Genomic DNA, 72,089 nt, shown 5'->3' with positions numbered 1-72,089 from the left:
CAGAAGGTTCTTGCTGAGCTGGAAGCCTGTGGGAAGAGAGAGGAGGTATGGCCATCTGGCTGAGCCCTGCCAAGGGGCAACAGTTCGCCCAAAGGTAGACTCATGAAGGGAGCCAGAGTCCACCTATTGCCCTTGGCTTGAAGGCAGTGTGACAGTGTGTTAAGGGAGTTAAATGGAAGTAGTATTAATCAGGCTTCAGAGACAAAGACAGAAGAGCAGGCCTCTGACCTTGCTTCTGACCTGCCTGGACACTGCCCTGACTACGTGCCCTGACTTACTGGAGAAGAACCACATTAAGGCAGTATTTCTCATGGGTATGTTAACCCAGAGGTATTGGGAGTCTCTAGAGACCAAGTTTCTCACAGTGGATGCTGCTGCCACCTGTGAGAAACCTCGTGCTGCACTCATCAACATGCCCATGATGGAGCGCGAACCTGAGCCTGGATGCTTTGTTTCCCTTCTCTAGACTTTGTTCATTGGTCGAATGAGGGGTTTAGAGAAGGCAAAATTCCTCATAGATTCCACACATGATGCTTTCATTCTAACCAGCACTACCCTTTTTCATTTTAGCCCGCATGCTCACTTTCCTGGAAAAGTGAACATTTCCTGGAAATGTTCAAAATATTGCTTAGAAGTGTGTGCAGAATCATCCTGCCTCCTCATTCCTGATTCCGGACTGAGAGGGGGTCAAGAAGAGGACAGGCATGGTTTGTGGAGCCTGCACAATGGTGACGGAGCTTGTGATGGCCAGAATCCTCTATGTGCTCTTAGGCAGCTGGAGGAGGGCAGGATGGGGATGGGGGAGGGAACGGTGTGAGTGTTCCTGTCCCCCTCCCCAAGTCAGGAGAAGAAAGATGTACCCACATCTTCCTTTGTCCCCAGCTCTGTCCTCCTGCCCTAGAAACCAGGTCCCAGTGAAGGAGGAGATAGATGGGCTCCAGGTTAGACATTTACAACTAGCCTCCTGTTTGCATTTCCTGAGATAAGGGTTAGTTGGGCTCCAGTTGAGGCATTTACAATCATCCTCCTGTTTGCCCTTTGAATGGAGATAACAACAGAAAAAGGTTAAATAGCCGTTCTTTGTCTCTTATAAATATCTCAAGGAAATAATCATGGCAAGGACAAAGAGAGGCAAAATCTTTTACAAAGAGTAAAGTATTAAGGGATCTCCCTCCCTTTTAGGACAAGGGAGACACTACACATGCTTGGAGAGGCTCCTTGTGGGTTAAAAGTCAAGGGATAATGCCAGACCATAATGAGTCTTGCACCTTCCAGAAACTTTGGCTGAGGGGTGCATGTGCACCCCAGGGGAGGGCTCCAGGGTAGGTGAGGTGTGGGAAAAGAAACTAGATAATTGGCCTGAAGGAAGACAAAGACCTGGGAGAACTGACCTATACAAATGACTTAACTGCTTCTTTACAGAGTTCCTCCTCACTAAGGGGACACTCACACCCTTTCTCTCTGGGTGTGCATCTCTGCCTTCTTCTGTCTCAGCTAAACAAACCGTTTCTCTATGTGCTCTCCCACTTGCTGTTGTGCTATGTCTCTAATAAGAAACTTTGTACCTGCATTTACAGTTTCTGCCTCCTTGATATTGCATTTTTCATTGGGGAAAAGATCCAGGGAAAAACAGCCTCTAGCCCTTTCTCATTTACTGGGTAGAATCACTGGTTTTCATCCAGGCTACCCAGGTTACCCAGGTTCAATTCTTAGGCAGAGAATTAAGATCTGACTTCATACCATACCACTGCTCACTCCTGTCTCGCTGGGATCAGATGGTTACCAAACTGAGATTTAAGGTAAACTGCGGGTTTCACCCAATCTGCTGGCTGGAGACTTCTGACTTTTGCTGTCTGTCTCTCCTCCATGAGATCTTGGTTCCTCTCACTCTCCCTCTTTCCAAGACCCTCAAGGCTTAGTCCTAATCACCTCAGTGAAGGAGCCCAGGAGTTTTTCTCTTTTCTCTCTCCTTCTTTCTCTCACTTTGCCTAAACTACAACTCCCAGCATGCCCCATGCCCAAGGGCTGTATCTTCATCAACTTTGCGAGCAGTGCACTGGGAAATCAGAGCTCGGCACCTGCCACTGCTTGCCAATAAATTGCACCCTGCTACATGATACAGTTTGTTTCCTGGGGTAGAAAAATTATATCTCCCAGGCTCCTCTGCCTTCCAGCATCTTTTCCCCTGAGAAGCTCGCCTGCACATGCACCGTCCTTTACTTTTTCTCCTGCAATTTTCTTACCTACTCTACCCAGAAAGTAAGGTTTCTTTTTCACCTAACACTTACATCCCCTTCAATTTTATCTTAGATACTCACCATCAGGGTAATAGACTTGTGGTTCTTCTGCTGTATATTCTTCCATCTTGCTCTGTGACCAAAAATCCTCTATGGGAATATTCTCAGCCCTCAAATCCTGATCCCTGTGACATTTCCCACTGTGGCAAATTCCACTTCCTCCATGAGTTCCCCCCTTCACTCCAGGCCTTGGCAACGCATACACTGAAATGAATAGCCTATTGAGTTGGCCACTGTAGTACAGACCATGATGGTGCAACAGACCTCTCTCAAGGAGAGCTCTGGCAATGCACTGGAGAAGAAAAGCCCTTCTTCAGCCATGCTGGGCTGGGTTCTCTGCACAGGGTATCAAAGGGAGTCCAGAGATGTCTGGCTATTATTCGATAGGGAAGTAGAGGATGCCCAAAACGCCATCAGAGAAAAAGATTCAAGGGAATTCAGGAGATGCTCTGAATCCCCTTCTGGTACCTCCCAAATGTATCTGGGACACTGGATTGCATTTCTAGGAGCACTCAGTTCTTGGTTGTAGGCTATTCAACATGGGAGGATGCCTTTCTAAGCTAGAAGAAAACCCCTGTAAGGGGTAAGAAAGGGGGAAAAAATTAAGTCTTACTGTGGCAGTGCCTGGTCTTTATTTCCCTGGTGGCTCAGACAGTAAAGAATCCACCTGCAATGCGGAAGACCTGGATTTGATCCCTGAGTTGGGAAGATCTCCTGGAGAAGGTAATAGCTACCCACTCCATGGCCTGGAGAATTCCATGGACAGAGGAGCCTGACAGGCTACAGTCCATGGGGTCACAAAGAGACACAACTGAACGACTTTCACTTCACATGAAAAAAAAAAAAAAAGTGGGGGGAGGGGCCTGAAAGTGAGTCTCTGTCTTATTGCCACAGGATGGGAAAATGGACTGAGGTTCCCTTATGTCTAGGACTGTCTCTTATAATCAAAAGCCTGAGGATTCAGAAAAACACTCCTAACATTCTAAAGAATTCCCTTCTAATTTCTCTTCTCTCTTGGTGGGGAGGGGATGGGGGAGAGGAAAGAATCAAACTTCCCATACTCCTACAATTTCCCTTACTGTTCAGATTCTTCTGATGGGACTAAGACCTCACCTAGCCAGAGAAACAACCCCTCTGGGACAAGATTTTATCAGCCAATATGCCTTTGTTATCAGAGTCAATTGGAGCTCTCTCTGGTTTACATTTTAGCTAGAGACCATGACCACAGAAAGAAGACAGTGTGAACACAATATTCTTTAGACTCTGGAAAAAAAATGGCTAAGACAAAATTTCTTTTGAATTTGCAAAACTGTGGGGTTTTTTTTTGCACATGAGATTAAAAACAACTAGTTTATTCTTATTATTTTTTAATGCCTAGAGAAAACTTGAAGTTATCATGTCCATGAGATACACAGCCTACTTTCCTGAGACTTCAGCCTCAGGTTAATTATTAATAGTACAACTTCAAGCCAAGGGGAAAAAAGGGGGGGGGGGGCGGGTGGCAAGAAACATTTTAAATATAAAGCAGAAACTATGAGATCTCTGTCTTCCTGGGTATATGTGTGAGTCTCAGGATGTGTTTCTGTCTTTGGATAATATTGCTGAGGTTAATTTGTAAATGTTGTTGCTGTTTAGTCACTCAGTCATGTTCGACTCTTTGCAAAGTCATGGAATACAGCATGCCAGGTTTCCCCATCCTTCACCATCTCCTGGACCTAGCTCAAACTCATGTCCATTGAGCTGGAGATGCCATCCAACCATCTCATTCTCTCTTGTCCTCTTCTCCTCCTGCCTTCAGTCTCTCTCAGCATCAAAGTCTTTTCTAATGAGCCAGCTCTTTGTATCAGGTGGCCAAAGTATTGGAACTTCAGCTTCAGCATCAGTCCTTCCAGTGAATTTTCAGTACTGATTTCCTTTAGGATGGACTGGTTGGATCTCCTAACAATCCAAGGGACTCTCAAGAGTCTTCTCCAACACCACAGTACAAAAGTATCAATTCTTTGGTGTTCAGCCTTCTTTATGGTTCAACTCTCACATCCATACATGACCACTGGAAAAACCATAGCTTTGACTAGATGGACCTTTGTTGATAAAGTAATGTCGCTGCTTTTTAATATGCTGTCTAGGTTTGTCATAGCTTTTTTTCCAAGGAGTAAGTGTCGTCTAATTTCATGGCTGCAGTCTGCATCTACAGTGATTTTGGAGTCCAAGAAAATAAAGTCTGTCACTGTTTCCACTTTTTCCCCATTTATTTGCCATGAAGTGATGGTATGGGATGCCATGATCTTAGTTTATTGAGTGTTGAGTTTTAAGCCAGCTTTTTTCACTCTCTTCTTTCACCTTCATCAAGAGGTTCTTTAGTTTCTCTTCACTTTCTGACGTGAGGGTGGTGTCATCTCCATATCTAAGGTTATTGACATTACTCCCAGCAATCTTGATTCCAGCTTGTGCTTCAACCAGCCTAGTATTTCACATGATGCATTCTGCATATAAGTTAAATAAGCAGGGTGACAATTATGCATCTTTGACATACTCTTTTCCCAATTTTGAACCAAAATTCATATCTTTGTATATTGCTAAAAGCAGATTTAAAGAGTAGAAGAAATTCAGCATGCTTATTAGTAAACAAGATAACCTACATTGTCTGCTCTGACGTTATTGTAAAACACTCTTATCAATACAAATGATAATAATTATAGTTTATTGCTTGACTGCATGGCAAACATGTTAATATATTTTATCCCTAATCCTTTCATAAACCTACAAATTGGGATTACTTGTGTTGTACAAGTATAAAAACTGGTATTCAGAGAGATATATAAGAAGGATTATCTTCCTTCTTGCATCTCGTTAAAACTTTCCACCTATGTATCCACAAATTGCAGCTTTGAAATTATATTTGATTCTATGTTAAGCATAACACAGGCAACTCAGTCATGAAATTGCAGTAGTTTTTTTTAATTTTTTGGTTTTTGGTTTTTTGGCCACTCTTTGTGGCTTGCAGGATCTTAGTTCCCAGACAAGAGATGGAACCTGTGTCCCCTGCAGTGGAAGTGTGGAGTCCTAACCACTGGACCACCAGGGAATTCCCTGTTTTTTGGTTTTCGTTTCTTTCAATACTCCTTCACAATCTATTGTTTCTTTTCTAATCTCATAAAGATTCTTTCCTGACTTCAACTAATTAGTGGATTGTTATGAATAACATCTGGATTTCCTTTATTCACTCATTCAGTCATTCAAAAACAGGTTTGAACTTTTAAAAACTATACACCAACAAGTGTGTCAAATAGTACACACAAGATCTGATTTAATGGTGATTATATGTCAAAGCCTTTGACTGTGTAGATCACAATAAACTGTGGAAAATTCTGAAAGAGATGGGAATACCAGACCACCTGACCTGCCTCTTGAGAAACCTATATGCAGGTCAGGAAGCAACAGTTAGAACTAGACATGGAACAAAAGACTGCTTCCAAATAGGAAAAGGAGTACATCAAGGCTGTATATTGTTACCCTGCTTACTTAACTTATATGCAGAGTACATCATGAGAAACACTGGGCTGGAAGAAACACAAGCTGGAATCAAGATTGCTGGGAGAAATATCAATAACCTCAGATATGCAGATGACACCACCCTTATGGCAGAAAGTGAAGAGGAACTGAAAAGCCTCTTGATGAAAGTGAAAGAGGAGAGTGAAAAAGTTGGCTTAAAGCTCAACATTCAGAAAACGAAGATCATGGCATCTGGTCCCATCACTTCATGGCACATAGATGGGGAAACAGTGGAAACAGTGTCAGACTTTATTTTGGGGGGCTCCAAAATCACCACAGACGGTGACTGTAGCCATGAAATTAAAAGACACTCCCTGGAAGGAAAGTTTTGACCAACCTAGATAGTATATTGAAAAGCAGAGACATTACTTTGCCAACAAAGGTCTGTCTAGTCAAGGCTATGGTTTTTCCAGTGGTCATGTATGGATGTAAGAGTTGGACTGTGAAGAAAGCTGAGCACTGAAGAATTGATGCTTTTGAACTGTGGTGTTGGAGAAGACTCTTGAGAGTCCCTTGGACTGCAAGGAGATCCAACCAGTCCATTCTAAAGGAGATCAGTCCTGGGTGTTCATTGGAAGGACTGATGCTGAAGCTGAAACTCCAATACTTTGGCCACCTCATGCGAAGAGTTGACTCATTGGAAAAGGCCCTGTCTTGCATACAGGGTCGTCAAGAGACACAGATGTGTATAATGGACTTTTGGACTCAGAGGGAGAGGGAGAGGGTGGGATGATTTGGGAGAATGACATTCTAACATGTATACTATCATGTAAGAATTGAATCGCCAGTCTATGTCTGATGCAGGATACAGCATGCTTGGAGCTGGTGCATGGGGACGACCCAGAGAGATGTTATGGGGAGGGAGGTGGGAGGGGGGTTCATGTTTGGGAATGCATGTAAGAATTAAAGATTTTAAAATTTAAAAAAATTAAAATTAAAATTAAAAATAAAAAAAAAATAAAAATTAAAAAAAAAAAAAAAGGAAAAGGCCCTGATGCTTGGAGGGATTGGGGGCAGGAGAAGGGGACAACAGAGGATGAGATGGCTGGATGGCATCACCAACTCAGTGGACATGAGTTTGAGTGAACTCTGAGAGTTGGTGATGGACAGGAAGGCCTAGCATGCTGTGATTCATGGGGTTGCAAAGAGTCGGACAAAACTGAGTGACTGAAATGAACTGAACTGAATAGATAGCTCAGTATTGCAGGTGTGAGTAGATGGCTTTTACTTTACTCACTTTTTACCTTCTATAGATCTGTGTTGTTTTTCATTTTTTCCAGAATACAGCAATAATATTTATCATTAAATATTTTTAAAACTTTATTTCTAGTAGAAGTCACTGCTATGCTAAATATTGCAATGAGTTCTAAAAATACAAAGGTGACTAAGGCATGACCTATCTGTTTAAATCTCCTGGGAGAGTAGGGAATGGCTACATAGAGTAGGTGACATTTGAATTATTTTTTTCAAGCAAGGAAGGGTAGAAGTGCTTTCCAGAAAAGGGAAACAGTATGTGCAAGTCACAGATGCACAAGGATATGGTGTCCTCAGAAAGATAAAATATATGTGAAAAGGAGTGGTCTGAGACAACCAAAGAGATTGGGTGGCATTAGTTTGTGAAAGGCTATGTGTGATATGTTAAGGAATTTGTTAGCAAAAGATGGACAAATAGCTTTTTAGGCAGCTTAAACTCATTTTTAGAAATATCTCTTCCAATGGCAACCCACACCAGTACTCTTGTCTGGAAAATCCCGTGGACGGAAGAGCCTGGTAAGCTGCAGTCCATGGGGTTTGCTAAGAGTAGGACACGACTGAGCGACTTCACTTTCACTTTTCACTTTCATGCATTGGAGAAGGAAATGGCAACCTACTCCAGTGTTCTTGCCTGGAGAATCTGAGGGACAGGGGAGCCTTGTGGGCTGCCATCTATGGGGTCGCAAAGAGTCGGAGACGACTGAAGTGACTTAGCAGCAGTAGCAGTAGCAGGCATATGGAAAGTGATGAAAATGAGACTGTAAAGAAGGGGATGAATTAGGAGGCTATTGCCATAACCTAGGAAAGGGGTTAAGATCCTGAGATAAGATTCTGCCATGGCTCACACTTCAAAGGCATTTCTAAGTACAATCAGCAGGCTTTCATTAATATGCGGAAGCCAAGAATTATTCTGAGGATGCTAGTATGACAGACTAATCTAATTCCAGTTCTGTACTCTGCTAAGTAAGTAGCCCTAAACAAACACTTTTATTACATCATTTTGCTGATTAAAAACTCACAATGATTTCTTGTGCTTGTGTGCTAAGTAAGTCAGTCATGTCTGACTCTTTGTGACCCCACAGACTGTACCCCACCAGACTCCATTGTCTATGGGAGTTTCCAGGCAAGAATACTGGTGTGGGTTGCCATACCCTCCTCCAGGGGATCTTCCCAACCCAGGGATTGAGCCCAGGTCTCTTGTGTCTGTCTCCTGCATTGACAGGTCTGAGTTCTTTACCTGGGAAGCCCCATTGATTTCTTCAGTTCAGTTCAGTTCAGTCACTCAGTCGTGTCTGACTCTTTGCAACCTCATGAATCGCAGCATGCCAGGCCTCCCTGTCCATCACCATCTCCCAGAGTTCACTCAAACTCACATCCATCGAGTCAGTGATGCCATCCAGCCATCTCGTCCTCTGCCGTCCCCTTCTCCTTCTGCCCCCAATCCCTCCCAGCATCAGAGTCTTTTCCAATGAGTCAACTCTTCGCATGAGGTGGCCACAGTACTGCAGTTTCAGCTTTAGCATCATTCCTTCCAAGGAAATCCCAGGGCTGATCTCCTTCAGAATGGACTGGTTGGATCTCCTTGCAGTCCAAGGGACTCAAGAGTCTTCTCTAACACCACAGTTCAAAAGCATTAATTCTTCGGTGCCCAACCTTCTTCACAGTCCAATTCTCACATCCATACATGGCCACTGGAGAAACCATAGCCTTGACTAAATGGACTTTTGTTGGCAAACTAATATCTCTGCTTTTCAATATGCTATCTAGGTTACAGGCCATCAAGTCAAGGTTTCACTTTGAGGTAATCTGCCTTCTCCACCTAAGCTTTTCTCTCATTAATTGCGCACAGATTTACCAAGGCCATTTTTACTTGTTTTTACTGTATTATCTCTGTTTGGTTTCTCTTATTTGAATGAATGTCTTCCCCACTAAAGTCAGTTCAGTCATTCAGTCTTGTCTGACTCTTTGCAACCACGTGAATCACAGCATGCCAGGTCTCCCTGCTGCTGCTGTTGCTAAGTCGTTTCAGTCATGTTTGACTCTGTGTGACCCCATAAACAGCAGCCCACCGGGCTCCCCCATCCCTGGGATTCTCCAGGCAAGAATACTGGAATGGGTTGCCATTTCCTTCTCCAATACATGAAAGTGAAAAGTGAAAGTGAAGTTGCTCAGTCATGTCCAACTCTTAGCGACCCCATGGACTGCAGCCCACCAGGCTCCTCCGTCCATTGGATTTTCTAGGCAAGAGTACTGGCCTCCCTGTCCATCACCAACTCCCGGAGTTCACTCAAACACATGTCCATTGAGTCGGTGATGCCATCCAGGCCATCTCATCCTTTGTCATCCCCTTCTCCTTCTGCCTCCAATCCCTCCAAGCATCAGGGTCTTTTCCAATGAGTCAACTCTTCGCATGAGGTGGCCAAAGTATTGGAGTTTCAGCTTCAGCATCAGGCCTTCCAACGAACACCCAGGACTGATCTCCTTTAGAATGGACTGGTTGGATCTCCCTGCAGTCCAAGGAACTCTCTCAAGAATCTTCTCCAACACCACAGTTCAAAAGCATCAATTCTTTGGTGCTCAGCTTTCTTCACAGTCCAACTCTCACATCCATACATGACCACTGTAAAAACCATTGCCTTGACTAGACGGACCTTTGTTGGCAAAGTAATGTCTCTGCTTTTCAATATACTATCTAAGTTGGTCATAACTTTCCTTCCAAAGAGTAAGCGTCTTTTAATTTCATGGTAGCAGTCACCATCTGCAGTGATTTTTGGAGCCCCAAAAAATAAAGTCTTACACTATTTCCACTGGTTCCCCATCTATTTGTCATGAAGTGATGGGACCAGAAGCCATGATCTTAATTTTCTGAATATTGAGCTTTAAACCAACTTTTTCACTCTCCACTTTCACTTTCATCAAGAGGCTTTTTAGTTCCTCTTCACTTTCTGCCATAAAGTGAAAGTGAAGTCACTCAGTCGTGTCCGACTCTTTGCGACCCTATGGACTGTAGCCTACCAGGCTCCTCCATCCATGGAATTTTCCAGGCAAGAGTACTGGCGTGGGTTGCCATTTCCTTCTCCAGGGAATCTTCCCGACCCAGGGATTGAATCCAGGTCTCCCGCATTGCAGGCAGATACTTTACCATATGAGCCACCTGGGAAGCCCTAAGGGTGATGTCATCTGCATATCTGAGGTTATTGATATTTCTCCCGGCAATCTTGATTCAAGCTTGTGCTTCTTCCAGTCCACTAAAATATGCTATTTAAAATCCTAAGTATCATCTGAGACCCAATTCATTCATTTGTTTACTCAATAAATGTTTGAGCTCTTGTGTGCCAAATACTGTGCTAGGTCCCAAGGAATCAAAAATGAGAAACACTAAGGATCTCATGGTTAATGACACTGATAATACAGCATGGTGAGGGTACTGATAAAGATACACACTGGGGATAGAGTGATGTCAGCACTATAGCTGTATAAGTTGACCTTTGTTTGTGCCCCACTCCTAAGAAAAATTTGGCATCTCTCCACAGACAAAAGTGCCTTTGTGGGAGCTGTAAGTGTCTATGATGAGGGATCTGGGAGGAATCTTGCCCAAATGTGCACTGGGTAATAGACATACAAACCATGATCTTGGTCCTGGCTTTGGACCCTGTAGTGGCCCATGAACTGGCTCCAGCCCCTCATGTCCTCAGCTCAGGAACTCCTGTAAAACACTGTCTTAGACAATCACTTACGGATGAAAGAGCCATTGTGGAACTTCAGGAACTCCAGGACAATATTGAAGCAAAAGAAGTACAAGTTTGGACATATCGGAAAGGGTTGAAAAAAAAAAAACAAAAAACACATGATTTTACCACATCAACCCTCCCCCAACACAACACAGCTTAGGGCCAAGAGCTATCTTCTGAGCCTGTGATACCTCCAACAAGGGAAAGTGAGAGTGTCTGAGTGACCACCTGGCCTCCCCAGCTGTGTGGAACATAGAAAGGAGCTCATTTCAGCCCATCCATGAACTGAATCACAAACTTCAGGACTGGGGAGTGGGAAGAGTCTGGGAGGACACCAGATAGAATTCTTGGAGAGTGTTGAAAGAACACGGTTCATACTGTGCTGTGGACTCCATCAAGAAACCATAAGCTGCTGGGGATGCATCACTCATGATCCCCATAACTGGTGCACAAGCACTCCCAGTTCTTGGCATAACCCAATATACACACATGCCCCCACCCTGTGTCCAGCTCCCCGTGTGCATTTCTGAAAACAGTAGTGATGAAACTGAGTGGGGCCCCCGGGCACAGAGACCTCATTTTGATTCCTATTTCTTTAGGTAAGATTCCAGCCTTCATGACCTTCCCTGAATTCCGAAGGGCAGTTTCAAACACACCCATGTTAGTGCATGTAGATATCCCTCATTCTACTTAATGGTTACATAGCTGTATAGAATCCTCCTGCCAATGCAGGTGATGCAGGAGACACAGGTTCGATAACTGGGTCAGGGAGATACCCTGGAGTAAGAAATAACAACCCTCTCCAGGATTCTTGCCTGGAAAATTCCATACACAGAGGAGCATAGTGGGTTACAATCCATGGGGTCACAAAGAGTCAGACACAACTGAGCATACACAGAAAACTAGCCAGAATCTGCAGACCAGAAAGAAAACCATAGCTTTAGCACCACCTTTGGGAAAACAAAAGGGAAATTATCAGCACTTGGCAAGGTAGTTAAAGGTTTGAAGATGGCATTTTAGGCACCATGAACAGATTGACCAAAGTGTGAGATTGAGAAGCATCACTCTACTGGAAGTGGAAGAGGTTGGTGGCTAATGGGAAATGCAGGAAATTTGGTGGGAGGCAGGGAGTGAAAAATGAGTCTGGAGATGCAAGCCACATCAGATCATGACAGTCCAGTTTTAAGGGCTTAGTACTTTAATTCTGCTGGTTGAAATTGGAAATGAATGTGTGAGCCATAGGACACATATAAATCTGATAAAAATGAGCTTCAAAGCAAAAGTGTAATTCACATGCTAACCCATTAGTATCTCCATTCTCTCTTTCCCAGACTCCTCTCCAAAACCTCTGAGGCTGTGGGGAACTATTATTAAACTTCTTTTTTTTGGCTGCACTATGCAGCATGGAGGATAGTAGCTACTCCACTAGGGATTGAACCCTCAACCCACAGTGAAAGCATAGAGTCTTACCATCGAACTGCCAGGGAAGTTTCTCAACATTTTTCAAAATGATAACCCACAAGATTAAATTTCAGTTATTAATAGATGGAATACTTTTGACTTTCTGAGGATGGTTAATCTGAGGATGGGGGAAAGATAGGAGGTTGTACCAGTAGTGCCTTTAAAGAGTGCAGAAATAGGGTGGTGGTCTCCAGATAGGTGGTCCTACTGAAAACCTGAATGAAATGAAATATATCAAAAGTAATATCTGAATTTGTGTAGTCATTCTTCTCCTGGAGTACAGGCTAGAGCTGAGAATTTGGCCTTAACACAGGCAGCAGGCCACTGCTGGGGCAGAGAAGCTAACAGAGCTTTCTGCGGTGGCACAGTGCTAGAATAACAAAGCTAGAAAATTAAAGGACCTCAACATGCAACTTGTTTTCTCAGAATCTTGAGCTATGTTAGTCCAGAGGCTAAAGAAATAAACTTTTGAAACCATAGTATAAATTTTTGCAGTCTCATAGCATTGAGAAGACAAATACTTGCCAGAGGACAGGGGCCTCAACGAATGTTCAGTTCAGTCGCTCAGTTGTGTCCGACTCTTCACGACCCCATGAATTGCAGCATATCAGGCCTCCCTGTCCATCACGAACTCTCAGAGTTCACTCAAACTCAAATCCATTGAGTCGGTGATGCCATCCAGCCATCTCATCCTCTGTCATCCCCTTCTCCTTCTGCCCCCAATCCATGCCAGCATCAGAGTCTTTTCCAATAAGTCAACTCTTCGCATGACGTGACCAAAGTACTGGAGTTTCAGCTTTAGCATCAGTCTTTCAATGAACACCCAGGACTGATCTCTTTTAGAATGGACTGGTTGGATCTCCTTGCAGTCCAAGGGACTCTCAAGAGTCTTCTCCAACACCACAGTTCAAAAGCATCAATTCTCTGGTGCTTAGCTTTCTTCACAGTCCAACTCTTACATCCATACATGACCACTGGAAAAACCATAGCCTTGACTAGACAGCCCTTTGTGGGCAAAGTAATGTCTCTGCTTTTCAATATGCTATCTAGGTTGGTCATAACTTTCCTTCCAAACAGTAGGCATCTTTTCATTTCATGGCTACAGTCACCATCTGCAGTGATTTTGGAGCCCCCCAAAAATAAAGTCTGACACTGTTTCCACTGTTTCCCATCTATTTCCCATGAAGTGATGGGACCGGACGCCATAATCTTAGTTTTCTGAACGTTGAGCTTTAAGCCAACTTTTTCACTCTCCTCTTTCACTTTCATCAAGAGGCTCTTTAACTCCTCTTCACTTTCTGCCATAAGGGAGGTGTCATCTGCATATCTGAGGGTTATTGATATTTCTCCCAGCAATCTTGATTCCAGCTTGTGTTTCTTCCAGTCCAGCGTTTCTCATGATGTACTCTGCAGAGAAGTTAAATAAGCAGGGTGACAATATACAGCCTTGACATACTCCTTTTCCTATTTGGAACCAGTCTGTTGTTCCATGTCCAGATCTAACTGTTGCTTCCTGACATGCATAGTTTCTCAAGAGGCAGGTCAGGTGATCTGGTATTCCCATCTCTTTCAGAATTTTCCACAGTTTATTGTGATCCACACAGTCAAAGGCTTTGGCATAGTCAATAAAGCAGAAAAAGATGTTTTCCTGGAACTCTCTTGTTTTTCAATGATCCATCAGATGTTCGTAATTTGATCTCTGGTTCCTCTGCCTTTTCTAAAACCGGCTTGAACATCTGAAAGTTCATGGTTCATGTATTGCTGAAGTCTGGCTTGGAGAATTTTCAGCATTACTTTACTAGCATGTGAGATGAGTGCAATTGTGCGGTAGTTTGAGCATTCTTTGGCATTGCCTTTCTTTGGAAGTGGAATGAAAACTGACCCTCTCCAGTCCTGTGGCCACTGCTGAGTTTTCCAAATTTGCTGGCACATTGAGTGCAGCACTTTCACAGCATCATCTTTTAGGATTTGAAATAGCTCAACTGGAATTCCATCACCTCCACTAGCTTTGTTTGTAGTGATGCTTTCTAAGGCCCACTTGACTTCACATTCCAGCATGTCTGGCTCTAGGTGAGTGATCACACTATCATTATTATCTTGGTTGTGAAGCTCTTTTTTGTACAGTTCTTCTGTGTATTCTTGCCACCTCTTCTTAATATCTTCTGCTTCTGTTAGATCCATATCATTTCTGTCCTTTATCAAGCCCATCTTTGCATGAAATGTTCCCTTGATATCTTTAATTTTCTTGAAGAGATCTCTAGTCTTTCCCATTCTGTTGTTTATTTCTTTGCATTGATCGCTGAAGAAGGCTTTCTTATCTCTTCTTGCTATTCTTTGGAACTCTGCATTCAGATCATTATATATTTCCTTTTCTCCTTTGCTTTTCGTTTCTCTTCTTTTCACAGCTATTTAAGGGCCTCCCCAGACAGCCATTTTGCTTTTTTTTGCATTTCTTTTCCATGGGGATGGTCTTGATCCCTGTCTCCTGTACAATGTCACAAACTTCTGTCCATAGTTCATCAGACAATCTATCTATCAGATCTAGTCCCTTAAATCTATTTCTCACTTCCACTGTATAATCATAAAGGATTTGATTCAGGACATACCTGAATGGCCTAGTGGTTTTCCCTACTTTCTTCAATTTAAGTCCGAATTTGGCAATAAGGAGTTCATGATCTGAGCCACAGTCAGCTCCTGGTCTTGTTTTTGCTGACTGTATAGAGCTTCTCCATCTTCAGCTGAAAAGAGTATAATCAGTCTGATTTTGGTGTTGACCATCTGGTGATGTCCATGTGTAGAGTCTTCTCTTGTGTTGTTGGAAGAGTGTGTTTGCTATTACTGGTGTATTCTCTTGACAAAACTCTCTTTTTCTTTGCCCTGTTTCATTCCGTATTCCAAGGCCAAATTTGCCTGTTACTCCAGGTGTTTCTTGACTTCCTACTTTTGCATTCCAGTCCCCAAAGAATGTACTAGGAGTTAAAAGACTGATGTGGAGATCTAACACTAATGATCTACAGCCTCCCTTTTAACCTGGGGCACTTAATCTGGATGTGACATAAGGCTGAGAATTCAGGCTTTATCTCTGAGAGCGGCTGTTCATAACAGAAAAGCTAGTAGTACTTTTGATGATTGTACTGAGCAGAAGTTAACAAAATGGTGGACTTGAAAGACTTCTAACGTATGGTTAGTCCTCCATCAAGATATTTGCCAGATTGTGTAACTCTAAGAAGCAAGAGGCTAAACCTGTGAATCAAAAATACCATTGAAAAGCAGAATGAAATTTCTTGTAATTTCTCTGGTCTGAGGAAACCAAGAGAATCCTAGAGGGTTGTGCACTATGCATAAGGGTAAACCAGACATAGACTGAATCTCATAAAACTGCAACCAGCTTCAACTAAGCACAGACCCTGATTGCCTTAGCATGATCATCTGCACATTATTTGTCTGGCAGAGCAGAGGGTGAGCCCTCTCTTGTGGGAGAGAACAGTGTCTAGAGATTCTACAGTTTCTATACACAGTATATGGCTTTCAATAACAGCATGAAAGCACATTCACACAGGTGATTCATTTCTTTGAAGTTAACAAACACTTAAAATAATGGTAATTAAGGACTTCAAAAATAGGAAGAAACATGGACAAAATAAACAATTTTGGAACAAAATAGAAAACTATGTTAAAAACTCAAATGATAGTTCTAGAACTGAGAAAGACAATCTGCAGTTAACTACAATATCTGAAATTGAGCGGATAGTTTTAAGAGCAGATTGATATGCAGGAGACAGGATTAGAGAACTGGAAAAGAAAAGATGAATACAAAATTTCCAAACAGAAACTCAAAGGAAAAAAAGAGAAAATACAGGGAAAAGGTTAGGAAACAGATCTAGTATATTTTATACTGGAGTCCTAAAGGGGAAAAATAGAATGAGACAGAGGCAATATTTGATGAAATAAGGGCCAAGATTTTCCAAAACTTATGAAAATGTATCAACCTATAGATAAAGAAGCTCTGTGAACCTCAAGCAGAATAATATGAAGAAAATTATATGTTGTAACATCACAATAAAACACTTCAGTAAAAAAATATATATATAACCTTAAAAGCAGAGAAACTAGATACTTTTTAAAGCAGCAACAATAAACCTAATAGCAGATTTCTCAACAGAATTGTGGGATACAAAGACAATGGAATGATATCTTTAAAGTGCTGAAAGAAAATAGCAAGCTAAATCCTACTTCCAAAGAAAATATACTATATAAATGATAGCAAAACAAAAAAAGAAAGAAAAAGAGTATTTGTCACCAGAAGACTTGCACTAAAAGCAATACTAAATGAAGTTCTTTAGTCAGAAGGCAAATGATCTCAGATAGAAACATGAAAATTCAAGATGCAATGAGGACCACTGGAAAAGTATATATGGAGATCAGTATACTGGCAATAACACACACAATAAGACTATCTTGTGGAATTTAACATATATGTAGAATCAACCTTCACAATGATAATGCAAAATGTGGGAAAGGAGTTAACAGGGCCCAAATAATTCTTACATTATGGGAAAATGGTATAAGTAATAATTTACATTAAACTGAGATATGACAAAGATGGATCGTTTAATTTAGGGTAATTACAAAAAAAAAAAGGATGTCTAATAAGTTATTAGGGAAAACTGAGACTATTATAAAACCTAAAACAAAAGAGGACAAGAAGAAAAAAATAAAACATGATTTTAAACATATCAGGAACATGGGAATTCTCTGGCCATCCAGTGGCTGGGTGCTTTCACTGCTGTGGCCAGGGTTCAGTCCCTGGTGGGGAAGCTAAGATCCCACAAACTGAACAGCATGGCCAAAATATTAATTATTAATTTTAAAAAATCAGTAACATAGTAGATAGAAACCAAACTATATCAGTAATTCCATTAAATGCAAAGGACTAAATACTTCAATTAAAATACTAAAACTGTCATGTTGGATTAAAAATCAGAGAAAACCAAACTATAATTAGTACAGGAGACACACGTTTTTTAAAAAGACACAGAAAGGCCCAAAATTAAACAACACAGAGATACACTATAATACTAACCAAAAAGAAAGCTGTATTAATATTAGACTTTAAGCTAAAAGCATTATTAGAGATAAAGACATTTCTTAATGAGAAAGGGATCATTCTGCCAGTAAAATATCATGATTTTACCTGTGAGTGTAGTGTGTGTGTGTGTGTTTCCAACAACACGACTTCAAAATCTTTACAGCAAATATAAACTAAAATATAGACAATTTCCCAGTCATAAAGGGGAAACTTGGGACTTCCCTGGTTAAGATTCTGCCTTCAAACTCAGGAGATGTGGGTTCAATCCCTGGTAGATGAGCTAAGATCCCACCTTGCACGGGACAACTAAGCCTTCACTCCACAACTAGAGAGAAGAAACCAAAACCTGATGCAGCCAAATAATTTTTTAAAAAGAGGGGGAAAACTTGCACACATCACCCATAATGGCTGTGAGAACAAATATCATAAGCACAATTAACAAACTTGAACTTTCAAGAAGAAAGAACAGTCTTGTCAATAAATTGTGCACCAAGTTGGCCCTCAGCTGGCATCTAGGAACATTGCTTTTGAAACTCTTCCTATACAATGTGAGGTTATCTGCTGTGCTGGCATCATTTCAGTGAACACCTGCTTACCTTCTGGGAGCCTACAATTTTGGTGGGCCACGTACGCCTACATGGTTTAGCCCCCAGTAAAGCGCCTGAACACTGTGCCCATGTTCCTGCATCCACTGCTGGAGGAAGACTCCATTCTGTGTGGCCCCTTCAGAGGGAGCTTCATGGTTTCTTCTAGACTCTGATCTGTCTTTTCCCCTTACAGATGCAGCTGCATACCTCTTCTGTGTTGCTGAAACAAATCAAGAAATCTTAGCTGTGAGTATAAGCATATGCTTCATCTTGTGAATTCTTCTATTGGCACATTGAACGTGTGGATGGTCATGGGACCAAGACGAGTGTATTGGAAGTGCTTACGCAAATGGCATCACAACTGTTCCCCAAAATGTATATTGAGTTTACAATAAAATACTGTACACACAACTCATAGTGTTCTTTTGCACTAAAAAGATTTCAACAAAAGCAAGCAAAAGATATGAGGAAAGCATAGCTCAGAACTTGGACATATGCCAGCATAATAAAAACAACTTCCTCCTGGGGTGAGAAAGGCATGCCCCTCCCTCTGCAACCACAAAACCTAAGAGTGCTGAAAGTAAGTTTTTAAAGAAATGTATCCTATTATATGAAAATGCCTTCAACTGCTAGAACTTTAAGGTGACTATTCCCTCTTCCTATTAATACAAAACCACATTCTTACATATACAATGAGAGCAGAAATTTAAATGTAACATGATACAAATAAGTGATAGAACACTATTTTAGGTTATCACCAAGACACTATTGCATCACAAAATATTTCTAGAACCAAAAATGTCAGCTGTTCACAAATTTTCTGCTAATTTCTACTGCAAAGTTATTACTATTAATGAAAAAACTCCTTGTCAAACTGTATCAATATGCAGTTTAGGAGTTTGCAGATCTCAGTACAAAAAAAAATTTTAGAAATGACTAGTTATGGGCTTCCTTAGTGGCCCAGATGGTAAGGAACCTGCCTGCAATGCAGGAGAGCTGGGTTCAATCCCTAGGTCAGGAAGATCCCCTAGAGAAGGGAATGGCAATGCACTCCAGTATTCTTACCTAGAGAACCCATGGACAGAGGAGCCTGGTGGGCTACAGTCCATAAGGTCGCAGAGTCACATGACTGAGAGACTAAGCAGCAGCAGCAGCAGTTATCTATACATAGCAGTTTCTACTAGTGAAATCAGATGACTCTCTACCTGCTATCTTGTCTGTAAAACACAACCATCAGAGCAGTCAGAGAAGTACTATAAAAAATGAGAACTGTCACAAATAATCGGCATCACATTTTAGGGCCATTAAACTACAATTAAACTTCTGCTTTAAGAAAAATTTTGGGAAGTCATAGTTAACAGTTGATAGAGTGATGGAAATAAACTTTTAAAATCTGGATTTGTCATTTATTTTATTATATTAATAGTCACTTCAATAGCTTCACCAAGAATCTCTCTTAATCCAAGGGGAAAATAAATGTCCCTAATCTTTCCACATTAAAAATACACAACTGTGACAGAGCAGGATTCTGTAAAACATCAATGAGTAAATCATGTACAAAGCAGGTCAATGTGATAAAACAATAAAGAAAATGAAAAACTACATATGGTCATGTTTTTATCATTTTTTTTAGTTACTGTTTTGAATACTAACTCAGCACAAGTTACCCTTGTGCTGTTTGTGTTTCTCACCTAACCCATTTTGATTCTTTTGAAATTGACAAAGTAACTTTAAAAATTCCCCTAAGAGAATTCATGGAGGAGTAGCAAAAACGAATAATCATATATGGTTTACACAGGCATGTGTAAAGCGTGTTCAGGAATCATATGCTTTCGAGATAGTTGGGGAATAAGGGTTAGGTTATCCTGCATAGCCTGATAAATATACAATAAATCATGGATTTATTGTATATGGCAGTTGTCAGTGTCCAGAATCCAATTTCAATACGGTTTTTAACTGTCTCAAAGCACTGAGGACCTTAAAAGGTGGGATTCAAAAGACTACCTATTTTCCTCATTCCCAAGAGGTCCTTAAATTAATGGCTAATCTACGAAAGATGGTCCTTGTCTTCAGATTTAGTTTTAGGTACTGACGTACTCTTTTTTAGAATTAAACACATCAATAAACCCAAAATAGTGATCTGACTGATCATTATGCTGCTTCTGACTTTTAATTAATGATGAGAATTTGTGCTCACTCTTCAAGAGAGTGGCTGTACATTTCATATGTAAGCAAAGGCAAACAAGAGTTAGGCAAGCTTCAAAACTTTAATACAGAAAAACAGACACTTCCAAAAATAAATGTCACACACATAAAAGGTTTTTAAAAAGTGAAAGATATTCATGGAACAAAACCCTTTATTATCAAAATATACTAAATACTTAAACCTAATGATGCTGAGTGTTCAAATTCTGGGCCAACATAGCTTATTAATAACATAGTAAAGTAGTGTTTTTCATGATAAGGCTATTTTAAAACATCACTTAATATAGTTACTTTTTAAACCTATATTTTCTTAAACATCCATTTCACAATTCATTTATTTATTTTACATTCATTTGTAAAAACACATTTTATAACACTGGGTTATTTTGTGCTTTAATAATAATGAACGATGGTAAAATACTTCAGTGATTTAAAATCTTTGCTAATGACTATACCCATTACAGAATTTTTGGACACTTATACAGCTACTGCAATAATCAGAAGACCTACAACTCTTCTTAAAAATGACACTCAAGTTTGGTAAACATGCTAATAATTAGAGACGTATTTTTTTCTAAGTTAGATCATCAGGATTTTCTAGTTTTTTTTTTTTTAATCTGCAAAGATAATCTGCTCATTTAAGTCACTTTAAACTGACAAATTATAAAAAAGAGGAAAAGTGTCATTTTAGAATTTTCTTTATAATTTCTATGGTTAAAACATGGATGTCCTCTTTTAAACTGTGATAGCAGTAAAATTCTATTTTTGAAATTCTAGATTTTAAAATGTTAAGAAATACAATGCTAGTTACATCTAGAGGGGTATTTTAATGAATTAACCTAATTATTCTTCAGGTCTATAAAGATTTTTCTTCAATGTGGGTGACACATCCACATTCATCTCACTACTCTAGAAAATAATTCATTTTATATGTGATCCAAGATAAATCCCAACATATTCTAAATTCTCTTCTGTAACAAAGGACTAATGTATATCATCCTTTAGATTGACAATTTAGTAGACAGATACAAATCTACAGCAAAATTTATATAATTAACGGTGCTTAAGTTGGACACAACTGAGAAACTAAGCACGCACTCAATGCCTAGTACAACACACTTCATCCTTACAATTTGGAATTAATTTTCATGCAAAATTTTATATAGAGCATTGATCCTTACTGGTAGATAAGGCAGATTTTCATCTTTCAAAGTAACCAAGACAAATAGTAGAAAAAGCATTTTATTTAAATGGAAAAAGCTACATTAAGATCTGTAAAAGGTGTCAATATAATATTGCCTATACAGAAAAAATTCAGATGTGAATAGCAACAAATAAAAGTTATACATCTTTCTACTTAGCAGTGCAATTAATTCACATTGTAATAAAGTTAAGTCAAGTATAACAAAATCAAAACGTTTCTCCATAATCAGTATACTGAGAATTACAGTGTAAAGATCATTTCAGGTTTAAGAAACCTGCAATCAATCTACAGAATACCCCAAGACAAGGGGGACAGTTAATTCATTTCATTATCAGCTGTTGGGTTTTTTCAATACTGTTCACAGGAAAAAAGTAACAAGCTGACATACATGTAAATAGAATATATTTAGTCTATACAATAAAAAAATACAAATTATAAAGTGAGCTAACAAAGAATGAAATCTGAATACAGATTTATAAAACTGACAACATCTTAGATAACACATACAGTATTTTTCATGTAAAAACATCTAGTTTCAGCAAAAAATAATTTGGTTGCTTTTCAGATGCATTGTAGATCTTGTAAGCTGAAGATGCAGATGTCCAAGTATCTTAAAAACCATAATAAATGTCTTTCTCAATGCATACAAAATGATAAATGCTCTCATCACAGTCTCAAGAATATTTTTGGAAGTTTGTTTTGTCTTGCTTCAGAAATACATTTAAAATGGGTAAAAATAAGGATTTCATGGTACAATGAAACAGTAAACAGTGCTCAATTTACTGCTAATTGTTGAAAAAAACCTAGATTTTACAGTACTCTGGTATATATGAAATTTTTTTTGATTTTTACATTGCATATTTCTGAGTCCATTCTCTTGCGTGTCTGTTGTATCTGTAGATATACAAAAGGGATACAGTAAAAACATACAAATTAAATGTTTTAGAAGATCTGTCTATGCAAAACTGTCTAACTTTTTACATTTAATCACAATAATCATACACATACCAATTATTGGGTCAATGTGACTTTGGTTCATACATAAATAAAACAGAAAACATAGGGATTTCTTAAACTAATAGATCTCTTTACAACCTATATGAAAATGTACCTAAGTTATAAATAACAAAATAAAGAAGTCAATTTCTAATACAAATCTATAAAAGCCAACCCTGAATGGTCATTATCTGTAAAAAACAAGTGAATCAATGGTACCAGCAAGGTGTAGGTCAGTTTAGGGGTAGTTAGGGATAACTTCTCTTCCAGGGAGAAAGTAAAGAATATGACATTCAGTACTTTCCAATTACCAACTTCTTAAATTTTAGATTTACTACTTAGAATTATATATAGCTTGACAGTTACTATCAAAAAACATGCATATTATGCAAAGGCAAAATAAATACTATTAAATAGTAAAGGATGAAACAATAAGTGGGAAGGGGTGAGATTTTTTGTAAAAAGAGTAACAGTTTAAAAAGAAAGATTTACTCCTTTGGAAAGATAAACTTAACAAAAATAATAAGCGTAACTAACTGTACTTAAATACACTGATAACACTAATGTTTTGGCAGACTACATAGAAATGCATAGAAACCAATATAAGCAAACACTTACTTTTCTTTGTCTGATTTATAGATTTGTGCAATATCTGGTACTAAGGGATCATCTGGATTAGGGTCACAAAGCAGAGAACATATGGACAATAAAACTAGATTTAAAAGAGAACACCATATTAGGTAGTGAGTTTTCTACTTTATACAAAAGTACATATGTAAAAATAATTTTAATGAATAGACAATAAACTTATAAAGAAAAAAAGCAAAAGGAACACATTAAATTACATTTGAGATTAAAACACACAGACTCCAAATACACAGTTGGAAAATATTAGAATAGCATCCTAACCTCAGATGTTTCTTAGAGATACTTTTTTACTTTAACAAGAAAACTGTCCACTTTTTATTCTATTTTAATGCAAAAAAATCTGTGTTCTAATCAATTCAAGGTAAAGTAATCAAATTATAGTTAATAGTCCAAACTATTTTGGGAGACTGAGCTCATGCACTTTTTATTTGGGCTTAGAGCTGAAGAGGGAAGATTTATAAATTACTTTCAATGAAATTTTTTATTACATGTACAGTATTTGTATCAAATGCATTTGAAAATAATATGCACAGCTATCATTACATAACTTGTATATTTTACAACGTAAATTAAAATTGAAAAACTACAGTAGTTGTTTCTTGCCATGTTGAATCCAAATATCAATGCAAATATCTATACTTTAAAAAGCAAAACAAACAGACAAGAAAACTAAGTATCTGAAAAAGAAGGGAACAAGGACTCTGGTTCCTCATTGTCTGCTTCCATGCCACCACTTCCAAGGGGATACATGGAGTCTTTGGAACAATCTTCCATCTTCACCTTCCTCTACTATGTTCATTTTTCCTACCGTTACACATCCAAAAGTGAATTTATAAGGCAGATGTGATCCTTAAATGACTGGAAAGGGGGCGATAAGGGCTAAGAAAAACTAACATTTCATTCCTCTATTATCTTCCATCTACCCAATGAAATTTTAAGTCGGTATATTAAACGAACAGGGTAAATTATCTGGGCTCATGTCTCCAGAAAGTTTCTAAACTTAATTCGTGATAAAAAGTGAAATAAAACATTTAAAATATTAAACAGTGAAAAATGAACACATATAAGGAAAATACAAGCTACTTTATAAACTAAGCAAGAGGGAGGTTCCTCATCTCCCCACTCCTGCTACCAAGAGACCTGTACCCTGATTTCACTATTATGCACACAAAACAAATGTTTTGAGGGAAAAGGTAACAATAGTTAACGCTCATTTGAGGCCACAGTACTGGAAAAGGTCAGTTTTCATTCCAATCCCAAAGAAAGGCAATGCCAAAGAATGCTCAAACTACCACACAATTGCACTCATCTCACACACTAGTAAGGTAAATCTCAAAATTCTCCAAGCCAGGCTTCAGCAATACATGAACCATGAACTTTCAGATGTTCAAGCTGGATTTTGAAAAGGCAGAGGAACCAGAGATCAAATTGAGAACATCTGATGAATCATCAAAAAAGCAAGAGAGTTCCAGAAAAACATTTATTTCTGCTTTATTGACTATGCCAAAGCCTTTGACTGTGTGGATCACAATAAACTGTGGAAAATTCTGAAAGAGATGGTAATACCAGACCACCTGACCTGCCTCTTGAGAAACCTATATGCAGGTCAGGAAGCAACAGTTAGACCTGGACATGGAACAACAGACTGGTTCCAAACAGGAAAAGGAGTACGTCAAGGCTGTATATTGTTACCCTGCTTATTTAACTTATATGCAGAGTACATCATGAGAAATGCTGGGCTGGATGAAATACAAGCTGGAATCAAGATTCCTGGGAGAAATATCAATAACCTCAGATATGCAGACGACACCACCCTTATGGCAGAAAGTGAAGAAGAACTAAAGAGTCTCTTGAGGAAAGTGAAAAAGTTGGCTTAAAACTCAACATTCAGAAAATGAAGATCACGGCATCTGGTCCCATCACTTCATGGCAAACAGATGGGGAAACAGTGGAAACAGTGGCTGACTTTATTTTGGGGGGCTCTAAAATCACTGCAGATGGTGACTGCAGCCATGAAATTAAAAGACGCTTACTCCTTGGAAGGAAAGTTATGACCAACCTAGACAGCATATTAAAAAGCAGAGATATTACTTTGCCAACAAAGGTCTGTCTAGTCAAGGCTATGGTTTTGCTAAGTCACTTCAGTCGTGTCCGACTCTGTGCAACCCCATAGATGGCAGCCCACCAGGCTCCCCCGTCCCTGGGATTCTCCAGGCAAGAACACAGGAGTGGGTTGCCATTTCCTTCTCCAATGCATGAAAGTGAAAAGTGAAAGTGAAGTCGCTCAGTCGTGTCCGACTCTTAGTGATCCCATGGACTGCAGCCCACCAGGCTCCTCCGTCCATGGGATTTTCCAGTATGGATGTGGCAGTTGGACTATAAAGAAAGCTGAGCGCAGAATTGATGTTTTTGAATTGTGGTGTTGGAGAAGACTCTTGAGAGTCCCATGGACTGCAAGGAGATCCAACCAGTCCATCCTAAAGGAGATCAGTCCTGAGTGTTCACTGGAAGGACTGATGCTGAAGCTGAAACTCCAATACTTTGGCCACCTGATGCAAAGAGCTGACTCACTGGAAGACACTGATGCTGGGAAAGATTGAAGCCAAGAGGAGAAGGGGACAACAGAGGAAGAGATGTTGGACGGCATCGCCGACTCAAAGGGCATGAGTTTGGGTAAACTCTGGGAGTTGGTGATGGACAGGGAGGCCTGGAGCGCTGCAGTCCATGGGGTTGCAAAGAGTCGGACATGACTGAGCGACTGAACTGAACTGAACTGAGTGCTTTACTATGTGCTAGTTGTATACTGACCATATGTGGCAATACTATTATAATTTCTTATTTGACATATGAGGAAACTAAGGTTATGTGAAACTGTTCTTAAAGGACCACTTCTAAGCTAACTAATGAGAATTGACTGTACAGCACAAGGGATTCTACTCAATGCTCTGTGGTGACCTAAATGAGAAGGCAATCCATAAAAGAGGGGATACATATATATATGTAAAGCTGATTTACTTTGCTGTACAGCAGAAACTAACACAATATTGTAAAGCAAATATACTCTAACAATTTTTTAAGTTTCTAGAAGTTGACAAAATGAATTGTTTTTTATAAAAAGCTACCAATATCAGAAGTATTTAACACCTGGCAGTCTGCATTTTCTCTTGTAATTATTTAGCTGCATAATTCAGTCAGTTCAGTCATTCAGTTGTGTCCAACCCTTTGCCGCTCCATGGACTGCAGCATACCAGGCTTCCCTCTCCTTTACCAACTCCTGGAGCTTGCTCAAACTCACGTCCATTGAGTTGGTGATGCCATCCAACCATCTCATCCTCTGTGGTCCCCTTCTCCTCCTGCATAAGCTAACTGAATTTCATTTTGTGATACCATTGCAGCAAAGTTTATTAATTTGAATAACCTTATGACAGTTATCTTTCCTATATCTAGTATGTAACAGTTATGTGAAAGATTTCTTTAAAAACACTAGCATCTACACAAACATTTTATAGGGACATTTTAGGTCAGAAAAATTGCTATTCATAAATAACTAACTGATCTGAAGCACCGTTACTTATCTAATACTTGAAATAATCATGGCTGTGGATACTGCTTCCTATAGAGCTTATCAATTTTTACACAAGTTATATAATCAGGTAGCATTTACTTTAAAAAAAATTTTAATGATCATCAATTCTTCCTCTAAATTCTTCAAGAGAAACAGTATCCTTAAATTTTATAAACAGGGAAAACTACCAAGTTACTTTGAGGGGCAGATGTTTCTATATCAAAATAGTAACTCAGGCTCTCTTCTGTTAGAAACAAGACAAAATTAAGAGAGTGGCAAAGCAAACAGCATTAGTGAATTAAACAAACAGTTTCAGATGCCCTATATACACATCTCATAATTTAGCAAAGAATAATGCTATATAACTGTGAAAGTTGAGAATCTGCATGGAGTATATATCAGTCCTTACAATGATGCTATTAATTGCCTGAAGTTTAGACTAACATGCTGTATGTATTGCATTATTCTAAAGTGTAAATATGTCTTTCTTTTTTTTTTTTTTGGCCATACCATGAGGCTTGTTCCCAGATCAGAGATTGAACCTGGGGCCCTTGGCAGTGAAAGTCTAGAGTCCTACCCATTGGACTGCAAGCAAATTCCTGTCTTTTTAAATCACTTACTTTATCTGCCTAGTTTGCCATTACTTCTTAGATGAAGTAAAAGAGAGGTAAAGCTTTATTATGTTAATAAATAATTCCATTTAATGAACAGGACAACTGGTCCTAAAATCTTATTTTCACTTCTATGTGTGTATCTCTTTCTGTGTCCCTGTCTGTTTTTAAAGATAAAGCCCAAACTAAAGGAATGAACTGTCAACAGGTTTATCCCCAAATTTCTAGTTCTACCATTTTAAATTTCTCTCATTTCATCATTTAGATCAGCCCATCAACCTCCCAAGCATGAATAATATAAAAGCTATGAAAGGAAAGCAAAAGCAAAGCAGAAGAAAACACAATTGATTGGTGTTTTGTTTCAAACTTTAGTCTCTAAGACCTTTTCGCTGTATTTTTTCTGTCTCACTGTTATTAAATCTGATAAATGAAATTACCTTTTGACACAGTCAGAGCTGGTGACCACTGTGACCTCAGGATATCAAGACAAATACTTCCATTACTGTTTATGTTTGGATGGTAAATTTTTGTTGTGAAAGCAATCTAAACATAAAACAAAACAAAATTGTTGATAATCCATGAACTATGAAAGCAAACAGAACCAATCTGCTCTAGGGTAAAATGTCCTCAATTTCATATGACCTTAGAGGAGAAATGTATTCAACACAAACTGGATGAACATCTACTTTATCCGAATGTAGCTTTAGCTACTGATAATGTGAAAGCAAGTAAATTCAGTTTCCTGCTCTTCCTAATGCCAAGTAATTGAGAAGTATTTTAGAAATTGTAATAAATAAGTCTGTAATAGCTGGTATGACTAGCTGAGTAGTACCGAGATAATTAACCATGGCTTTCATTACCCCTCAAACCGATCCTTCCCTTAATTTAATGATCAATTGACACCTGGGTCTAGAAATAGAATGCTGACCCTATTCTGGAGGAAAGTTAAGGGGCCTCAGCTTATTACCTGTCCTAAGAAATCTACCAAGAATTCTAATCTTTCACAAAAATTGTTATATCATTTCATATATAAAGTTAATCAGATGTTTTTAAAAATCTAAAGTAATTATCTCGTGAGTGACAGAATTTGTTAATGATTCGCTCCCTAACTGACACCCCATCATTTGTTGGCTTCCTCTTTAGAGCTAAGCTAAATTTAATAAGAATGTGTTTTAATCTTTCCTATTTTTGTGCTTAGTTGCTCAGTTGTGTCCAACTCTTTGTGACCCGATGAACTGCAGCTCTCCAGGCTCCTCTGTCTCTGGGGATTCTCTAGGCAAAAATACTTGAGTGGGTTGCCATGCCCTCCTCTAGGGGATCTTCCCAACCCAGGGATCAAACCCAGGTCTCCAACATTGCAGGTGGATTTTTTACCACAGAGCCACCAGGGAAGCCCAAGAATACTGGAGTGGGTAGTCTATCCCTTTTCCAGGGGAACTTCCCAGCCCAGGAATCAAACCACGGTCTCTTGTATTGCAGGCAGATTCTTTACTAGCTTAGCTAGCTACCAGGGAAGCCCTTAATCTTTCCTATACTAAATATAATAAAGGGACTGTATCTTATTTATTATATTTTGTATTCCCCAGTGCAACAGAATATGGTAGGTGCTCAATAAATATTGGTTGAATACTTAAAAATTGATAAAGAAGGATCAGCCTTGGAAAGAAAATCTCCTGAATGGAAAAGTCTAATTCTTGACCATAAAAACTTCCAAACTACACATATGTAACGAGGAAGGTAAGACAGGTTCGGGAAGCTAATTTCTGACCTAACAGATACTGCTTTTTGTTTACAGACATAGTAAAATATTTGATGAGGAAACATATTTTAGATTCTGTGGCTTTATATAAAAGTTTGGACACACCAACCCACCCACAGTCTTTTGACATCATGAAAATATCTCTGGATAGAGAGTAAATTCCCTGACATAAGGGTGACATCAATGATAAAAATAAAAATACCTTTGGTGGTTTAAAAGGATAGTCTGTCGGAAAATGTACAGTGAGAAAGAAGACTCCACCTTGATATGCGCTATCAGGCTGAAATTACAAAATAATTACATCAGTGTCTGACTGCTGTATTCATTAGTAATCCAAGATGATTCCCTCCAAATATAACGGTTTGAAAAAGAAAATGCCATCCTTTTGTGTTAAGTTCAAATCATTTACCTTGAAAACAGGTTTCTCTTTGTAGGCATGAAGGAGGATTTTCCAGCAATCATGCCAAAATCATAGTTTAAAACAAAACAAAAATAGGACAGACACAGAGTGGTATGACTTGCCCAAATAAACCTGTTTGTGAGTATAGGTTGTTAAAGATAAGTATACACACAAGACTCTGTGAGAAAAGAATGATGATTTGCAGCAGTAATCAGTATCAAAGAAAAGGACTGAAGCTAGTACATTTCTTCTTAATTATAAAAACTAAGTTTCCGTGCTCCTTCCCTTAAAGGGGCAAGAATCAAATCTTCACTTAGTAACAGTTTACAAAATAATGTGGAAAACGGGAAAAAGCCACAAATGAAACCAGAGAAATTCAGTTTTATAGAATTATCAAATTAGGAATCAACTTTACAAGAGGAATTTAAATTTGGCCATATGCCTTTATAGCAATTAGGAAATACTTGTTACAAGGAAGAAAAAAAAAAGGATGATTTTAAAACGGGGGAAAGGGAAAAAAAGTAGCAAAAATACTTTTAAATTTTATTTTAATTCATTTATTTTAATTAAATGTATAATGTTATACTCTGTCAATATGTTGGTAAGAACAGAAGGCTATCAATACTTCCTACTTAAGTTTCTACATAGATATTAGAGGACCATATTGAATAATTATTCTTACTATATACATTGTTTAATTCTAGTTTAGCAAAAATTATAAGGAATGTAGAAAATATAAGTTAATTACAATCAACAGATATGATCTTCTTAGATACTCAATTAAACTATACAGTGGCATATTTACATTACTAAAATAAATGGGGGTATGAGTAACATAAATTGCTACATGTGATTCACCTGAGAAATATTTGTGGAGGCCTATAATTCATAAAGGTGAGAGGTGATATTTTGAAAGTTCTTGGTAAGCAATGAAAAAAAGATTCCTATCAAAGTAGTTAAATAAATACGTTGCACTTCACCCTTTAAAAAACGAATTTAATGTAACAATTTAGTGATTTAAAACATTTGCCCAGGACTCCTGCTCTGAAAATTCAGTAACTGGTGTATCTTTTAAAAGTCAAGCATGAGGCAATTATGATTAAAAACTCTATGGCTTCCTGGATAAAGCTCTTTCAAAGGAGGGAGGACAGAATGATGCTCATGGAAACATGTTACTGCTGCTGCTGCTAAGTCGCTTCAGTCATGCCCGACTCTGTGCGACCCCATGGATGGCAGCCCACCAGGCTCCCCTGTCCCTGGGATTCTCAAGGCCAGACATGTTACTAACACACTCTTATCCAGAAGCAGACCTGAGGTGTCAGTGCCCATTCTCACGCAATCAGATTTTTGCCCACAAAAAGAAAAGTCACAATTGCTTCTCAGGTGTAGAAAGAAATAATCTTAACAAAGGCAATAAGTATAATAAGAAGCCAGTTACAGAACAGCAGGTGATTTTGAATTCAGAACAATGCAACAAAAGAGGCAAGCTCATGAGATGGCAACAGAGCCACTGCAAAATTGTATCTGATCTCTCACACAGTGATGAAACACTGCAGTGAAACTTACTGCTCGTTACTTGTAGGAATTCCATTATTGGGTTAATTAGACTTATATGTAACCTACTAAAACGTTGAGAGTAATTATGCTTAGTTCCAAACAACTTTCTGTATTTAAAGAAAGATAAAGCAAACACGAAGCCTGGTTGCAAATTGTGTGTGTTCCATTACTACGCATAATGATCAGGGATTTGGCAAAGCACTGTAAATGTGTTCCGAGCAAGTATTTGCCACCAGGGCTCTAGAAAATCATCATAAATCCTTTACTCATATTTTGCTTTCTGAGTGAGTCAGAGTACAAGAAAATTCAACCCTAGCCACAAACATCTGATCAAAGATGAAATGGTAAGAATGAAGGATGGCTGAAGGGATTAATTTCATACATATGAATCATACTTACAGGCCCCATAATAGTTGCTTGCCAGTGGAACACTGAAACAAACAAAGGGAGTTTTGGAGTCATTAATAGGAGTTCAAACCTGTACAATTAATGGTAGCAAAATCCTTGCAAGAGAGTAAAGCTTACAGTCATCTCCCACAGGTCCAGCCGAACAGTGGGCAGGTGGGTCACGCTGTAGATCACTTAACTCCTGAAGCAAAGCAAAAATACTTCAGATTAATTCTTTTCCAGTGAAACAAGTGCAATAATCCATGAAGACACAAACAATTCATTTAAATATCATTTTAGGCAGTTCTATTCAAAATATGGACACATAAAATGTACTATGTCATTGATGGATAGAAGAATATGGAATAAGACATTAAATTCCTTCATGAGACAGCTCCAAATTTTAAAAAATTAAATGAATTAAAATATTGTTTTTTCTTTAGGATCCCTAATACAAAATATTTTTGAGTATCTTTTGTATGCAGTGTAACTGAGGATTTTTTTTTCCCTCATAGATCCCTTATAGATTAAAAAAAAAAAAAAACCACAGATCCTACTTCAACCAGTTTATAATCTAATTTGGGAGCGTGAAGGCTCACGAACAGATGGATATTTAAGAAACAACATAAAGGTTAAGAAAGAAAGGTTATGGAAAGAAAGGAGAGTAGCTGGGCCATATCTTAAAGCCTAGCACACTGATTCATATGCTCTTTTCTGCTTTCAAGGAAGCAAAAGATCATGGAAAAGGCACAGTTGTAGCTGGTCAGTCCTAGGTTGGCATTCCAGTCCTACCGTAACTAACGCTATGACTGTGGGGAAGTAATTTACCTTCAGTTGGGAAGGAAATGACCACCACCAACTATGAAAGGCGTAATTTCAATATAAAAGACTGTAAATTAGGACTGAAGAACCTAATTTAGTTAGGCAATCAGTTAGGGAATGTCTTTGAGGAAGTGACATTTCAGCTTAAATCTAAAAGGATGAGTAGAAGTTAGTTTTGGGAGAACTGATACTGTCAGGTACGGCAGCATAAGATGAGGTTGAAAGAACAGGCAGAGGCCAGGCAGAAAACTGAGAACAATATACACCATATTAAGGATTTGGGGCTTTATACCAAGTACATTGGGAGGGGTTTTAAGAAGCAGCATAATCTGATTTAAAAGATGGCTCTGACTGACTATTTACTGAATGGATTAGAGATGGGAAAAAGGGGAAGCTACAAAATTAATTGCTACAGGCAATAATAGAGGCTTGGACTAGAGAAGAGGGAGATAAAAGAGGATGGATTTGGGATATTCTGAAAAGACTGCTTATGACAGGATTGATGATGAATTACGCATATAGAGGAAAGAGAAAAGTCACAAATATACATGATGAAAACAAGCAGCAGCTAATATTTACTCAATGTTTTATCATCTTAATAATCCTGTCAGGTACGTGTTATTATGCTTCCCACTTTATAAACGAAGAATAAAAGTGGCATGGTTCATTATGTGCTCACAGAACTAGTATAGTGTAGAACTGGGATTCAGACCCTGGCAGCAGGCCTTCTACAGGTGTAGATACCATTTACTGAGAAGTGGGAATATACTAGATGATGTTGACCTGGAAAGTAGATACACCAAACCTGTGATCCCTGTGATATCAAAGAAAAATGTATTCAGCATACAAGGCTAGACCTTAAAAGAGAATGATACTATAAATTAGAAAATCATTGTATATACTCTGTATTTGAAAACTGTGGGGATGATATGAACAATTTCATGGGAACGCATGTAAACAAATATTGCATTCATCAAATCTAAGATGCTGTCAATGGCAAATCACATCCTTATGTATCAATAATTGAGCACAAATGTTGCTGATTAATTTTAAGACACCATCAATTACAAGGCACATCCAGATTTTAGAAATGTTAAAATGAAAAAGATGGGCATCTTAGCATCATTGCAATGAGTTTAGTGCTCTAACAGAGACAAACAAGAAAGAGGATGTGGTAGGGAAAAGCTTTCCTAAGAATCTGATACATGAGCTAAGTAACCAAGCTAAGTGCAAACTGAGGTCTCCTTCCAAGTTTTCTAGTCCCTTCCAGAGTAACTTGGTACTTTCCTTTTTGTTTTTGTTGTTTCTTCCCCACAGCTTGTGCTGTGCTTCTCTTCCTAACAAGAATTAACTAACAGAGTTAGCAGCTTCTTTGGTCCCAGTATAGTTCAACGATAAAGTAGAAGAATTCAGTGATAGTGTTAAAAAAGCAAGGCTTTGAAGTTTAAGTCCAAGTACCATCAGTTATTTGCCACATGATCTTGGGCAAAATCTTTTTCCCTCTACAAGTGGCTTGAGGAATCAGTTCCCCAACCAGGGATTAAACTTGGGGCCCCAAAAGTAGAAGCACAGAGTCCTTACCACTGAACTGCCAGGGAATTCCCCATAGCCTCATTTTAGAATGACTGTTTTATTTAACCATTTTCTAATTTGGGCTTTTAGGAAATTGCTTTTAAAAAGAGTCATCACGTTAAGTTTTCTAAACATTAGTGTAAATGAATAAATGGAAATTCTTGGCCCTTATTTTAACTAGAAAACTAGTTTTAAAATGACAATGTCTTATGAAACTGAAACAGAATCACACACATAGCTGGCGGAGGGGTGGCATGGGAGGTTGGGGTTAGCAGATGTAAGCTTTTAAATATAGAATGGATAAACAACAAGGCCCTACTGTATACCATAGAGAACTATATTTAATATTGCTATGATAAACCATAATGGAAAAGAAAATATACATAAGAATGTGTGTGAGTGTATATGCATATATACATGTATAACTGAATCACTTTGCTATATAGCAGTAATTAACAACATTGTAAATCAACCATACTTTAATTTAAAAATAATTTTAAAAAGAAAAAAAGTCTCTAATTGAGATTTTAAAAACTGTTAATGATTTGCATGTATATATTTTACAGAGTGATGCATATGTGAGTAAATCATACATAAATACATACAAAATTAATTTTACTAACAAAAAACCCCAAGTCATATTTTACTTGGAATAGCCTTGAAGAGCATTCAAATTTCAAATGTCAGACTGTTCTTTCAAATCCCTTCAAAATAGTATAGAAAAATACTCATTATCATGTTCTTAAATTTTTGTGCCCTAATTCTACCTCCTGTTGGAAGTTAGAGCTAAGGATGAGAAAGATAAAATCTAACAAGAGAACTCCTGCAAAGGCCAGGTTCTTAAGTTGTCTATTTAAAGCTGACATTTTAGGAAAGCTCACTTATTATAGAAAAGAGGCAGCTGATGGTACATCAAACATTCTTAACAGTCACATCAATCATTCAGTTCGTTCAGTCGCTCAGTCGTGTCCGACTCTTTTCAACCCCATGAATCACAGCACGCCAGGCCTCCCTGTCCATCACCATCTCCCGGAGTTCACTCAGATTCATGACCATCGAGTCAGTGATGCCATCCAGCCATCTCATCCTCTGTCATCCCCTTATCCTCCTGTCCCCAATCCGTCCCAGCATCAGAGTCTTTTCCAATCAGTCAACTCTTCGCATGAGGTGGCCAAAGTACTGGAGTTTAAGCTTTAGCATCATTCCTTCCAAAGAAATCCCAGGGCTGATCTCTTTCAGAATGGACTGGCTGGATCTCCTTGCAGTCCAAGGGACTCTCAAGAGTCTTCTCCAACACCACAGTTCAAAAGCATCAATTCTTTGACACTCAGCTTTCTTCACAGTCCAACTCTCACATCCATACATGACCACTGGAAAAACCATAGCCTTGACTAGACGGACCTTTTTTGGCAAACTAACATCTCTGCTTTTCAACATGCTATCTAGGTTGGTCACAACTTTCCTTCCAAGAAGCAAGCATCTTTTAATTTCACGGCTGCAGTCACAATTTTGGAGTGATTTTGGAGCCCCAAAAAATAAAGTCTGACACTGTTTTCACTGTTTCCCCATCTATTTCCCATGAAGTGATGGGACCAGATGCCATGATCTTCGTTTTCTGAATGTTGAACTTTAAGCCAACTTTTTCACTTTCTACATTCACATCAATCATTAGTTACTACTAAAAATGACACAAGTGCTTTGGTGAGAAGACTTACACATCCTAGAATTTTTAGGAGGGTCTTGAGAGTCCCTTAGATCGCAAGGAGATCTAACCAGTCCATCCTAAAGGAGATTAGTCCTGGGTTTTCACTGGAAGGACTGATATTGAAGCTGAAACTCCAATACTTTGGCCACCTGATGTGAAGAGCTGACTCATTTGAAAAGACCCTGATGCTGGGAAAGATTGAGGAGAGGAGGAAGAGAAGGGGATGACAGAGTATGAGATGGTTGGATGGCATCACTGACTCAATGGACATAAGTTTGGGTAGGCTCCAGGAGTTGTTGATGGACAGGGAGGTCTGGCGTGCTGCAGTTCATGGGGTTGCAAAGAGTCAGACATGACTGAGTGACTGAACTGAACTGAAATTTCTAATGTTCTATCCCTTTATCAAAATATATATCTGGTGGCTAACAAACACATGAAAAGACGCTCAACATCACTCATTATCAGAGAAATGCAAATCAAAACCACAATGAGGTACCACTTCATGCCAGTCAGAATGGCTGCTCTCTATAGCCATCCTGACTGTAGATACAAGCAATAAATGCTGGAGAGGATGTGGAGAAAAGGGAACCCTCTTACACTGCTGGTGGGAATGCAAACTAGTACAGCCACTATGGAGAACACTGTGGAGATTCCTTAAAAAACTGGAAATACAACTGCCTTATGACCCAGCAATCCCACTACTGGGCATACACACAGAGGAAACCAGAATTGAAAGAGACACATGTACCCCAGTGTTCATCGCAGCACTGTTTATAATAGCCAGGACACGGAAGCAACCTAGATGTCCATCAGCAGATGAATGGATACGAAAGCTGTGGTACATATATACAATGGAGTATTACTCAGTCATTAAAAAGAATACATTTGAATCAGTTCTAATGAGGTGGATGAAACTGGAGCCTATTATACAGAGTGAAGTAAGCCAGAAAGAAAAACACCAATACAGTATACTAACGCATATATATGGAATTTTAAAAGATGGTAACGATAATCCTGTATGTGAGATAGCAAAAGAAACAAAGATGTATCGAACAGTCTTTTGGACTCTGTGGGAGAGGGAGAGGGTGGGATAATTTGGGAGAATGGCATTGAAACATGTATAATATCATATATGAAATCAATCGCCAGTCCAGGTTCAATGCAGGATACAGGATGCTTGGGGCTGGTGCACTGGGATGACCCAGAGGGATGATACTGGGAGGGAGGTGGGAGTGGGGTTCAGGATGGGGAACACATGTATACCTGTGGCAGATTCATGTTGATGTATGGCAAAACCAATACAATATTGTAAAGTAACTAACCTCCAATTAAAATAAATAAATTTATATTAAAAAAATATGTATCTGGAAATATGCCTTATTACATTGTTTGGAAATATGTGACTGAAACTATGGTATATACGCACAGAGTGACCAACAAAAAACACAATATATACCCTCCCCTGCCTGGAAAAAGACAGACCTCAAATTTGAAAAAGGAAAAATTCTGAGATATCCTAAGGAGGTGAAAATATAAAACAAAATACTATAACCAGACATATCAAAACTGTACCTTTTTGCTCTAAGTCTATTCAGAGGCCAGTGTACTTTTACACACAAAAAATCAAAGACTACTTATACTTCTCCCTTTTGATTTAATTTACTCAAAGTTTTCCAGAAACTTCCCTGTTATCTGATTTATGCTTTCTCTACCATTACTGGAATTCTTATGTATCTACTTCAAGCATCACAGCCACATATGGAGTATTAAAAATAATTTAATGATTCTTATTTTAAAAAGAAATGCCAGGGCCAGTAATCTCTTCCTTTGCTCTTCTCTCCATTCTTTAAGAATTAATGCTGAACTACTGTCTTGTGAATTATACAAGTTGCTCAAGTCCATAAGATCCTCATAAGAGCCAATGTATTCCATGCTGATCAAAAGCAAAAGATCTCAAAGACAAAGCATTTAGAATCATTCATTGTAATTATTGTGTGTGTGTATACAAAAGCAAAACAAAGCAAAATAGTGCTTTGTAGGGAAAAATAAGATAAAGCAATGCATAAACTGTAAGATACCCATAAGGTTATTACCCAAATCAAACCACTATCACCCTATTAGAATACCTCCATTATGACTTTGGCAGGAAAGCATGTTACTTGCTGTTGGAGGGAGTATAAGTTGAGATAGTACTTTCTGGAGGGAAATTTAGCAATAATTATCAAAGTGCAAAATGCATAGTTTGATCCAGGAGCTTCACCTCATAGTAAAAATCATCCAAACAGACAAAGATACACATATAAAGATGTTTAGTTTTGCATAATTATGAAAAACAGAGATAACCTAAAGGCCCATCACAAAAGGAATGGTTCCTTGGAATGATACAGCCATGTTATCAGATACTACAGCTGTTAAAAAGAATGAGAGAGGGATTTCCCTGGTGGTCCAGTGGTGAAGAATATGCCTTGCCATGCAGGGAACATGAGTTTAATACCTGGTTGGAGAACTAAGATCCCATGTGTGGAGCAACTAAGCCCACATGCCTCAAGGAAAGATCTCAAATGACTTGAGTGTCACAACTAAGACCTGATGCACCCAAATGAATAAATGGTTTTGTTTGTTTGTTTTTTTTTTTAAAGAATGAGAGGACTTCCCTGGTGGTCCAGTGGTTAAGGCTCTGTGCTTTCACTGCAAAGGGTATAGGTTCAAATCCTGGCCAGGGAGCTAAGATCCCACATACTATAAGGCTAAAAAAAAAAAAGAAAAAAAAGAATGACATATGTATGACGTATGCTGACATCAAACAATGTTGTGTGAAAATAATAGAGTTTTTGAGTGAAAAATATATGTGGCAGAAGTATGCCCAAGAGATCCCATAATACTATATATGCATAGAAAATAAACTAAAAGAATACACACCAAGCTCTTAATAGTAGTTATCTCTAGGGGTGGGTTGTCACCTTTTTTTTTTCACATTGTTCTAAATTTTTACAATAATTTTTCAACTTTTTTTTAATTTTAAAGATAACTGCTTTATAATGTTGTGTTGGTTTCTGCCATACAACATGAATCAGTCATAATTTTATATATATATATATAAATTTACATATATATCCCCTCCCTCTTGAGCCTCCCCTCCTACTCTCCCTAATTTTTCAACTTTTTAGAGGAAAAAAAATGCTGTTTTACTCAGCTTCTTATGCATTTCAAGAGAGATTAAATGACACTTTTCTCCCCCACTACATATAAGCATCTTCTTTTTTTTAAGGTCATTTTAACTTATTTATTTTTGGTTGCCCTGGGTGTTCAGTGCTGTGCACCAGCTTTCTCTAATTGCGGTGAGGCAGGGCTACTCTTTGTTGAGATGCATGGGCTTCTCATTGCACTGGTTTTTCTTGTCATGGAGCACAGGTTCTAGGCACACAGGGTTCAGTAGTTGCAACATGTGGGCTCAGTAGTTGTGGTGCATGGGTTTAGATGTCCTCTTCCTGGATCAGGGACCAAACCTGTGTCCCCTGCACTGTCAAGCAGATTCTTATTCACTGCACCACAAGGGAAGTTCTTCTGTTTTGTTTTGTTTTTTTTTTAATTAAAAAATTTTACAAGACAAGGAAAGGCTGAGGAACTGTCACAGATTGAAGTACACACACACACACACACACACACACACACAAAGGGGGTACAACAACTAAATCTGGGATCCCAGATTGGATCCTTGGACAGGAAGGGATCCCAGACTGGACCCTAGGGCAGGAAAACAACAGTGAAAAACTGAATGGTAAAATCTAAATTAGGTCAGTAGCTTAGTTTACAATATTGTATCAATGTTCCTCTCCTTATTTTGATAACTGTAAAGAGTCAGACACGACTGAGCGACTGAACTGAACTGAACTGTACTATAATTAAAGTGAAAGTCGCTTAGTCGTGTCCAACTCTTTGCGACCCCATGGACTATACAGTCCATGGAATTCTCCAGGCCAGAATACTGGAGTGGGTAGCCTTTCCCTTCTCCAGGGGATCTTCCCAACCCAGGGATCAAACTGGGGCCTCCTGCATTGCAAGCAGATTCTTTACCAAATGAGCTATAACTATGGTTATGTAAATTGTAAATAATAAGGGAAATTAAGTGAAGGATTTATGAGAACTGTCTGTACTAATTTGGCAAATTTTCTATAAGACTAAATTATTTCAGAATAAAAAATAATGAAAAATATTTTTTTACATATTCTAAAACTTAATTCACAATTTTCCTTCCCAAGCTTCCTTCTTTTTATGTCCCCTTTATTTATTAATGGAATTATTAGTCTCCTAGTCACCAGGCTCATTCTGACTCCCCTTTTTCTTCACCTCGTCAGACAACCAAAATAATATATTCTACCCCAATACCTATTTGTTGTTGTTGTGTAGTCACTAAGTTGTGGCTGACTATTTTGTGACCCCCATGGACTATAGCCTGCAAGCCTTCTCTGTCCGTGGGATTTCCCAGGCAAGAATTCTGAAGTAGGTTGCCATTTCCTTCTCCAGGGGATCTTTCTGACCCAAGGATTGAACCCTGCTTGGCAGACAGATTCTTTACCACTGAGTCACCTAGGAAGCCCCCAGTAACTATTACCTCAGAAACCTATTACAGTTCAACTATAATTGCTTCCTAATACTCTACGAATTACTTGCGTAACAGTCTTCTAAAAGCACAGTTTGATTTATTTCATTTTTCTGTTTAGAAAATGTCAGTGGCTCCTTATTACTTATTAAAGACCAAATTCAACCAATGAAGGTCTTTTCATTTTCTAGTCCTAACCCTACTTTTTCAATAGGGCTCCCATTCACAAACATGTCCAATAATTCTCCAAAGAATGCCCTTGGGTTTTCTAAAACACGTTCGGGAGATCTGTGAAGTCAAAAGTAATTTCATAATAAGACTAAAATATTTGTATTTTTCACTCTCAATTATCTCATGGGTATACAGTAGAATTTTCCAGGTTAAAGATAAGTAATACTGTGACAGACTGAATGCATGAGATGTGAGAATTCAACTATCATTTATAAGCCTGACTATAATGAGATCTGAACATGTATAAAACAGTGGCACTTTATTTTTGTTGTTGCTGTTTTGGAATATATAGTTGTTTTAATAAAAATGTTATTTATGTTAATACAGAATCCTCAGTTCAGTTCAGTCGCTCAGTCATGTCCGACTCTTCATGACCCCATGAACCACAGCACTCCAGGCCTCCCTGTCCATCACCAACTCCCGAAGTTCACCCAAACTCATGTCCACTGAGTCGGCGATGCCATCCAACCATCTCATCTTCTGTTGTCCCCTTCTCCTCCTGCCCTCAATCTTTCCCAGCATCAGAGTCTTTTCAAATGAGTCAGCTCTTCGCATCAGGTGGCCAAAGTACTGAAGTTTCAGCTTCAACATCAGTCCTTCCAGTGAACACTCAGGACTGATTTCCTTAGGATGGACTGGTTGGATCTCCTTGCCGTCCAAGGGACTCTCAAGAGTCCTCCAACACCACAGTTCAAAGTCATCAATTCTTCGGCACTAAGCTTTCTTTATGGTCTAATTCTCACATCCATACATGACCACTGGAAAAACCATAGCCTTGACTAGACAGACCTTTGTTGGCAAAGTAATGTCTCTGCTTTTTAATATGCTGTCTAGGTTGGTCATAACTTTGCTTTCCAAGGAGTAAGCATCTTTTAATTTCATGGCTGCAATCACCATCTGCAGTGATTTTTGAGCCAAAAAAAAAATAAAGTCTGACACTGTTTCCCCATCTGTTTGCCATGAAGTGATGGGACCGGATGCCATGATCTTAGTTTTCTGAATGTTGAGCTTTAAGCCAACTTTTCACTCTCCTGTTTCACTTTCCTCAAGAGACTCTTTAGTTCCTCTTCACTTTCTGCCATAAGGGTGGTGTCATCTGCATATCTGAGGTTATTGATATTTCTCCCGGCAATCTTGCTTCCAGCCTGTGCTTCCTCCAGCCCAGTGTTTCTCATGATGTACTCTGCATATAAGTTAAATAAGCAGAGTGACAATATACAGCCTTGATGCACTCCTTTTCCTATTTGGAACCAGTCTATTGTTCCATGTCCAGTTCTAACTGGATGACTTTATTGTTATTTTAAAATTGCTAAATATTTTTCTATTTCTGTTTTAATTTCTCACATGGTAAACAGCAATAGATACAGCCTATACAAACAAAAGCTCATTGAGGCACTCAATGCTTTTAATATAAGGGGGTCCTGAGACCAAAAATTTGAGAATCATGTAGTCAGGTCTGGCCTGAGTACCTGGGTGTTTGCTGAACATGGCTAAGTTTTCTGGCCTTCAAAATTTTCCCTCTCCTAAAACAACCTTCCGTCTATCTCCCTATGCCCAAATTTGAACCCTTCTTCTTAACAGTAACAGTGCTGTCTTCTCAATGGGCACTTTAAAAACAAGACATTTAGAATCAGATCTGGCCTTACTACTGACCCTTACTAGCTATGTGACCTTCGGCAACTCCCTTAACCCCTTGCTCAAAGGCCTCATATGAGGACATCACTGGAAGAACTACGCTGCTGCTGCTGCTAAGTCACTTCAGTCGTATCTGACTCTGTGCAACTCTATAGATGGCAGCCCACCAGGCTCCACCGTCCCTGGGAGTCTCCAGGCAAGAACACTGGAGTGGGTTGCCATTTCCTTCTCCAATGCATGAAAGTGAAAAGTGAAAGTAAAGTCGCTCAGTCGTGTCCAACTCTTTGCAACCCCATGGACTACAGCCTCCCAGGCTCCTCCGTCCATGGGATTTTCCAGGTAAGGGTACTGGAGTGGGTGCCATATTGAGAATTAAATGAAAACATGTAAGTGAAGTAGCTTAATGCCTAGCATGTATAATAGAACCTCAAGAAATACTAATTTTCTCCTTCCCTCTTCTCTTCTACCAGAACCTTATTTTAAAACTAGGAATTTTTTTGCATTTATTCATGATCTCCTCCACTATACGTAGCACAATGCCTTTCACATAATGTGCTTGATATTGTTTGAGTTAATACGGTTGAAGAAACAGTGTGATCAGCAGAGCATAGATCTCTCAAATTTCTACTTTTTTTTTTCAAAATGCAAATAATTAGATTTGACAACAGAACCAGAATCAATACTCCCTTATGTAGATTGCATATAATAATTTAAAAAAATATCTTAAAAACAGGTGTTAGAGAACAGTGCAGGTCACTTAAAAAGGCAGGGGCAAGCCTTTTAAATAACATATAACAACATCTAGAAGTGCATCTCTAAACAATATTCATCATTAACGTATCAAAAACATATGCTGCCATGACAACTATTTTCAATTTATAGAATGTATAAGATTCTAGCAAAGTGTCTAAAGGCACACAAAATTTTTGTTAGATATTTTTTGTTGTGGTTCTTCTCATTTGGAAAACCTCAAAAGTTTAAATATTCCATCCTTATTATTTATTTAAGATGCTGCTGACCTACTTTCCGAACATAGCTTTGGGCTGCCTTTCCAAGATGAGTTAGGGTTTTGTGCTGAGCTGACCTAGTCTCAAAGTTAAGCTGTCTACCAGTCACCAGTGATCCTTGGTGGTGGAGATACCCACAGACAGAGCTGCAGTCTGTGGCACTGACAGAGGTTTTTTTTTTTTCTTACTTGTACCAAGTTCAATTTAACCAGCTGAACTAAGCCTAGCAGGAATGAAACACTTCCATATCCTTCCTAATAGGGGTCATGATTCTGATTTTACATTCTTGTCCCAACTCCACTCCCAATGTTTTCAAGATTTCTTTTAATGGTATAAGATTATGATGTTAATTAAAAAAAATCCTCACAAGTCATTGGTCAGGCACATTTGCTGATGATTAAAACCAGGGCATGAAATTTGAGGAGAACTTATTTGTGAAGAAAAGTAACTTCATTAGATATAGCTTAAAAGATATATGAAAGAGGTCCTCTGGAACCTTACATGTCTCCAGGAAAATACATATGAGACTAGCTACAGGCCTCAAGGGTCACCTCCTCAATGTGTGAATTAAAGTTTAGATCACTCAAGGGAGTCCTGGAAAGTTTCTTCAGGACAGAAAGTGTGATCTAGAAAGGAACTGGTATAAAATATCTTGGCTGACACAAACTTCTTTCTAGATAAAAAATAAACTCAAATGTGAAACATTAAAAAAGTTATAAGAGCTAGGAAATTCTGAACAGCCACACGAATCACCTCAGAGTTTTGTTTTCTTTTCTCATTCCACTTCTTTAAAATTGTGGCACATCACAATATTTGAACACAAATAATGCTCATTTGTTAAAAATGTGGATTGCTGGCACACAGAAAAAGGTAATGGTTTTTCTAATTTGCCAGTTACTAAACACAGCACTCAGGGTTGCTGCATTTTGTCCCATAGGCCATGTGCACCAACTCTAAGTGGCACCATTCACATAGATTTCAGTGTGAATGGTGTTCCCCAGGGCTCTACAAAACTTCACTACAGAAAGCTGCATGTTTAAAAAATGGAAAGCATATCTTTTAAACCCAACTTAGGATATGATCTATTTTGAATAAACAAATAACACTTTTGATGTAGAAGCAAAAGCGATGGTGTTTGACATCTGAGTGGTACTACTAGCACTTACTGTAACTTCAACAATGTACTGAAAATGGAAAGAAAATAGCAAGCTTGGAATTCAAAAATTAAAAGTGAAGACAGTGACATTCTAGTGGAGGGAAAAGTTTTTTTTTGATAAGCGCTGCCAGGTCAACTGGGGGAAAAAAAATGTAGGAGAAAAAAAACCAAACCAAAACAAAACAAAACTTGATCTCCTCCACTTCAAACTTATCAAAAAAAGTCAACCAATTCTACATAGATCATAGATTTAAATATGGAAGGTAAAGTAGTAGTGCTTTAAAAAGAAAACATAAAATGTATTCATGACCTTGGGGGAGATAGACATTTCTTAAATAAGACACACAGAGCATTAACTATAAGAGAAAAGGAGAAAAACATGAACTTGATTAAAATAAAGAACATCTATCTGTTCAGAGAAAAGACACATTAAAAGTGTGAAAAGGTAAACCATGAAATAAAAGATATTTGTAATACATATATCTGAAAAAAGGCTTGAATCTAGAACATGTTAATATATATATATTCCTACAGATCAATTTTTCAAAGACAGACAAATAAGCACGTTACAAAAGAGAGTACCAACTGGCCGACATGCACCAGCTTCATTTGTCATCGAGGAAATGCAAATTAAAACCAAAATGCTATGTCACTATAACCCTCAAAGGATGGTGAAACTATAAGAAAAGTACAAGTGATAGTAAAGATGTGAAGCAACTGGAACTCTCACATGCCACTAGCAAAAAAGTCTGACAGTGACCATCAAAGGTGAACACAGGAATACACCAATGATCCAGAATTCTACTGCTAGCTACACAGAGAGAAGCCATATAATGTAAAAGATGGTGTAAAAGATCAAATAACGAGACTATATGTATAGCTGTAAGTCTATATATGAAGAGAACTCGCTATAGTTAACACATTGTGTATACATATATTTTGTGTGTGTATCTTTCAATTTCATTTCTGGTGGCTTTTTAAATTGAAAACTGATACATAGTTTCAACTTTTGTCTTCTTTGAGACAAAGTAAGCTTAAAACAAACTAATGTTATATTTAAACAGAGACTATGCAATAAATATCAAAGGGGTGAATGCATACCCCAAAATAGTCCATGTCAATGAAGCAGTTTTCTATTCCAATCTGACACTGAAATTAAAAAAATAATAATAATAATTAGGGTATTTAAATTTCAAAAAAAAAATACAAGATACAGTAATGAAAAGCAGATTACAAGACACTGTTCCTGTACTATGACTAGCACTATAAAAGCACTATGAATCCACAAAAACATGTACTTAATCAATTTATATAGCTTTACATGGCTAAGCACCTCTACTTTAGTTCAGATTTGTACATCCAACCAGACACAAAGAAAAGTACTGAGAGGCCTGAAACTGAATTTTAAATTGGCACAGATGGCATGTTTATAACATCCCTACAATATGCTGACTGTTCTCCATAAAACCAACATAGACACAGTCCCTGCCTCGAGGGGACTTAAAATCTAAAAGTAGATGAGGCAGCCTAATTCAAAGAGAGTAAACAAATAAAAGGAAACAAAGGAGGGAATGTAAGAGAAGAGAAGCCTCATTAATCTCTCAGCTCCCAGGAGGCTAAGAGCCCAATCTGAACAGTGGAGAAGGAAAGCTGACCAGTCAGAGTTTCCTTATTTACCATCATCCTTAATATGACAGGATGCAGTAAATATTCTCCAACAAATTGTGCTGACCAGACTGAAAATGCTTTGTTGTTCTCTAGTCTCAACATTCAGAAGGTCTCAATCTCCATAACAGATAAAATATATATCCCAATGGGTATGCGTAAAAGACATTAGCAGCCCATGCACAGGAACTGATTTACAGTCCAAAATCTAAATTACTGAATCCAAAGCATATGAAACTGTTATTTAAAAAATCCTGGCTCAACAGGCAATTAATTAAGGTGACAACCATCTTTATCTCAAAACTCCTAAAACAAAACAGCAATTCTTACTGGATTGCATTTTTTATGTTGTCTCTAAAAGGATATATGAGCTATATTTGGTTTGTCTGTAAATAAACAATTCATGGGCTTACAGTTCAGACTCTGATCTCCTTATCCAGCTGACTAGAGCTATTTCAATAAGGAGATGTCAAACAATTCTCAGAAATGTCTCTGAATACAGAACCTCTCTAAGCCCTTGCATTTAAAAGAAAAGAAAAAAAAAGTATTTTAGACCATGAAGATTCCTTCTGGAAGACTTCAAAATCCTGATGACATCCAACTAATTAAGTTAGAAGAACCAAATTCACTTCAATAAAAAGGTCCTGGCTGCTTCACTGTCTTTTTGGATAAGGTATCTCTGGCAAAGACTGTCTATTAAAAATGATATCGCAGCCAAATTCCACACAAAAAGATGATGAAGAAAGAAATGACACTATTGACTTTGCTGCATCAAAGTAATATTTACTGAGTCTGAACTATAAAGAGCACAATTTAGAATAAATGTTGGAGGTCACTTAGGGCTATTATCTAGCCAGTGTCTCAGATCTGTAACCACTTTCCCCCAGTGCTCTCTACAGTACCACAATATGATGGCTTTCAATTTCCCAAAATGTTATTTTGCCTCTAGTTTAAAACATGACTTCCATTTAAAGAAAAGACTTAATGATCTCCTGTTATACATAATATTTCCCTGGTAGCTCAGCTGGTAAAGAATCTGCCTGCAATGAGGAGACCTCAGTTCAATTCCTGGGTCAGGAAGATCCACTGGAGTAGGGATAGGTTACCCACTCCAGTATTATTGGGCTTCCCTGGTGGCTCAGCTGGTAAAGAATCCACCTGCAATGTGGGAGACCTGAGTTGGGAAGATCCCCTGAAGGGAACAGCTACCCACTCCAGTATTCTGGCCTGAAGAATTCCACAGACAGCGGAGCCTTGCAGGCTCCAGTCCACGGGGCCGCAAGAGTGGGACATGACTGAGCAAATTTCACTTCATACATAATATTTCCTCAGGAAAATCTCCTGGAGAAGGGAATGGCAACCCACTCCAGCATTCTCAACTGGGAAATCCAATGGACAGAGGAACCTGGCAGGCTACAGTCCATGGGGTCCCAAGAATCAGACACAACTTAGTGACTAAACCACCACCATACATATTTCCACCATAGGACTTACATATATAAAAATATATCTTGACATATTGAAGGTATCCCAGTAAAAACTGTGAGTCCACCTTATGAAGATTATGGTAAAAATGCACTTATTCCAGTAACTTGAACTCTAAACCTTGGGATCACCATGATTCCTTCCTTCCTGCGTGCCCCATGCCCCTCTACACTAACCAGTACCAGGTTGTTCAGATTCCCCTTTAGTCCAAATCCTCCCAATGAAAGGGTCCCAGGAGGAGACCCATCATGTAGAAAAACTGAGTTCCAAAGGGCAGAAGAGTCTGAGAAAAGTCAGAGAGACATTTCAGAATAACAAGCCAAAGGTCTGAACCAGGGAGACACTATTAAAGAATCTGGGATCAGACTGGGCAATAGACCAAAGAGTCTGTAGAGACTCTAAGGCGCAGAGCCTGAGATGTGACTAGAAGGGCCAAGCACAGGGAGGTGTGGTGGGTCAGACTAACTCAAAAAGGCCAGGTGGTACAATCAGCCTACAACTTTTCGCATATATCCCTCTCTCCAAATGTCCTTTGCCATCAGGCTAGCTCAGACCCTCCTGGACCTCACATGAACAAGCGCAATAATGTCTTAACTAACCTATTTCTCTACCAACACTCTTGAGGATCTGTCCCCTCTCTAGCCCCACATGTGCAACAACTTTCCCCTAACCATTCTCTGTATCAGTCATAATGACTTTCACTTCCCCAAAATGTTGTCTTGTCTCTAGTTTCAAACATGATTTCCCTTTAGACAGAAGACTCTTAATCACGCCCCCCACCACACACACATGCAATCACTTTGTTGCATCTTAAATACCATTTCCTTAAGGGGGCTTTCCCTGAACCCTCCAAAGAGTCCCTGCTATATTTGCATGGCACTCTATACATCCCTTTTTGTGACAAATCTATAAACGGTAAAGAATCTTGTGTTCTATGAGGGCAAGAATGTATATCTAGCAATAGGATTAAGAATGTTACTTCCTTACTTAAAAACCTTCAATGGTATCCCCCAACTTCTGCATTAAGAACACATTTGTCAGCATGGTGGCTCAGACAGTAAAGAATCCACCTGCAATGCAGGAGACCTGGGTTCGATCCCTGTGTCGGGAAGATCCCCTGGAGAAGGGAATGGCATCCATTCCAGTATTCCTGCCTGGAGAATCCCATGGGCAGAGGAGCCTAGTGGGCTACAGCCCATGGAATTGCAGAGTCAGACACAACTGAGCGACTAACACTTGTCAATACAGGTATTTAAGGCCCTCCACAGTATGAAGTGCTAAGTTCGTACTATTTTCTGACCCCACAAAACAGGATTATCTGTTCCTTTCCAAATAAGTCATGCACTTTCTAGTGCTAGCATTTCTGTAACTTCCTCTACAAACCTGGTTTCCATGTCTTTGCTACCCAACACCATCATTCCATTCTTTTTTTTTTTTTTTTTAATATTTACTTATTTATCTGGCTCTTCTCAGTCTTAGTTGTGGCATGTGGGATCTAGTTCCCTGACCAGGGAATGAACCTGGGCCCCATGCATTGGGAACATGGATTCTTAGCCACTGGACCACCAGGGAAATCCCATTCTACTCTTTTTTGGTCTGCAGTTTCTGAATTTTCTATAATAAACATGGATTTCTTTTATAATAGAAAAAAAAAATGCTACCCAATCTTCCAAACCTATATCTAATTCCATCTTCTCCATAGAATTTTTCCTGATTTCCCCCAAATAAATTTGGCCTCTCCCACCTTTGACTCCCTTTATGCTCAAGTATGGTGTATTTTCCTTAGTATCCGAGTTATTGTGATACATCTCATATCTTTATTAGTTTAAAAGTTCTCAGATAATGTTGCTTATACCTTGCTTTCCCATACATCTTATCATATTTTGCATATGCCTTATATACATAAGTGAAAGTGAAGTCGCTCAGTCGTGTCCAACTCTTTGCGACCCGTGGACTGTAGCCCAGCAAGCTCCTCCGTCCATGGGATTCTCCAGGCAAGAATACTGGAGTGGGTTGCCATTTCCTTCTCCAATACATAAGGTGCTCCATAAATGCATTAATTTGAATCTAAAAAATCTACTATATGTAAAGCAGTTGTCTAAATATATGGATAATCTTTTTTTTTTTTTTTTTGGTTGTACTGGGTCTTTGTTGCTGTTCACAGGCTTTCTCCAGTTGCGGTGAGCAGGGACTACTCTCTACTTGCAGTGCATGATGGGCTCCTCATTGCAGTGGCTTCTCTTCCTGTGGATCACACGCTCTAGGTACAGGGGCTTCAGTGGTTGCAGCTTGTGGGCTCAGTAGTTGTGGCACACAGGCTTAGCTGCTCTGTGGCATGTGAAATCTTTCCAGACCAGGGATTGAATCCATGTCCCTTGCATTAGTAAGAGGATTCTTATCCACTGTACCACCAGGGAAGTCCTAAAATTATCTTTAAAGTACAAAAGATACCTGTGAAACAGATGGGTACTAAATGGAATGAGAAAATCACATTGTTACCAGTATAAAAAGAGAAATAAATCTCATTTACATCTCAAATAAATGCTCTTTAATCAAAAGGTAATATATCTTTAGAGACTCATTAATTTTATATTATACACAAAGCTAAACATTCAGAAAACTAAGATCATGGCATCTGGTCTCATCACTTCATGGGAAATAGATGGGGAAACAGTGGAAACAGTGTCAGACTTTATTTTGGGGGGCTCCAAAATCACTGCAGATGGTGACTGCAGCCATGAAATTAAAAGACACTTACTCCTTGGAAGGAAAGTTATGACCAACCGAGACAGCATATTCAAAAGCAGAGACATTAGTTTGCCAACAAAGGTCCGTCTAGTCAAGGCTATGGTTTTTCCAGTGGTCATGTATGGATGTGAGGGTTGGACAGTGAAGAAAGCTGAGCACCGAAGAACTGATACTTTTGAACTGTGGTGTTTGAGAAAACTCTTGAGAGTCCCTTGGACTGCAAGGAGATCCAACCAGTCCATCCTAAAGGAGATCAGTCCTGGGTGTTCATTGGAGGGACTGATGCTGAAGCTGAAACTCCAATACTTTGGCCACCTCATGTGAAGAGTTGACTCACTGGAAAAGACCGTGATGCTGGGAGGGATTGGGGGCAGGAGGAGAAGGGGACGACAAAGGATGAGATGGCTGGAAGACATTACCGACTCGATGGGACATGAGTGTGAGTGAACTCCAAGAGTTGGTGATGGACAGGGAGGCCTAGTGTGCTGTGATTCATGGGGTTTCAAAGTCGGACACGACTGAGCAACTGAACTGAACTGAAGATACCCACATTCATTCCAATTCTGACAATTTAAAACAGAATTTTAATTCCAGTTTCATGTAGCAGCAAAACAGTGCCACTGCTCCGTATTTACTTTTATGGCCATTTTTGCTGTTTACAGGACAAAAGGAAAACAGCACATGACATCAGTTACATGTGCTAAAAATTATAAGTCAGAAAAGGCCACAGTAGTTACCTAGTTCAACCCACTAAATTTCTAGATAAAGAAAATAAGGACTATGAGTTTCTTGGCCAAGGTCACAAAGCCAAAGCCAGGACAAAGGCTCAGACCATCTGACTTCCACTTCAGCACTCTTCCTACTGCAAAACAATACTCATCTCAAGGTTGTAATAACTAGAGCACATTATTTTCATTTGACACTGAAGCCAACAATGCTCCAGTATTGAATTAAGGCCATTTGCACATTTTCAGTCATGCTTAAGAGAAATCTAAGTGTGACAAATGAAGGAATGAAAAGGAATTCTTATTATCTTTTCCCAGAAGGCTTGTCCCTTATAAACGGATAGAAATGAACACTACTTCACAAGCTTTGAGAGCGTCTGTGTTCAGACACTCTGAAAAGCAAGAAAAACATGATAGGAAATTACATACATAATAGAATTTTGACACATGATGGAACATGCAACACAGAGCATTTTAAATGCTTCATTATCAAATGTTATCATTTATTTCATAGTAACAAAGAAAGATATGCTTCAGGGAAAAAGAAAAAAAGGCAGCAGCCTATTTCTCAAAGCCTACTTAAAACACAAACCTATCTACCAATATTTACATTTTTAGTTTCATCCCTAATAACTGGCACATAGTAGGCATTAATAAGCATTTTCATAATAAGGTAAGTAATCTCTTAGTATCACCCAGTACTATTCTTGAATACAGCAGCTGTATGCATTGACAGTTTGTATCAAACAGAAATGTTCCAAGACTAGAACATTTTACGTGTCGTGTACATGTATGTCTGTATGTGTGCCTGTATGTATATAGGTTCATTTGCTTTCTCTCTATATATGTGTACACATATAGGTATATGTATGAACATATGGTAGGCTTCCCAGGTGGTTCAGTGGTAAAGAATCAGCTTGCCAATGCAGGAGACAGGAGATATAGGTTCAATCCCTGGGTCAAGAAGATCCCCTGGAGAAGGAAATACCAGCAATCCACGCCATTATTCTCACCTGCGTAATGCCATGGACAGAGGAGTCTGACGGGCTAAAGTCCAAGGGGTCACAAAGACTGAGCAACTGAGCATGCATGCATGCATAAATATACGGCATGTATTTCTGACAACAGTGATCTTACCTAAAGATCTTATGCTATGGGACAGTGATTCTGAAACTTTCATTACAGCAATTACTAATAAAAAAAAAAAAGGATTATACACCACAAGCTAGTACACATAACACACATGCACAGGAACACATATAAATAACTAAAACTAAGGTCTCATGAAACACCATTACTATATCCAAAGCACTAATATTATCTGTCCTATTTTTAAAACTGCTGTTTGTGATCCACTAAACTGATTTTGTCATCCCTGTTCTGAAAGCTCATAAAAGTGCAAGAAAAAACTAAAATATCAGCAAGGTGCATTCAATCCTTAGACCACAGCCTAGAAGCCAACCAGACACTGGCAAAATGAAGACTAGAAATCCCGGGTAGCTCAGACAGTAAAGAGCCCATCTGCAATGCAGGAGACAGGGGTTCAATCCCTGGGTCATCAGGAAGATTCCCTGGAGAAGGAAATAGCAACACCCCACTCCAGTATTCTTGCCTGGAGAATCCCATGGACAGAGGAGCCTAGTGGGCTATAGTCCATAGGGTCACAGAGTCAGACACAACTGAGCAACTAAACAAAAGATGCCAACCAGAGATGGGCAAAATTAAGACTAGAAATCACTAAACACTATTCATTCCAAAATCTATGTTGAATGCCAGAAGGATGTTATTACTGTGTAAGTAAAAAATAAAGACCGTATTCTTGACCGTAAAACAGGTCAAAAATTTTAAAGGCATCAAATTATAACACATATTATGATCACAATGGAATTAAGTTAGAAATCAGTAACAGAAAGCTCTGTAACATGCCAATTATTTGGAAAATAAATCGTGCTTTTTAAATAACTCAAGGACCAAAAAGGAAATCAAAAGGTAAATTAGAAAGTATTTTTAACTAAATGAAAATACAACATATTAAAACATGGGGGAAGCAAAAAAACACCCTCAAGAGTTTTACGGGTGTAGAGAAGAACAACAGGCCCAGGTCACCACCTCAGCTGGGTTCCCTCTCAGTTCAGTTCAGTCGCTCAGTCGTGTCTGACTCTTTGTGACCCCATGGACTACAGCACGCCAGGCTTCCCTGTCCATCACCAGCTCCTGGAGCTTACTCAAACTCATGTCCATTGAGTCAGTGATGCCCTAGAGCAATCCAAACTGCTCACAGAAGGAGGGTGGCAACCTGGAGGGAAAACCATTGGGTTAATTTTACTGCTAATAAAGGAGAAGGAATCAACCCCCACCTCGCCCCAGATAGAAAGGCTTTCCTAAATCTGAAAAGAAAGTAGGAATCTAATAAGCTGTCAGTGAAGGAGAAGAACCATGCAAACAGGATAATATGAATACAGAAGAGTGGGGACAACATCCAGGAAAAGGCAAGACAGGAAGCTCCAGAGCATGGTGGTGATCTGACCCAGTGGTAGATGAAGTGTGTCATGGTGGTTTCCTCCCCATACCGAGGACAGCTCCTGGAACACAGGAGCCTATCTATCACTACTGTCTAATGTAAGTAAACTGAACCTTCAGATTCTGCCCAGAACCAAGATAAATTTGGGGGAAAAAACCCTCAGCTTCTCAGAGGCCATACAGACCAACAAAAATAGAAACTGTCTTGCCTTCAATTGTTCTGAGGTGCCCTGAGGGTCCCTCAATACCCAAACCTACAAATCTGGATTATATTAAATATTCCAGTTTTTGTGTTTTTTTTAAGATTTATTTATTTTGGCTGTGGTGAGTCTTTGTTGCTGTGAGTGGACTTTCTCCAGTGGCAGTGAGTAGGGGCTACTCTTCATTGTGGTGCATGGGCTTCTCATTATGGTGGTTTCTTCTGTTGCGGGCACTGGCTCTAGGTGCATGGGCTTCAGTAGTTGTGGCAAATGGGCTTAGTTGCTCCAAGGCATGTGGGATCTTCCTGGACTAGACAGATTCTTAATCACTGGGCCACCAGGGAAACCCTGTTTCAGTATTGTTTAAGCCAGCATACAGGGTTAAGAGAAGACAGGATAAGTGTTTAAATACTTATTTTTAATTAAACATATTCTCAATTTATCCAGTGTTTAAAAAGGGGGAGGAGGAGCCAATTCATTATAGACAACCATTAGCTCAGTTTGATGGAAAGTATTACTAACTGATCATTCTGATTAGTGGGGTTCATTAAATATGTTTTCTACATGTATTTCGGGGAACTAAAATGAATAAGGACGCTACTTTGCTTTGCTGGAGGCAATCCCACATCCTGCTAGGTTTAGTTTTTATATGGGCCTGGCTTCCTAAAATAGGCATAAACTGCCATATTTAGATCTATGCTATTTATTTCCACAGAGAAGGAACCTCAGAACTTTTAAAGTAGGATAGGTTATCTAATCTTTTTACACCTTTGTTGTGATAAAAGAAGAAAAATACATGATCCTGGAGGCAAAAGAAAGACTGAACTTAATTACAAAGATTTAAAAGCAGAAAAATTCATAGTGTCCTTTTAGAAAAAGAACAGTTTTTTCCTTTCATCTCAAGGCAAAGCATTTATCTACCAACAAGCACAAATATTGTGTTCCTTCTTTTTAAAACCTTTTCAGTCATATCCTTTTTAGTGGAAAAAACCTGGAGTCTTAATCTTATAATCTGAAAATCTTTCTAATATATCTGAACTGTTGACTACTTTTAAAAGTCATTATAGGAACTAATAGCTAGATTAATTCATAAACCATTTTCTCAAAAAAAAAAAACTTCACAATGAAATTTTCTTTTGACAGAACATTTATGAATTACAACCATTTTTTCCTAAATCCTTTCAGAGGGGAAAAATTTAAAGTGATAGAACAAAGATAACAAAGTTTTATTATTCTTTTACCATGTTAACTGATCTAGTGCACATCACTTTAAAGCAGAAATTTACAATGCATAGTCAACACACTGAATGATGTGTCTATGAAGATGATTAAATATGCCAAGGTATTAATTATAATACCACTTTACATTTGTATAGAATGTTTCAGTTTGCAAAACATGCCCATAAATTCATTTGACTCTATGTCCTTCAATTTAAGTACAACAGAAGATGTGAGTCCATCTGGATATACCGAAATAGTTAAGAGCAGGGATTCTGGAGCCAACTGCCTGGTTTGGACTCCTAGCACTGCCACTTACAATTACAGAATGTGATTTTGAGTACATTACTCAAAATCTTTGGGCCTTAGTTTCATCATCTGTAAAACAGGGATAATAATCATTTCTACCTCGTGGGTCCACTGATGATTAAATCAACTAATATATGTCAAGCACTTAATCCAGTGTTTAGCAAAGAGTAACCATTATATGTCATACATGCCAATTTTACTTATCAGCAGCATAATTGTATGGATAGGGAAACAAGCTAGTAAGTCACAGAGCCAGGAATAGAAACCATAGCTTCTTCTCCCATTTGATGTTTCATCCACAAAAGGCTGGGGTTTTGTTGTTGTTGGGGTTTTGTTGTTGTTGGGGTTTTGTTGTTGTTGGGGTTTTGTTGTTGTTGCAATTTTGAAGTATCAGAAGGTTTTCCAGACTGACAAAAAGTAGTGCAATGTGAAATTATACAAATCAAAAAATTCAACAGCTCAAAACACTTACAAAGTTGTATTTTAATCTATATTATATATATACATTTTAAGTTAAACTGAAATTAAATTAAAAATATAAATATTCCATTTTGTCGACAGACGTATACACTGAGGAACAGTCATCTGTGTTGCTATATTTGCAAAGCAAAACTCAAATCTAGAAGGAAAATACTAAGATGATAACTGTGTTAGAATTTCCTTTTTTTTTTTTTTCTGGTTTTCAAGACATTTAGGACTATGATATTTGCAATTTAAAAAATGATTTCCAAAATATGTTTACAGAAATCGGTATTCATAGAGAAAGTGAAGTCACTCAGTTGTGTCCAACTCTTTGTGACCCCATGGAATGTACCCTGCCAGGCTCCTCTGTCCATGGGTTTTCCAGGCAAGAGTACTGGAGTGGGTGGCCATTTCCTTCTCCAGGGGATCTTCCCAACCCAGGGACCAAACTCTGGTCTCTCGCATTGCAAGCAGCCGTTTTACCATCTGAGCCACCAGGGAAGCCCCACTGATAGAAGAAATACTTCAAAAAAAAAGAAAAGAAAAGAAAAAAGAAGAAGAAACACTTCAGAATTAATTCTAGAAAATAATAAATGTCCACCTGAAAAACTATACTCTTTTTTCAGACATGTTTGAGGGTATCTTTCCTTAAACTTTGTTTGAATTTTTCCCTTTAGTGATTTAAGTGACTGTGACATCTTCCACTGTATCTAAAAATAGGGAAAGAGTGTGTGAATTTATAAGTTGACATGCAAAACTGGCACTGGATGTCTAAATTAGAGTATTAAATAACTTAGCATACTCTTAGCATAGAAATATATTTTAAGCACTCATATCTGCATGCTTTGTATATTCATACAAATAAACATTGAATTCAACCATCTTTCATCTTTTCCTACGAAGCGAAAAACTGTGAAGTCATGACCTTTTTAAAACACGCCAAATCACTTCTTAAGAGATTAACTTGGACAAAGCACTCCACTCTAAACCTCAAGCTCAACTACCTTATGACCCAGCAATCCCACTTCTGGGCATACACACCGAGGAAACCAGAATTGAAAGAGACACATGTACCCCAATGTTCATCGCAGCACTGTTTATAATAGCCAGGACATGGAAACAACCTAGATGTCCATCAGCAGATGAATGGATAAGAAAGCTGTGGTACATATACACAATGGAGTATTACTCAGCCGTTAAAAAGAATTCATTTGAATCAGTTCTGATGAGATGGATGAAACTGGAGCCGATTATATAGAGTGAAGTAAGCCAGAAAGAAAAACACCAATACAGTATACTAACACATATATATGGAATTTAGGAAGATGGCAATGACGACCCTGTATGCAAGACAGGGAAAGAGACACAGATGTGTATAATGGACTTTTGGACTCAGAGGGAGGGAGAGGGTGGGATGATTTGGGAGAATGACATTCTAACATGTATACTATCATGTAAGAATTGAATCGCCAGTCTATGTCTGATGCAGGATACAGCATGCTTGGAGCTGGTGCATGGGGATGACCCAGAGAGATGTTATGGGGAGGGAGGTGGGAGGGGGGTTCATGTTTGGGAACACATGTAAGAATTAAAGATTTTAAAATTTAAAAAATAAAAAAATAAATAAAATTAAACCTCAAGCTCCTTCTCTGAACAACAGTGAGTAGACTAGAATGTCAGTCAGTGGTTCACGACCTTTCTTCCACAGCAGCCCATCTGAGGGACTCACCAGCATCTCTCCATTTACAGCAATGGTTCATTCAGTTCAGTGGCTCAATCGTGTCCAACTCTTTGCAACCCCATGGACTACAGCAGTGGTGATGGTCTGAAATGTCCCATGGTTGATTCTGATGTACTACCCTAGAAGCTGTTCCCCTGCCTTTCACTCTTGAAAGTACTTTAAGGTTCTGCGCAGTTCCAAAGCCTGCCACTGTAGGCCCAGGAAAATCGCAACCCAATGACCTTACCTGACAGTGTTACTTTAATACATTTTAAAAGAGAGGCCAAAAGTTAATAACATGGATTCTTTTGTTGAAGCACGGAAGATTCAAAAAGAATTTATATACTGATGATATCAAAGAGGGCTCTGTAACTTAACTGTTTATATGGCAAACAGCATACCTCCCCTGGAATTCACTTCTCATCACGAAGGTAGTAAAGAAAGAGAAAATGTGGGGAATCAAACAAAATACTTCCTAAAGTTGAGAGTGGTCTGAACAAGTGATCAATGGAAAAGAGATCTGTACAAATCACTTTTTTTTGGTAACAGAGAAGGGGAGCCAAAGATTGACACACAGAGATGGGATGCTATGTCATATCCAATTTTTTTTTTTAACCAGACAACTCTGTTATAAACTAATAACTAATAATGACTAAAAATATGATTTGGGTATACGCCATATTATAAATACAAGCCAAAGACATTGGCTCAGCAAGGAGACTGATAAATTGCCCAGGACACTTAACAGTGTCCATTTTCTTTGAATGTTCACTTACTGTCGACAAATTTTTACACTATTTGAAGCTACTATACATGTAGTCTTGCAAAAAACTCTTACAACTAGGGAAGAAGGAAATGGAATTTTAAGACTTCCTTGGAAAATATGTGTTTACCTCAAATGTGAGCCAACATTACATCATCATTTAAAAGTACACAAGGCATGGCAAAGATGCTGAGTGGGGTTTCAAAATTAGAATCATGTATATGAAAAAAAGTGTGTAACTGCATTATCTTCAAATCAGAAAACATAGTAATCAACACATGCTGATTTTAGCTATGTGCTTTACTGTGAGAATAACCTTAACAGGCACAAAAAATAACAGTATTTCTCAGATCTCAGATCATTTGACCCCTCCCCATCACCACCACCACCAAATTGGCTGGGTCAGAAAGTTGCTGTCCTCTGTACCAGAAGATGACATCAATGGTAACTGAGAATACAATGTATACTTCCCTATCACTGCCTTATTGATTCGTGCCAGAAAAAGTTGATAAAAAATTTTTTCGGTAGTATTTCTTCTGAAATCCTTTACAAAACATGCTGTCCATCTCTGGCTTAACTTGCTGAAACGCATTTCTCATTAAAAAAACAAATTCTCAATGTTCTCCACATGAACCATAACAGTAAAGCCTAAAGTTTGTGAAAGGGAACAGACTAAATAACCCAACAAGAAACAACAGTGAACAGAAAGAAAACGCCCCAATCTCAGGTCTGTAACATGTTCACATTAGAGACGGTAGCAAAAAGCATTCATGAGAAAACAATTCCTTACACTGAGTTGGGACGGAAAAATATTTGTTTAATGTATATAAACATTTCTTCCTCATTCTATACCCTTGTGTCAAAGCATGGAACTATTTAATTTGTGACAGTTTCTGTTGTGTCTCAAACTTTACATATAAGTTTATCATGGCGAGAAAAAAAAAAAAAAACTTGCTTGGCTTGACTCACCATGAATCACAGCCAGGAGGTCATCTTGTTGTGTATCAGCAACTATGTTTTCACTACAAGTATGTGACCTCAAGTGGCAGCAGCAGAGGCACCAAAATAGAAGGGACAGGAGGCTTCTCCTGGTTTCTCGGTCCCAAATGGGCTTTTCCAGCCCATTCGGGCATCTGAGCAAAAGCCAACCGCAGAGGAGAGAAAGAACAAACCCAATAGCTCCGCGGAGGAAGGTTGCAGGCCCACCACACCTTCCATGCCCTCCCGGGAGCAGGGGAAGGCAAAATCATAAAAGAGGACAGGTTTCAGAAACAGCATGAAGAAAGCAGCATGACAAGGGCCAAAGCTAGCCGGGTGTAAGGCAAAATCCAGTGACCCAGCGGCACATAGGTCTGGAGGTCTGGAGACAGAAGAAGCTCTCCTGCCAGGGATCCCCAGGCGCAGCTCCGGCGTGAGAGCACATCGGGCCCCCTGCCTCCAAGCACCTCCAGCACCCGGGACCTGTCGCTGCTCCCACCTCACCTGTCGGGTGCCCGCTGGCCCGCCGGCGTCTCTGGCCCCCGGTCCCCGCCCTAGCCCATCTTCCCTGCACGCTCCCTTCCGGCGCGTCTCTCGGGACCACCACTGGGGTCAGCGTGGGCAGCGAGCCGAAGCCCGCCCCGCTGCCCCAGGCCCGGCCCCGGCACTCACTTTCTGAATCCGCTTCAGCGCCATCGGTCACGGAGGGCGGCTGGGGCACTGGCCGGCGGGGGACGGCTGCAGGGCTCGGGGGCGTGGGGTAGTGCGGGCTCGAATCGCCGGCTGTTCGGCTGACTCAGCCGGGTGGGTTCCCGGGTCGCTGCTGTCTGGCTAGCTCTGGGCGCGGGTGCCTGCTCTGAGTGAGCCCGAGCGCTGGTGTGCGAGTGTGCTGGCGGGGACGCCGGCGAGACTCTTTTGTTTCCGCTTTTGCTTCTGGGAAGGAATCTGCGGCCGCCCGGCCCCGCCCCCTCCCGCCAAGCGTACTGGGAAATGTAGTTCCTGCATCCTACTCGGCCCCTGCCCGGTTCGGAGACCTTCACCCACTGCCACGTCTGGGTTAGTCTCTGCAGATGGATTTCGATCAAGTAACTGAAACTGGAGTTCCCAACCTGTAAAATGAGAATAACAAATTAGCTCGAAAAACATGTACCGGATTCTAATGTGTGCTACATCTTGTAATGTTTTTTTTCAATCTTCCCTTTTTCTGTTACCAAATCCTCTTATCAAGAGTTAGAGTGCCCTAGAGTTCCAATCTCAGACCTCTCACCATTAATATCTTCCTAGACGACAGACCTAGTGTCCTCCCGTAAACTGGAAGGCCACCCAACATAGCCGGAGAAGCATGGGCTTTGTGGACTGACCCCTCTCTTGGGATGGAATCCAAGCTCTGATCCCTATCCACTGTATGACCTTGTAGCACTTAAATTCTCTAAGCCTCAGAGAGAGGCTGCATATCCAAAGAAAAATAATCTCCATATATTATTGTAAGAATTAACTGATATTAATATAATGTGCCAAACACACTACCTAATATGTTGAAAATGCTCTATAAAAATTATTTCCTTGTTTTTATGTATATGATAATGATTTTAAGATCTCTCTTTCCAGCCAAACTCTCACCCCAGTTTCAGCATTTCATGTCCAAAACCTTCCTGGATATGTGCAGCCTTCTTCCCTGTGGCCAGGAATCAGATTGTGTTACAAGGCGAAGGTTGGAAGAAAGCTTTCCCGGAAACCCTAAACAATAGCCACCATACCATTCTAAATGCTTACAAAGAGTAAGGAACAAAAATCCACTCAGGTAACTTAAAAGAAAATGTTCAGGGAAATAAGATAGTGAAAGAATGATAGAAATATTAATAGAATCTGAAATTTAATTTAGAAGCCTCTCATTCTACCTTCTCACCACCCTCTACATCCAAAATAAACATAAAAACTAAAACCAGTCTGGAGTCTGACTACTCTCTTATTTTCCTTTTCCTGAGATCTTGGTTCTCTCTGCATGCTGGCCCACCCTCATTTTTCCAGCTCCCCCTTAACTTCTCTTGTACAGGGTATGAGCTCCCACCATCCTTACTCCACTTTCTGACACTCTTCAAGCTATTGTTTCTGCTGCTAAATGGCCAAGCCTTTTGGTACTCCCTATTTATCTCCCTAAAGGGAAGAATCCCATTGACACAATTCATCTTTTTACTTCAGACTATACATTTTCAGTTAGTGAGCAAAGAATAGATTGACTACTCTTGGATTAGTTTGCCAACCATGGTCCAATCAGCTGTGGGAAATTTGAAGTACTTTGGGGCAAATAGGTTTCTGAAACACACCAGCAAGGTCGTATGATCCTGCAGAGAGGTGTACTGGGGCTAGCTTGATGCGCCATCTTTGGGCTCCTGAAAGTGGGACCCTACAAAACATTGCTCTTCCTTTTCATAGGGCAAGTGTGAGAGTGTCCTTGTAAATAGGGGAGAAACAGTCTGGGTTTGGGCACCAGCTGCGTTGGAGAGTTACATTCCCAAGCTGATAGTATCTGGATATAATGCAGCAAGTGAGGCCATCCCCAGCCACTCGCACTATGGGGAGGCACTAATTCCAAGTAAGTGCTCATTACCAGGAAGCCCAGGAAAAAAACTTCCAGTGTTGTTAAATGGACAGTCCTGATAAGTCAGTCTATCACCACTCTATAGATAAAAACAAACAGTCAGAGATGACAATCAGGGCAGTTTCATTCAAAAGACACTGAGAGTCTAAGACACTGGCATTAATTTCTCCCTTTTCAAGGCTATTGTGTGTATGTGTGTGTGTGTGTGTTCAGTTGCTAAGTCATATCTGACTCATTGCAACCCCATGAACTTCAGCATGCCAAGCTTCCCTGTCCTTCACTGTCTCCCAGAATTTGCTCAAATTCATTACCATTGAGTTGTTGATTCTATCTAACCATCTCATCCTTTGCTGCCCCCTTCTCCTTTTCCCTTCGATCTTTCCCAGCATCAGGGTCTTTTCCAGAGTTGGTTTCTAGGTTACTATACATACTACTAAAAGACATACGATTCATATCACTCCACTGCTTAAAAATTTCTATTGGAAGTTCAATGCCTCCGTGTACTGAAAAACACTTATCCCGATTTGTCCTTAGAGGCCTCATTTTCATCTTTTAGCTCACACATGGTCATGTATCTATGCACAATATAGTCTCTTTGCATAGAATGACCTCCCACCATGCACCTGACAAACACATCCTTCATGACCCGACTCAAATGATACAGACTTTATAAGAGGGATTGTGCTCACTTTCAGAAGCTCATATTTCAGGATATGAAACAGTCATTCTTAGCACTTGGAATATGGAATGGTTGCCAAATGCTGTTTATTGGGAAAAAGCATGATCCTGGGGAAGAAACTGAAATAAGGAATTAAACCATTTGGAGAAGTTTCTGGAGAGGTTTGCTCATTGAGTAAAAGAGCTTCTTGGGACCAGGAGGAGAGCGCTGACTCTTTGATAGAATCAAAGCAACAATCTGGGCAGTTTAATGAAGACCCTAGAGAAACTAACACATTGTTCTCACCAGAAATTTTCAGAGTAGAGTGAAAAGGAAGGGTTTGATGAAAAGATTCAGGCGTTCCTGATGACTGCGGCATGACGGAACAGGGCATGAGTCTGGAGTCCAGAGTCCATAGTTTCTGAACTTAACCGTGGATAACTGGGGCAAGCAGAGTGTCTGCCCTGCTAGGAATACCACCACCAGCTCTGCCTCTTTGGAACAGAAGTTACTTGTTTCCTAGGTACTTCTGGGAGCAGTTACTGATTGCCAATTTTGCTTCTCTTCCACCTGTTCTCCATGAAAACACATTTGTCTCTGCAAATATAAGAGCTCCTTTTGGTTTCTTCTTTGTGCCTCTTTGTGGCTGTGCTTTCAAAAGTCTTTGTAGGGCTTCTCTGGTGGACTAATGGTTAAGAATCCATCTTCCAATGCAGGGGACATGGATTCAGTCCCTGGTGTGGGAAGATCCCACATGCTGTGGAGCAATGAAGCCTGTGCACCAAAACTACTGAGCCCACACACCACAATTACTGAATCCGGAGCACCTAGAGCCTGTGCTCTGCAACAGGAGAAGCCACCAGGATGAGAAGCTGAAGCACTGCAATGAAGAGTAGCCTCAGCTGTCTGCAGAGAAAAGCCCATGCAGCAGTGAAGATCCAGTGCAGCCAACAATAAGTGAATAAATAAAAGTCTTCGTGAAAGACCTCCCCACTCAAGTGCTCCCCTTTGTTTTGACCTGTGTGTGCTCTTTTCGGCTGATGAGACCTCTCATTTGTCCTAGAACAGTCAACCCATGGTATGGTCTTCAGACACAGCAGGACCTTTTTCCCTTGTGAGTCTATTGTCCCATAACTGAAAACCAGAGTTATCAGGAGGCGAAACTCAGTCAGGAGAGTTGGGATGGCTCAGAACAGGTGTTTGGCACACATATAATTCAAGCATTCTCTCTTGAATACCTTTAAAAGTATTTCCAGAATATCTGTCTGCTTGTTGACTCACAGATTCTATCCTTACACCCCCCTCACTAACTCTCTCTAGCTATAGGCCAGAAGATTCAAGGCGACCATTCCCCAGCTGGGGCTTGGGCTTGAAGCACGAACTTCCTTGTGCGCAAGCAAACCTCCATAGGGTCAGAACCCAGTGTTGACTGAGTGTCTGCTTGAAACTAGGCCAGAACCTAGAACGGTATTAAGAAGGGCACAGTGCAGACAGCCTCAAAAGTTGTGAGGTCAACCGTAAACTTTTCAGGAGTGACAGGCAGGTACTTCCTTGGGTATTTTCTGTTACGTGTAACCTTCTAGGGCCTATGTGTCCTTCAAAACTGTTTTTGTCCATTTTTTAACATATTTTTTAAATGGTTAATTAAAACCAACTGAGTGCTGAACAGCAAGCACAAGAATGTTTAAGTATTTTTTGTTTTCTGTTTGATGAGGTCTGAGAAGGAAAGTGTTCTGTGGTTCCAGTCATAATCTATTTTAATAAAGTTTGAATCAGCCCTGTGTATTAGGCAGGACTCTCAGGAGAAACAGAACCAATAGGGTATATGGTACATAGATATATAAGAGGAGATTTTTCATAGGGATTTTCTTACATGATTATGGGGGCTGAGATATGCCATGATATGCTGTCTGCAAGTTACAGAACCAGGAAATCCAGTGGTGTCCAAGTCTGAAGGTCTAAAAATCAAAGTAGCCTATAATGTAATTTTCAAACTTAGGCCAAATGCCTGAGACTGAGGAAGAAAAGAGAGGGGTATTGGTGTAAACTCTGGAGTCTAAAAGTCCCACATCAGGGACTCTTGTGTCCTCCTATGTCCAAGGGCAGGAGGAAATGGATGTCTGAATTCAAGAAGAGAGAGAGACAATTTGCCCTTTCTCAGTTTTTTTCTTCTATTCACCCCTCAAAGGATTAGATGACACCTGTTCGCATTGGTGAGGGTGGATCTTCTATATTTTATTTTATTGGAGTATAATTGCTTTACAATGCTCTGTTAGTTTCTTCTGTACAGCAAAATGAATCAGCTTTGCATATATATATATCCCCTCTTTTATGGATTTGCTTTCCACTTAGGTCACCGCAGAGCACTGGGTAGAGTTCTCTGTGCTGTCCAGTCAGCTCTCATTAAGTGAAAAGTGAAAGTGGAACTTGCTCAGTTGTGTCCGACTGACTCTGTGACCCCATGGACTATACAGTCCATGGAATTCTCCAGGCCAGAATATTGGAGTGGATAGCTGTATCCTTCTCTAGGGGATCTTCCCAACCCAGGGATTGAACCCAGGTCTCCCACATTGCCCGTGGATTCTTTACCAGCAGAGCCACAAGAGAAGCCCAAGAATACTGGAGTGGGTAGCCTATCCTTTCTCCAGGGGATGTTCCAGACCCAAGAATCGAACCATGATCTTCTGCTTTGCAGGTGGCTTCTTAACCAACTGAGCTATCAGGAAAGCTCCCCCCTCCCCACCCCAGTTCTCATTAGTTATCTATTTTATACATAGTAGTGTATATATACAGGACTTCCCAGGTGGTACAGTGGTAAAGAACCCTCCTGCTAATGCAGGAGATGTAAGAGATATGGGTTTGATCCCCTGGGTCAGGAAGCTCCTCCAGAGAAAGAAATAGCAACCCACTCCAGTATTCTGTCTGGAAAATCCCATGGACAGAGGAGCCTGGTGGGCTATAGTCTATGGGGTCGTTGCAGTTAGAACTGGCCATGGAATAACAGACTGGTTCCAAACAGGAAAAGGAGTACGTCAAGGCTGTATATTGTCACCCTGCTTATTTAACCTTTACGCAGAGTACATCATAAGAAACGCTGGGCTGGAAGAAGCACAAGCTGGAATCAAGATTCCTGGGAGAAATATCAATAACCTCAGATATGCAGATGACACCACCCTTATGGCAGAAAGTGAAGAGGAACTAAAAAGCCTCTTGATGAAAGTGAAAGTGGAGAATGAAAAAGTTGGCTTAAAGCTCAACATTTAGAAAACGAAGATCATGGCATCTGGTCTCATCACTTCATGGCAAATAGATGGGGAAACAGTGGAAACAGTGTCAGACTTTATTTTTTCAGGCTCCAAAATCACTGCAGATGGTGACTGCAGCCATGAAATCAAAAGACCCTTACTCCTTGGGAGGAAAGTTATGATCAACCTAGATAGCATATTGAAAAGCAGAGACATAACTTTGCCAACAAAGGTCCGTCTAGTCAAGGTTATGGTTTTTCCTGTGGTCACGTATGCATGTGAGAGTTGGACTGTGAAGAAGGCTGAGCACCGAAGAATTGATACTTTTGAACTGTGGTGTTGGAGAAGACTCTTGAGAGTCCCTTGGACTGCAGGGAGATCCAACCAGTCCATTCTGAAGGAGATCAGCCCTGGGATTTCTTTGGAAGGAATGATGCTAAAGCTGAAATTTCAGTACTTTGGCCACCTCATGTGAAGTGTTGACTCACTGGAAAAGGCTCTGTTGCTGGGAGGGATTGGGAGCAGGAGGAGAAGGGCATGACAGAGGATGAGATGTCTGGATGGCATCACTGACTGGATGGACGTGAGTCTGAGTGAACTCCAGGAGTTGGTGATTGACAGGGAGGCCTGGCATGCTGCGATTCATGGGGTTGCAAAGAGTCGGACACGACTGAGCGACTTAACTAAACTGAACTGAAAGAGTCAGACATGACTGAGTAACTGAGCATACACACACACACACACACACACACACACACACACAGTGTATATATGTGAGGGTGGCTCTTATTTACTCAGTCTAGTGGTCACTGTCTCACACTCCCCCAGCTGTCTTGACATCCATTAGTTCAATCAAGTGGACACATAAAGTTAAGCACATCTGGGTAGCTAGAACTCTTCTTAAACAGAGCAGCTGAGTCACCTCATTCTTTAGCACAGTGTCCAGCAAACAGGCTACAGACTGTTTTCTCTGAGGCAGAGCAGTGTTTCACTGAAGTCCCAGAAGCTAGGACTAGGATTGTGGAAGGCAGGACAAAACAGGGGAGAGGGCAGATGAGTAGATGAGGCTCTAGGCCTGGCTTCTCTCAACCTCAAAAGGAACTGGAGCAGTTCAGTATGTAGCTGTTTTTCTAAACTATCTTAGTGGACGTGGGTAAGTTTCCTCATATAAACATGGGTTTAATAGCACCTACCTCATATAATAAAATGAGGTAATGCATGTGATGTGCAAGCACATTGAGGGGATCATGGCACTTTTCAGAAAAATGTTAACTGCTATTGTGTTTGGATTCTACTTTAGACTTGGTTAGAAGGTTAGCTTCTATGTACTTGAAAAACGGGTTTGGGACTCATTGATGTGGCCCTCATTAAAAAACTGTTTTGATAAATTATATAACTATTACATGAATTCATTTGTGTAAATTTTTTTAAAGAAGCAACAATGACCATACAGCAGTCTCCCCTCATGTTTTCTTCTCTAAAATGAGGGGAAAAAAAAAATCTCTGTAAGAAAATGTCATGAATTAACTCAGTTCAAATTTTTAATGTAAAACAGATTAAGGCAGTGATAGTCCTAGAGTGGAAAGCTATATGTAGAGAGAATTTTATTCCCTGATTAGACGTGGTCTACTCTTTTGAAGAATTCTTCCTTCTCAGATCTCTCTCTCTTTTTTGCAATTCCATTTACCAATTCTCTCCCTATGCCAGGACATCTCTTGCCTCTCCACAAGTATTTTCATTAACTTAGTTTTTTCATTCTTTGATACAACTTGTTATATTAGGCTATGATATAAATATTATGGATGCAGCCTTTCATCTTCACCCCCACATTTCATTGCTCTGAGAATTTTCGTTCTATTTTACAACAGTTGTTCCTTTTCCATTTTATATTGCCATGCGGTGGTAAAGATTATTCTTTAGAGGCAATACATGACTGCCCCGCTGTAAATTCTCCAAGTAATCCAGGACAATTAATGACAATTTACTGAGAAAGGGATGCTAGTAACTTTTCTCCCCAGTTTAAACAATATTAAGCATGTGAATGCTATAAAAGCTATTTAACATGGACTTCCCTGGTGGTCCAGTGGTTCAGAATCCATCTGCCATTGCAGGAGACACCAGTTTGATCCCTGGTCCAGGAAGATTTCACATGCCACGGGGCAACTAAGCCCATGTGCCACAACTACTGAGCCCAAGTGCTGCAACTACTGAAGCCCGTGTGCCTAGAGCTGCAACTATTGCAAAATTTAAAAGTAAAAAGAAGTCAGCTGCTTGGCAAACAGTGAAGGGAAAACATATTTGTCCAGGAGAAAAAAACCGAAACTTTTACTTGTGAGAGAACTCCACCCATTGCTGGAGTTCTGCAACAAGAGAAGCCGCTGCAATGAGAAGCCCATGTGCCGCAACTAGAGAGTTTCCCCCGCTCACAACTAGAGAAAGCTGCCACGTGGCAATGAAGACCCAGCCAGCCAAAATTAACTAAATGAATAAATAATGAATTTTTAAATAGTTGTTAAACAAGTCTACATGATATAGCCCTTTAACAAACAAAGTCATTTCCAGGTGCCCTGAATCATGCCAGGATGTGCTTTTCTGCAAAGTCTAACAGGATCTAATTATGCACAGTTAATGCAAACCCAGCTGCATAATCAATTCAAAACTGCAAGGACTCCAAAAATCAGTCTGGCCTGGAAGACCTTTCTATATATAAATATATATTTCTGCCTTCTGAAAGGCAGAAAAGGGATTACTTCTGACTTCCTAGGGGAGTTTGGTGGTTGGGCTTACCTTGGCCAAAATGGGATAAAGTGTGCATTCCTAATTTCTTTCTGTATTTCTTTCTCCTTTTCAGAAACTTTCTTCCAGAATATCCTTCTCCTACCTTCCCTCCTCTTTTCCTTCTCTTTCCCCCTCCCTCCCTTGCACTTAAGACAGCACAAGAGACTTTGCTTAACCCTCAGGGTGATAAATGTTTCTTAGCGTTTAAAAATCCATGCCTTCAACCTAAAAAGAGAAGGAATAAATCTTGAGGACATTATGCTAAGTGAAATAAGCCAATCACTAGAAGACAAATACTATGCAATTCCACTTATATGAGGTATCAAATTCACAGAGCAAGTAGAATAGTGGTTTCCAGGGTATAGGGGACAAAAAATAATAAAAGAAAAGAAAATATAAAGTAAAATAGATTGTCAGAAATCCTAAATGACATCCCAATTGTAAATATTTAAATCCAAAAAAAGTCCACATTTAAATTAAGGAAATCACTTTTAAGCCCTTTTTACATATATAGAAACTAAGATTTAAAGAGAAAAAGTTATTTTGTGAGGTCACATAACCTGTAAGTGACAGACCAAATATTCCATGTTGTTAGCCATGGCACTTTAGTCCCTTCCACTCCACTAGAATACACTTTTTCTAAATGTATAATATATGCTGTCTCAACAAATAATCCCCCTCTCTTGAGAACAGTTGATCTCTCAGTGTGGGATGTGGCATTCACTCTGCCAACCCTTCTATTAGAGAGACAGCAGATGGGTGACTCAGCTCGGAGCCAGTCCCTTTTGCACACTGTCTCTGGCTTTTATTTGTGAGAGAACTCCATCCATTGTTGTCCTAAAGAAAAGATACATACTCTATCATTAGATGATCAGGAAATGCAAGAGATGAGAAGCGACTGAAAATGAGGGAACAATCTACCTTGTAAAACTTAAAAAGAAGTCATCTGCCTAACAAACAGTGAAGAGAAAACATATTTGTCCAGGAGAAAATGTGCGAGGCTTTGGGCAGAGGCCCTCTGTTTGCTAGGAGACAACTGTGCTGTTTTGATGCTTTCCTGTTGGGAAATCAGTTTAATTCAGTTCAGTCGCTCAGTCGTGTCAGACTCTTTGTGACCCCATGGACTGCAGCACGCAGGCCTCCCTGTCCATCACCATCTCCTGAAGTTTACTCAAACTTATGTCCATTGAGTCGGTGATGCCATTCAACCATCTCATCCTCTGTCGTCCCCTTCTCCTCCTGCCTTCAATCTTTCCCAGCATCAAGGTCTTTTCAAATGAGTCAGTTCTTCACCTCAGGTGGCCAAAGTATTGGAGTTTCAGCTTCAACATCAATCCTTCCAATGAGTAAATATTCAGGACTGATTTCCTTTATGATGGACTGGTTGGATCTCCTTGCAGTCTAAGGGATTCTCAATAGTCTTCTCCAATACCACAGTTCAAAAGCATCAGTTCTTCAGTGCTCAGCTTTCTTTATGGTCCAACTATCACATCCATACATGACTGCTGGAAAACCATAGGGAAATGGGAGAGGGCAATCGTATAGAAATGGGAAAATGTCTGGCTTTTGACAAAAACATCCCATAAAGGTGCACTTATGTAAGTGACTGCTATTTAGTTAATTTCTTAAGTATCCCCAGCCCACCACTCTAGTAGGGGATGGGAAAAAACTGAATCACCTCTGAACATTAACATCCTACCCACCCCCGAATAAAATGAATGTTTGGCATCTGGATTGAAGTTTCTTTTGCTTTTGCAGGAAAAAGGAGGTGGAATTAGTGAGGATGTAGGTGTTGTAGTTACATAGCTACTGTAGCATTCATACCTTAAAAAAGAAAATCACCTTATTCTGCTGGTGTTAAAATATCTCAGAAAACTGACAGGTTTAAGAACATTAAGCCTCTTGGAATAGTTTTCAGATATTTCTAACACAGAATGCCGGGGAAGGGAAAGGGAAAGAGAGAGTGTGGGAGAGAGAGACACAGGAACCACAAGAGAGAAAATTCATTACCAGAGGCAGGGAAACTGCAAAGTCATCTCTGAATGTCATTTAATACTAGATTCCACAACACCCTGGGTTACTGTGTAGTTTAGCATTTGGGCAGCCATAGTACAGCTGCCCGGAGCTGAAAGTATAAAGGAGTAAAATTTAATGACAATTACATTACATAGAATTATAAACACATCAATTGACCCAGTGGCATGCCAAGTGAGCTGTACACCCTGGGTACAGACTATATGAGGCTCATTGTAGAGAATTTAAGAATACTATAAAACTGCCTGTGATAAAATTCTCCTACCCACAAAAATCTTTCATTGATGTAAATTCTAGACTATTGCTGCATCTCCTTTTGAGTTTTTAAAAGTACCTTTACTGTGATATAATCCACATACTGTAAAATTCACCTGTTTATACAATTAAATAATTTTTAGTATATTCACAGAGTTGTTCAGCCATCACCACAATCTGAGTATGGAACATTTTCATCACCTGTTGGGTTTTAGTAATACATATATAAGCTTCTAATTAGCACATCTTTATTACTAATCCTTAATAGCTGTGCATACTACACAGAAGTTAATCTAGAGAATTCCAAATATACTGTTGACTTCTGACCCAGTAGAATTTAAATATATCCATTCATTTGGAAAGTAAGATCATAATGATCAAGAATTGTTAGGTCTCTGGGCAGTTTTTGCCTCCAACCCTTGTAATATATATATTCTTAACATTTTAACTGCAGATTCAAAATAAGCAATAATAGATGTAAGCTTTTTGTTGTTGTTGTTGTCTTTTTTTCTGGTATGAAAATTTTAGATAAAGTTAATCAGATATGAAAATGCTTGCAAACAGTGAGAACCAGACTTGAATATCTGACAAAATACCACACCTTGAAATTGCTCCTCATAGAGCTATGCATAGAAATTGAGGATTAAGCTATACAACAACCAAATGTAAGGAAATGGTATATTTACATTAAAAAAAGAAGAAGAAGAGCTCAAAGAATGCCAAAAGGAACAATGAAAAATCCTGGTCTTACGTTGCTAAAAGAAATCAAAAGTCAATGTTTGAATCCCAAGCCCTGGACACCCATTTTAAAGCAATGAATAAAAATAAATGTCAATATTTACTATTATTCGTTCATTTTTTTAGATTTTGTAATGAGATACAAAAAGTTGAAAGTGTTTACTAAATTACTGAGAAAGTAATCTCTGATAAAGAAAACATTTTAATAGAAAATATTTGATTGTGGGGACATTTGAAAGCCTCTAGAATCATTCGTGAAGACAAAGACATGAAGCATACTGCAATTTCTGGAATTTCTTGTTAAATTTTATTTTTATAACTCTGCCAAATTTATCCTCATGTTTAAGCCTTTCCCTAACTCTTTGTATGTCTGTTTTTTTGTGTGAAAGAAACTTGTCCAAGTTAAAATTATTAAAACATGTTGTTTGCTCTAAAGATAGATCAACAAATCTATTGAATGTGAAGATATGAATAAGGTCTGCTTTGATGAAGTCACTGACAAATTTCTCTAACTCAACACCCCCAAAACAGAAAATGTAATGTTAATTATTTCCATCACAGACAAATATGTACATATTTTTCTTTCCTTTCAAGAAATACATGAATGTAATTTTAAAACAATGCTTATTTTTCCTTTATTTTACTGAAATATTTTTAGTTTTTACCAGCATGCTTATATATATATATAGATAGATATATATTTTTTGTTTTATTTATATATATATTATATATATGAAGCTAAATAAAACAAAAATTTCTCCATCTCTATTTCTTTTCTGGCCACTATTATTATTTATTCCCTTTTATAATCTTACTGAGGCTTCCTGAGTAACACTAGTGGTAAAGAATCCACCTGCCAAAGCAAGAGATGTAAGAAACTCAGGAGAGTTCAATCCCTGGTTTGGTCAGATCCCCTGGAATAGAACATTGCAACCCACTTCAGTATTTTTGCCTGAAA

The 72,089-nt window shown here is 39.2% G+C and overlaps 1 protein-coding gene across 1 annotated transcript; it reads right to left on the bottom strand.

The window, feature by feature from the left end:
* UBE2D1 (ubiquitin conjugating enzyme E2 D1) lies at positions 20,778 to 59,766 on the bottom strand. Its single transcript, XM_018041603.1, has 7 exons — positions 59,497 to 59,766; positions 31,442 to 31,505; positions 31,316 to 31,347; positions 29,162 to 29,239; positions 27,638 to 27,743; positions 22,995 to 23,088; positions 20,778 to 22,274 (listed from the first exon to the last, which is right to left on the bottom strand). Exons 1-7 carry the CDS (start codon positions 59,518 to 59,520, stop codon positions 22,229 to 22,231), a joined length of 444 nt encoding a protein of 147 aa, XP_017897092.1. The 5' UTR covers positions 59,521 to 59,766; the 3' UTR covers positions 20,778 to 22,228.

Source organism: Capra hircus, chromosome 26, assembly GCF_001704415.2.
Source record: "Capra hircus breed San Clemente chromosome 26, ASM170441v1, whole genome shotgun sequence".
NCBI lineage: Eukaryota > Metazoa > Chordata > Mammalia > Artiodactyla > Bovidae > Capra > Capra hircus.
This window is presented reverse-complemented; position numbering and strand designations above follow the sequence as displayed.

Excerpts from the sequence above, each read along its gene's own strand:
- UBE2D1 (XM_018041603.1), bottom strand. The coding sequence starts at position 59,520 with ATGGCGCTGAAGCGGATTCAGAAA. Across the intron at positions 31,506-59,496 it reads CGCTGAAGCGGATTCAGAAA|GAGTTAAGTGATCTACAGCG; the intron begins GTGAGTGCCGGG and ends GCTTTGCTTCAG. Across the intron at positions 31,348-31,441 it reads TGGACCTGTGGGAGATGACT|TGTTCCACTGGCAAGCAACT; the intron begins GTAAGCTTTACT and ends TGTTTGTTTCAG.